The sequence below is a fragment of the Canis lupus genome, chromosome 36 (assembly GCF_048164855.1).
Source record: "Canis lupus baileyi chromosome 36, mCanLup2.hap1, whole genome shotgun sequence".
Taxonomy (NCBI): Eukaryota; Metazoa; Chordata; class Mammalia; order Carnivora; family Canidae; genus Canis; species Canis lupus.
In genome coordinates this window covers 31,182,623-31,254,289 of record NC_132873.1, presented here as the reverse complement: position 1 = coordinate 31,254,289, position 71,667 = coordinate 31,182,623, and the positions used below count along the sequence as shown (strand labels likewise).

The 71,667-nt window shown below is 47.0% G+C and overlaps 1 long non-coding RNA gene across 1 annotated transcript; it reads left to right on the top strand.

The window, feature by feature from the left end:
* The first annotated feature begins 32,830 nt into the window (after nucleotides 1-32,830).
* On the top strand, nucleotides 32,831-43,094 carry LOC140625472 (uncharacterized). Its single transcript, XR_012024806.1, has 3 exons — nucleotides 32,831-33,012; nucleotides 39,849-39,985; nucleotides 43,021-43,094. It is a non-coding gene; the product is annotated as an uncharacterized lncRNA (long non-coding RNA).
* Nucleotides 43,095-71,667: the final 28,573 nt, after the last annotated feature.

The following is a 71,667-nucleotide window of genomic DNA, read 5'->3' as shown; positions in this document are numbered from 1 at the left end:
ATAAGGGTTCAGCCCAGGTGGGAGGGGACATGGGGATGTTGTGCCCAAGATTGCGAATCCAAGAAACCACTATGGAGCTGACACTGATGCAAACCCACAAGGGTTGATTTCCAAACTCGAGCCTGCGTCCAAGTACACCAGACACAGCGGAGCAGGGCCTTGGACCACGAGGTGGGTTTTTGCTTAGTTTTAAGGGCTTGTATCGGGGACCTCCAGAAGGGCTGGAGTAATTTCTCAAGTTCTGTTTACATTTTGATATGGGGCCTTCAAGGGCATTGACCTCTGTTCCCATTTTAATAGGCGCCTCCATCCCTTGGCGTGGGCTCAGTTCTTATTCTATTATGGTGGTTTCTAGGACATGAAGCTGTAAACTTTTGTTTTTTTCCTGTAACTGAAGTAATGTAAATTTCATCTCTTCTTCACAGGGGCCTGGGATGGCTGGACGTGTTCGAACACTGAACTTAAAACGGAAAGGCCTTCATTTTCTCAGCCTCCTTGCGTCCCATCCCATCCTATCTAGCTCCTTTCCCCTTCCCCGGACCTCCTGAGAGAGCAATTGCAAATGACCTCAGCGTGGCAGCGTGTGTTGGACAGGACCAGGGATTTGGGATCAGGAAGACCTGGGTTGCGTGCACCCCGGCTGTGCAGCGGGATTCGATGCTGCAGACTCTTATTCCCTAAGGCTATCTTGAAAACTGACTTTCACATAGAAAAGCTGTCCTTTATGTTTATAGATGAGGAGTGAGTCAAAGCCTTTTTTCTCTGCCCATCTGATTGCTCAGATTCCAGTCTGAGATGTATTTCCTGTTAATAAGGATAATTTACTATCCATAGTACTATGGTTAAAATATTCTGACACAAGTAATTCAGAGGGATGAGGGTTTCTCATCTCTTTCTTCACAGCTCAGTCACTCCTCAGGAAATGCATCTTTATGGATTTGGAAAGAACTGAGAGACATTATTACCCATGGTCCTATTATTATGTGAAGGATTCTTCCCTGAGAATCTTCCCCTGTTTCAACTGACACTGAAACACTTTGAACTCTTTGGAAGACAAATGTCAAGGAAATAAATGTTATGCCTTGCTAATTTTAATTGCACTCGCAATATGGTGTCTATTATAATAGAAGTATTTTTATCTGATTTTTGCTATTTATTAATCGTTCCTGCTTTTCAGGTTGAGGAGGCATTATACGTTTTTATACGTGTTTTTCTTTCCTTCTGATGTAAAATTCTTACTCTGTTTCCATCAAAGGAACTCTTTAAGAATAAGGCAACAGTTAATTCAACTATTCTTAAAATGTCTTCACACTTGGAGCCTGATTCATTTAAGTCAATTTTCAAAATAAATCTTATTTATTAGGAAAAAAACAAAGATATATAGGGAAATTGAGAAGATAGTACAGAGCATTCGCATGCACTTGCACTCAATTTCTCTAATTATTGATATATTAGTACGGTACAAATGTTAGCTAATGAATCAATATTAAAATAGTCGCATTAACCAAAGACCATACTTTATTCAGATTTCCTTAGTTTTTGCTAAGTTACCATCCCTCATATCACATTCCATTTGTCCTCCTGTTTTCTTAGGCTCCTCTGGATTGTGACAGTCTTTCAGCCTTTCCTTGTTGTTGTTGCACTGGAACACTTTGAGAAGTAGAGTATTTTGTAAAATTTCCCTCAGTTGGGACATGTCTGTTGTTTATCTCTTGATTGAATTGTTTTTGTGGATTTTATGCAGAGATATACTGCCATTTTTATTATATCATATAAAGGATAGATACTATCAACATGATTTATCAGTCTTGGTATCGATCTCATCATCTTGCTGAGGTAGTGTTTGTCATCTTTCTCCATAGTTAAGTGATTCTTTTTATTATTATTAATAATTGTTATTATCATCATCATATTATTTTGTTTTTCATAATATATTTTGTAGAAGGAAGTTACTATGTGTATTCCACACGTAAGAGTGGGAAGCTATGCTCATCAACATGAGAGTGGAATGTCTGCACAAATTGTTTGAAATTCTTCTACAAGGGAAATTTCTCTTCGTTGTGGGTTTCTTTTTTTTGTTTCTTTTTAAATATGTTATTTATTTATTTGAGTAGAGAAGAGAGAAAAAGCATGAGTGAGAGAAGCAGAGGGAGAGGGAGAAGCAGGTTCCCTGCTGAAAACGGAGCCTTCCTTGGGACCTGGATCATGATCTGACTTAAGGTAGAAGCTTAACTGACTGAGCCACTCCGGTGCCACTCTTTCTTTCTTTCTTTTTCTTTAAATAATAAATTTATTTTTTATTGGTGTTCAGTTTGCCAAATCAGAATAACACCCAGTGCTCATCCCGTCTAGTGACTCCTCAGTGCCCGTCACCCATTCACCCTCAACCCTGCCCTCCTCCCCTCAGTCACCAAGAGTTCATTTCCAAGAGTTAGGAGTCTTTATGTTCTGCCTCCCTTTCTGATATTTCCCACACATTTCTACTCCCTTCCCTTATATTCCCTTTAAGTATTACCTATATTCCCCAAATGAATGAGAACATACAATGTTTGTCCTTCTCCGATTGTCCTACTTCACGCAGCATAATACCTTCCAGTTCCATCCACCTTGAAGCAAATGGTGGGTATTTGTTGTTTCTAATGGCTGAGTAAGGCCCACCTTTTCTCTCTCTTCATCTTCTGAGTCTCCTATGATATGAATATTATTGTTTTAATAAGTGGCTGACTTCCCTACATCTGCCTCTGTGGTCCATAACCTTTCTTGTTTTTAAGGCTTCCAGTTGGGACTGCATCTCAGTTATAGCATTTTTAACGTTGGACTGACTTGATTTTAGCTCTTTTATTTCTACAGTAAGGGATTCTCTAGTTTGCTTCTGTGCTCTTTTTCCAGCCCAGCTGCTATCTTTATAATCATTGTTTTAAACTGTAGTTAGACATCATATATGTTTATTGATGAACTTCCTGGCTGTGAGTACTACCTCATGTTATTTTATGGAGGAGAATTTCTCCATCTCATCATTTTTTCCAGAAAAGAAAGAAGAAAGAAAAAGAAAAACCAAGAAAAACAATAACAACTGCCCTCCAAAAAAAACCACCAGATTATTTTGGCCTGATTGTTAAAAAATTCTAAATCCCAAAATATGAAACACAATTAAACTACCATAAAAGTAAAACTAAGAAATATATAAGGTACATACATAAAATTAAAATAAGGCAATTAATAAAAAAGAATCAAAGAAAATAATTAAAAATAGAGGACAAAGTACAAAGGAATCTAGACCCTACTTTCCAGGCAGAGCTGAAGCTTTGCAGCCTCTGTGGTTTGGCAACTTGGGGGCAGCGAATGGTCTGTGTGGGGTCTGGGGATGGGCCTTGGTGCTGATTGTCAGGTGCACATCTGCCTGGGAGTTGCACCTGTGGGGGTCAGAGTCGGGGTGGGCGTCAGCCCCTCTGGGCTTCAGCAGGCGGCACTGTGCTGCTCCCTGATTCCTGGCCCTGATGGGCGGGATGCCGGTGGGGACGCTGGGTCCTCTGTCTTTGGGGCTGAGCATCCCGCCCCCCAGTCTGCTGGGGCCTCCATAGAAGAACCCCGAAACCCCCAGGTCTCCGCGGCTTCGCTCAGAACCCTGCGTTCACTCTACCTGCGTCCGAGCTTTATTTGGTTTTCTTTTTTTATCTCAGACTGTTGTGCCCAAGATTGTGAATCTGAGAAATCACCAAGAAGCCAACACCAATGCAAACACATGAGGGTTTATTTACAAGCTCGAGCTTGTGTCCAAGTATACCCAACACAGTGGAGCGGGGACTTGGACCCCGAGGTGGGTTTTAGCTTATTTTTAAGAGTTGGTCTCGGGGAACTCCCGAAGGGCTGGAGTAATTCCTCAAATTCTGTTTACATTTTGATATGGGGCCTTCAAGGGCATTGAGATCTGTTCTAATAGGGGCTTCCTGCCCTTGGACTGGGCTCAGTTTTTATTCTATTGTGGGGCTTGCTGTGTCCTGACAGTGAGCATTCAGGAAGGAAATGATGGATGTGACTCCCTTCTCAGGAGCATCACAGAGAATAAATAAGGAGACTGAACAAAAAGAGCACAAGACATTGGGGGCTTCATCCATATCAGAAGGGACTCCTCAGAACCACAGGGTAAGTGAATGGGTAGAATGAATGGTAGGGTCAGGGGAGGTGAGGTAGTTGGTGGTTTGGCTTAGTTTAGATGTTAGGTGTTTGTGATTAACCTTACGGTTACGGATTAGAGGTTAGGGTGAGGGATAAGGGTAAGGGTCAGTGGTTAGGAGTTAGGATGGGGGTTAGGGATTAGGGAATGAGGTTAGGGTTAGTGACAGTATTTAGAGTTAGGGTTAGGGTTATGCTTTAGGGTTTAGGGCAGGAGGTTTGGAGGTGGGGTTAGGGTTATGGTTACAGTTAGGGTTGGGCTTACGTTTGCAGTTAGGGTGAGGTGTTAGGGTGTGAGTTAGCGTTAGGGGTAAGGGTTAGGGGTTAGGGTAAAATTTAGGGCTAGGTTTAGGGTTAGGGCGAGGGTTAGGTTTAGGATAGGGATTACGGCTGGGGATAGGATTAGTATTTAGTTAGGGTTTAGGGTCAGGTCAGGGTCAGGGTCAGGGTACGGTTTTGAAAAAGGGTAATAGGTATAGGGAGTGGTTTAGGAGTTAGTTTTAGGGTACAGGTTAGAGTACAGTTAGGGGTATGAGATAGGATTAGGGTTAGGGTTAGGGTACAGGTTAAGGATAGGAATATGATTTGAGTACATTAAGTTAAGGTTAGGGTTAGAGGTTAGGGTTAGATTTAAGGTATGGGTCAGGGTTAAGGGTTTAGAATAGGTTTAGGATATAGGGTGAGGGTTGGCATGAAGGTTCCGTGAATGTGTTTTGGTCTTGGGGTTTGTGTTTGGTTTTCGATTAGTGATGGGTCTTGTTTAAGGGTTAGGTTGACATTAAGATTAAGTGTAGGGTTAGGCTTATGTCTGTGTATGGTTAGAGTTTGGGTCTTGGCATGTACCTGCACTGGGACTCCTAGCATCTTGGGCAGTTTAGTTTTATGCACTCTATTTAGGTTTTGGTTTCAAAGATAGCCTGACTCCACCAAGTCAGTGGCCTCCCCAGAGAATCAAAATCCTGGCTTCTGCTGGGGTGAGAATAGACATGGCAAGTTTCTCCCGAGCTGAGCTAAGGAGGGGATTTGTGGCTCTAAAGACTCTTTATTTGGATTTTCAGTTGCCTTTTTGATTATATCTCTTGTGTGCACATGTTTTCTCTATACTACCAATTATTATTTTAAAGTTTTACTTGAATTCCTGTTTGTAAACACAGTATGATATAGTTTCAGGTTTACCACATAGTGGTTAGACCCTTGGATACAATGCCTGGTACTGGTCACAGGTGCCCTCCACTATCCCCATCCCCTGATTCACCATCCTCCCCACCGTCCCCTGGTATTTATTAGTTTATTCTCTGTGGTTAAGAGTGTGTATCTTGGTTTGCTTCTCTCATGCCTCCTCTGCCCCTTTGCCAGTTTGTTTGGTTTCTCAAAATTCACATGTGAATGCAATTGTATGGTATTTGGTATCTGTCTTTCTCTGACTGAGTTCATTTAGCATAAATCCTTTCCACTCCTTCCACATCACCGTAAATGGAGTCATTTCATCCCTTCTGATGACCGAGTGAAGTCGCAGTGTGTGTATTTACCACATCTTTCTGCCCATTCATCAGTCGATGGACATCTGGGCTGTATCCACAGTCTGGCTGTTGTTGATAACGCTGCTACAAACATTGGGCTGCGTGTCCTTCCTCGAATCTACTAAAGTACTTCTCTATCCTCAGGTAAATACCTAGCTGTGAAATTTTGGAATCGTAGGGTAGCTCTATTTTTAACTTCTTTTTTAAAATTTTTTTTAATGATAGTCACAGAGAGAGAGGCAGAGACACAGGCAGAGGGAGAAGCAGGCTCCATGCCCTGGAGCCCAAAGTGGGATTCGATCTCGGGTCTCCAGGATCGCACCCTGGGCCAAAGACAGGTACCAAACCACTGCACCACCCAGGGATCCAATTTTTTTAACTTCTCAAGGACCCTCCACACTCTTTTTCCACAGTGGCTAAATCTTTTCGCATGCCCACCAGGAATGTAAGGAGGCTACCCTTTCTCCAAAGCCTCACCAACACCTGTTGTTTCTTGTGTTGTTAATTTTACCCATTATGACGGCTCTCAGGTGACATATCATTGTGGTTTTGGTTTGCATTTCCCTGATGATGAGTGACACTTTGTGTCTTTCCATGAGTCTGGTGGCCATCTGGCTGTCTTGTCAGAGACAAAGTCCATTCATTTTTCTGCCCATCTCTAGTTGCATAATTTGTTTTTAGGATCTTGAGATTTATATTTCCTTTATGTGTTTTGCATACTAACTCTTTCTTGGATGTGTTGTTTACCAATATCTCCTTTCATTTTGTATGTTGCCTTTTAGCTTTGGTTGTTTCCTTCACTTTGCGGAAGCTTTTCATTTTGATGAAGTCCCAATAGCATTTTTGCTTTTGTTCCCTCACCTCAATGGCATATCTAGAAAGAAAAATCAGTGACCAATGTCAAAGACGTTGCTGCCTATCTTTTCTTCTTTGTATGGTTTCAGGTCTCACATTTAGGTCTTTCATCCATTTTGAATTTATTTTTTATATATATGGTGTAAGAAAGTGGTCCAGTTTCATTCTTCTGCATGTGGCTGCCTGGTTTTCCCAACACCATTTATTCTTATCCTGGGGTCAGGGTTAGGGTTTATTGAAGAGACTGTCTTTCTGCCATTGGATATTCCTTCCTGCCTTGTTATCCTTTATGGGTCATAGATACAGGTTTGTATCTTGTTTTGGCTTTCCATTCTGTTCTATTGATCTAAGCGTCTCCTGTTGGGAGAACCCTGATTGCTGATTCAATTTCTTTGCTGGTTATCTGTCTGTTCAAATTTCATATTTCCTCATTTTTAATTTTTGCTATGTTATATATTTCTAGGAATTGATCTATTTCTTTCAGGTTCTAGGTTGCTGGCATATAATTTTTCATCATATTCTCTTATAATCGTTTGTATTTCTCTAGTGTTGGTTTTTATTTCTCTTTTCTCATCTGATTTTATTTGGGTCCTTTCTCAACTTTTTATCTTTTTTCTTTTTTAAATATTTTATTTATGTATTCATGAGAGACACAAAGATGCAGAGGTATAGGCAGAGGGAAAATGAGGCTCCATGCGGGGAGCCTGATGTGGGACTTGAACCCCTAGGACCCCGGGATCATGATGTGAGCCAAACACATGCTCAACCACTGAGGCACACAGGTGCCTTGCTGATTCAATTCCTTTGCTAGTAATGGGTCTGTTCACATTTTCTATTTCTTCCTATTTCAGTTTTTCTCATTTTTATATTTCTAGGGATTTGTTCATTTCTTCCAGGTCTCCCAGTTTGTTAGCGTATAATCTTTCATAGTATCCCCTTATAATTGTCTTATTTTTCTGGTGTTGATTGTGATCTCTCTTCTCTCATTGGTGATTTTATTTATTTAGGTCTTTTCTCTTTTCTCGTTGATAAGGCTGGCTAGGGCTTGATCCATTTTATTACTTATTTTAAAGAACTAGCTCTTAGTTCTGTTATTCCATTCTACTGTTTTGTTGTTTCTGTATTGTTTATTTCTGCTCTGATCTTTTTTCCCTTCTTTTGTAGGCTTTAGTCTTTGTTTCTTATTCCATTTTCAGCTCCTTCAGGTGTAGGGTTACGATGTGTATTGGAGACTTCTTGTTTCTTGAGGTAGGCCTGTATTGCTATGTACTTCCCTCTTAGGACTGCCTTTGCTACATCCCAGAGGTTTGGAGAAACATGTTTTCATTTTCATTTGTTTTAAATTACCTCTTTAATTTTCTGGTTGCTCCATTCATTCTCTAGTAGGATGATCATAAACTCCACGTATTTTTCGTCTGTCCAATTTTTTTCTTACTGTCGACTTCGAGTTTCATAGCGCCTTGGTCTGAAAATGTACAGGGTGTGAAATCAACATTCTTGTACCTGTTGTACCTGTTGAGGGCTGATTTGTGGGCCCTGATATGATCTGTTCTGGAGAATGTCCCATATGCAATTGAACAGAATGTTTATTCTCCTTTTGGATCTAATATTGTAACTATATCTGTTGAGTCCCTGTGGTCCAGTGTGTCAAGGCTATTGTTCCCTTGTTGATTTTCTGCATAGACGATCGGTCCGTTGCCATAAGTGGGTGTTGGAATCCTCTGTCAGTGTATTATTATCAGTGATTTCCTATACGTTTGTTGCTAATCGGTTACTATATTTAGGTACTCATGTTGGCAGCACAAATAGTTAGTTGTTTGATCTTGATAGTCTTTTTAATTATGAAATAATGTTCTTCTTCATCTCTTCTTACAACATTTGTTGTTTCTTTTTGAGATTTAAATATATTATTTATTTATTTTTGAGAGATACACAGAGAAGCAGAGGCAGAAACATAGGCAGAGGGAGAGGCAGGCTCCCCAAAGGGAGGGTGATGTGGGACTTGATCCTGGGATCCCAGGATCACACCCTGAGCCGACGGCAGATGCTCAACCACTGAGACACCAGGTGTCCCCCAGGGTTTCGTTTCAAATCTCGTTTGTCTGATATAAGTATGGGTCCTCCAGCTTTCTTTTGATATCCATTAGCGTGGTAGATGATTTTCCCTCCCCTGACTATCAATCTGCTGGTGTCTATAGGTCTAAGGTGAGCATCTTGTAGACAGCATACAGATGGATCTTGGTTTTTTAATAACGATTTTATTTATCAGAGAGAGAGAGAGAGAGAGAGGCCGAAAATTAGGGAGAGAGAGAAGCACACTCCCCACCAGGAGCCCAATATGGGATACGATCCCAGACTCCAGGATCACAGCCTGAGTCAAAGGCAGATGCTCAACCCCCTGAACCACCCAGGTATCCCGGATCCTGTATTTTAAGCCACTCTGATACCCTATATCTTTTGATTGGAACATTTAGTCTATCAGCATTCAGAGTGATTATTCACAGATATGAACTTTGTTCCTTTGTGTTACCAGAAGAGTTGGTGTTTCTGGTGACGTTCTCTGGTCCTTTCTAGTCTTTATTGCTTTTGGTCTCTTTCTGTCCCCTACTAGAAGAGTCCCTCTTAATCCCTTACTGGACTGGTTAAGTGGTCATGAAATCCTTGATATGTTGACTGTCCAGAAAATCTTTCTCTCTCCTTCTCTCCTGAATGACACCCTTGCTGAAGCAAGAATTCATACAAATTGGACTCCAATAAAAAGGAATTTAAAAACATAAAATAAATTTTTGGTCTTATGATTGAGGAAAATGGCATTTAAGAGGAAAACCAGAAGCTAAGAGAGAGGAGGACAGATTTCACCATCCGTAGCCATCACAGGGACATGGTGTCCTTTCCATGAAGGGGCCTCCCTTCCGTAGGATTCTTCCTGCACCTCTGTGCTCCTTGTTGGAAACCAGCAAGCACATCTCTGTATCTCTAGCACCTCTGCAGTCATGGTTTATTGCATCTTCCATGTATCCTACTGGGGACAACAGCGTCGTGTATGTAAACATCTGGCTCCTGTTAGACAACATTGGGGGGGATTCCGACTTCTGTTGGTTTTGGTGTGTGTGTGTGTCTATCACATGTAGCTATCACGTGCAGCTATCTGATCCTCTGGGTGGGTCACCCAAATGCTGAAATGGTTGGCACACATCATTTCTGGTGCTGGTGCTAGGCGGGTAGCTAGGCTCTCCTGGCAGACCCAGGGCTCCCTCGTGCAGTGACTTTCCACTGGAGGGTCAGCTGAGTTGGAAGGTCTGGCTTGGCCATATTCCCATGTGCGGCAGTGGGTGTTCCCATGCGCTGGCTGCTTATTTTCTCCCTGATGCCTCTCCATCAGGGAGACAGACCTTGGGGCCGCCCTGCCCATGGGGGGGAGCCCTGGTACTGCCTGTGTTTGGGAGTCTGGGTGGGGACTGGGCTGGTGTTCCTCGATCCTGTGCTGCTTGGCCTTCAGGATGAGCCCCATACTCACCCAGCCCCTACTCACTAGGGCGAGGAGGGTTCCCTCCACACCCTGGTGTGAGAGATCTAGCACCACAAGTTGTGCATGCCGAGTACACCTTGTGAGGGTGGCCCACGTGCGTGAGTTGCAATGTGGGACCCAGGATATTTAACAAAAATCCCTTACCCCTGGACAAGCAGAGCAGGACTGATTCCATTTTGTGCTCCACCTGTCATGTCCCTTATGACCCCACATGACTTGCTTATAGCTTAAGGTGCTGCCCCACCTGACTCAAGCCGCTGGGCACACCCTAATTTGAAAATGGCTCATAACAATGTAACCCTGGTTTGTGCCCCATAAAACTGCGTGCCAATTCTGACTAAAGTAATAGGCCAGTTCAAATCGATACTATAGGGTAAAGTGTAATTCAATCGGCCACCTGCGTGTGGACACATGACTACGCATCTTTCAGCATTCCCATGGGCCACTGGCTCCTATAAAGCTGCTACGCCTCTTAGTCTCGGTGTCCAAACCCTACTCCTCTGTGTCCAGTGCACTTGGACCCAAGCTCCAGCTTGTAAAGAAACCCTCGGGAGTTTGCATCGGTGTGGGCTCCTTGGTGGTTTCTCGGATTCACCATCTTGGGCACAACACAAGGCCCTGTTGTCCTGACATCCCTCCCAGGGCCACGCTACCGCCCCGCAGGCCCTCTGTGCCCCAGGCACACAGGTACAGGGGTTCGGGGAGGGGAGGAAGTGCCCCGGAACCCAGCCAGCCCCGGCCCACTGGACAGAGGGAGTACAGACCTCCCAGGTCACTTTCCACAGACCCTGGTGACCTGAGGCTCCCTGGCTGTCACTCTGTCCCAGCCCCTCCTGGCCTACGGGGCACAGGCTGAGTCCCAGTAAAGTCTGTGGGGACTGACTCTGGTGTCAGGCCGCCCCTGGAATGCACGTGAGGATGTCAGCTGGGTGTGCCTGGCAGCGCCACTGCAGGGGCTGTTTGGGGCGTGGATGTACCCCCTCCTCCTCTCTCGGGGTCTCTGCTCACCCTCTGCACAGAGTTCTGGGAGACACAGAAAGAGGCTGGCTGTGCATTTTCGCACCACAACACTCTGTTGACTTTCTACACCAAATGGGCTCAGAGCTGAGGGTGCGTGCCTTCCCCTGGGGAGGGAGACCATTCTGTCCTTTAGTGGAGGGCAAGAATCACATGTGGGGTGGGGTCTGGTGCTGGAGTCCCCCACCTGGGAACAGGTTTCGACTCCGGGTGGGGATGTGTCCTGAGGTTTCACCCTGAGAGACGGTTCTTAGGACAGCAGAGCTGACCTGGACTTGCAGGTCATGGGCTCCTGCGCTGGGTCCCCGCAGGGCAGCTCGACCCCGGACTTGGGCCCCCTGGGGCCCCAGAACCTGGTGGAGCCTGTCTCCTGGTGTTGGTGTGGGTGGGGCCACCGCCTACCCCTCCTCTCCCCAACGTGGGGTGTCCCGGAATCCCCAGGCCTGCCCTAGTTCAGCGACCTAGGCACGTGTTGGGCACGCCCAGGGCCCAATAGGCCACATCCAGCTGTGGGAGGACTCTCTCAGCCTGGGGCCAGAATCCAGGGCTGGCCAGGGCCATTGGGGGGCTGGATTCCGTTAGTCTTTGTGTTGGGCCTGGGGGGCTCAAATCCCCGCAGCCCCCACAGAGTCCGGGGCCAGGCCAGCTCATGTCCCTCTGGGTTAGGGGCTGGTGTCTGATGCAGGGTGTGCCGCCCTCCAGGAGGGACAGTGGGTGGAGGCAGGGCACAGTGGGTCTTCTGCACCACTCACCTGCACCCACCCTGTCAGGGGCTCCCTGTCTTCCCTCCTTCATGCCACCCCTGGGTACTCTATGGGAAACCCGGTCTTCTGATGGGAGCAGAGTGTCCAGAGATCCCTGGTGAGGCTGAGTATGTCCCACAGGGGGCAGCTGCACTGGGTCCTTGCTGGGGGCAGATGGTGTGGGGGTGGATGTTGTGGGGGCAGGGGCATGATGGTGGTGGCGTGTGGGGTATGGTGTAGGGGGGATGGTGGGGGTGTGGTGTGGGTGGGGATTGTGTGGGGCTGTGTGGGTGTGAGGGGGATGGTATAGGTGGGATGCCATTGGGGATGCTGATGAAGGGGGATGGTGTGGGGGTGGGGAATGAGGGGGCATGGCGTGGGGGGCCTGCCGACACAGGGCATCCACATTCTCTCAGATGCACACGGATATGTCTACAGATAAAGGCGACCTCAGTCTGGGGTTTGCTGTGACACCTGCCCCTGGGGTCCCGTGTGGTCAGTAAAGGGCGCTGGCTGGACCGGGGGCATTATCTGGGGATCATCATACTATGTATGTTTACAAATTGCAAATTGTCTCAAATTAAATGCATAGAATTTAGATATATATAAAACACCACGTGTGGGTGTCTCCCTGACCCGTCCGACCCTCATCGGATGGATGTGTGTCCTGCTCCAGCCACTGCCATGCCGCCTGGCGCCCAGGTCCGGTTACTGCCCTCCACGGGCCCCACCGCAGCCCCCTACTTTTCATGGGGCTGTCCCTCACCCCTTTGGGGTCAGCTCCCATGGAAACCCCTAGAGGCGCCAACGTAGTGACCTCCTCATCACCGAAGCTCTGGGTTTTGGGGCACGGTGGTCATCCCCAGCACCCTACCATACAGTGGTGTGTTGCTGGCTGCTGTTGCTTCCCCCGGCCTCTTAAGCCCTGTGTTCCCTACCCAGAAGCCTCTGGGACTCCCCCGGGGCCCTGAAACCCCCTGACTCAGCAGCCACACCCCACCCCCTAGCAATCCCAAAACATGATTTGGCTGCCGAATGTTCTGTGATGTCCAGGTCTATCTGCATGATGTCCCTGGAGGAGACGAGGCCTCCTCCTTCATTTCCTGCAGGAAAACCGGGGAGGAGGAGCTGGCATCAGGGACACAGACCACGGCCTGTCCCCAGCTGCCATCCTGGGCAGGGAGCCCTGGGGCCACCATGGGAATGTGTCCTACCGAAAACTCATTTCTTCTCCTGGGAGGCTGGGGACAGCCAGAGTGCCGACCGTGGCCGTGGGACTTCTGTGAGGGCTTGTGCCAAGCTGCTGTCGGCGGGAGGTGACTGAGGGTCAGCATGGGTTGGAGGGGACAGGGGATCAGCCCACGTGGGGAGGGGACATGGGGATGTTGTGCCCAAGATTCTGAATCGGAGAAACAACTAAGGAGCTGACACCGATGCAAACACAGGAGGGTTGATTTACAAACTCGAGCTTGGGTCCAAGTATACCCCACATAGTGGAGCAAGGACTTGGACCCCGAGGTGGGTTTTAGCTTAGTTTTAAGGGCTGGTCTCAGGGACCTCCAGAAGGGCTGGAGCAATTCCTAAAGTTCTGTTTACATTTTGATATGAGGCCTTCAAGGGCATTGAGCTTTGTTCTCATTCTAATATGGGGCTTTCTGGGACCTTAGGCTGTAACGTGTTTTTTTCTTTTTTTCCTGTGACTGAAGAAATGTAAATTTTAGCTCTTATTCACAGTGTCCTCGGATAGCAGTTCTTGTGCTAACAGTGAACTTAAAGTGGAACGGCCTCAATTTTCTCAGCCTCCCCACAGACAAGTGACTGAAGTTTAAAACTCCAAATTTTAGGGGCTGCCCTGGTGGAGCCCTGTGCTCTTCCTGCCTGGGAGGGTGTCCTTGCACTCCTGGCCTTTGCTGGTCTGTCCCAGGAACGGGGCCCTGTGACTGCACAGGGGTTTGCAGCTTATGGCCACACAGGGCAGGCAGCTGGCCCGAGACCTGCTGCTCTCAGCCGGGTTCCTGCTCCTGTGCCTGGGAACAGTTGGCGCCACTGTCCTTGGGACCCTTGGGATCCTGAGCCCGCCCTGTTTCTCCAGGGATTGCCCCCTACTTCTCCACCTGAACACCTTAAGGCTGGTGTGTCCCCCACTCTAGGAGACTTCTGAAAGTTCAGATTTTGTGCACTGCTGCTTATAATATGTGCGTAGACCCTTCAGTTGGCTCTCTGCCCTTGTGGGATCTGGGGCTGTGTCTCCCCAAGATCAACTGATTGATTGTTTTTAAGATTTTATTTTTCTGTAATCTCTACAGCCAACATGGGGCTAGAACTTGCTACCCCAAGAACAAGAGTCCCATGTTCTTACGAACACCACCAAGCCAGTCAGGCTCTCTTTGATTGATTGATACATGTTAATTGATGCAGGGGTCTTGCATGTGTCAGGGCAGAAACTGAGCCCACGCTTTGAAGTGTGGTGGAGTCATTTGGACCTGATCAATGTTAAAGAAACCATAGCTTCCCTGGGAGCCCAGGGAGCAGGGCCCACACACGTGAATAGTTGATAATTTCCTTTACTGTAGTAGTTATTTTACTGACTATTTATTTAAAGTGCTATTCAATGCTAAATGTCAATCTAGGATTGGGATACAGTGAGAATGTTCTAGGATTCGGAGGTAACTAAAGCTTCCCGTCCAGGACTTAATGTTCCAGTTGGATGCAGAGATAGTCAAGGAAGCAAAGAGTTATGGAACATGGCAGTGGGGTACCTGGCTGGCCTGGTTGGGGGATCTTGATCTCAGGGTTGAGAGTTTGAACTCCATGTTGGGTATAGAGAGGACATGAAACGAAAATATTTAACAAATAATAAATGGATGAACAAATAAAGCATGACATCAAAGGTAAGTGTTTGCTTATGTCTCACCTGCGAACTATTCTTGATCGCCCCACTTGTCCTACTTGGCCCAGATGACATCCTCCACAAGGGATAGTACTACCCCAGTGAAAGTGGGCGTCTTTAATTGTAAGACCTGTGGTTCCCCTCGTTCTGCAGGGAGAGAAAAGCTGTGAAGCCACAAGTTCGGGGGATCAGCATACACCTAGGCAATGACCATTTCTGAACCCGGTAGCCAGAGCTCGGCCTCCTTTTAGGATGCGATTTCATAACGAAGCCTCTTTGGTCATTGTCTTGGATGCAGGGTGGAGGCTAAACTAGAATTAGGAAGAACAAAAGAGGAGGAAAACCAGAAGCTGAAAGAGAGGAGGACAGATTTCACCATCTGTAGCCTACACAGGGACCTGGTGTCCTTTCCTAGAAGGGACACCTCCTCCGTAGGATGCTTCCTGCCTCTCTGTGCTCCTTTTTGAAACCCAGCAGGCACATCTCCATGCCTCCAGTACCTCTGTAGTCATGGTTTATAGCGTCTACCATGTATCCTATTGGGGACCACAGCATCGTGTATGTAACTATCCGGCTGCTGTTTGACAACATTGGGGGGATTCCGACTTTTGTTGGTTTTGGGTTGTGTGTGTGTCTATCACATGCAGATATCACGTGCAGGTATCTGATCCTCTGGCTGGGTCACCCAAATGCCGAAATGGTTGGCACAACATCATTTCTGGTGCTGGCGCTGGGCAGATAGCTGGGCTCTCCTTGCCGACTCGGGGCTTGCTCCTGCAGTGACTTTCCACTGGATGGTCAGCTGAGCTGGAAGGTCCGACTCAGCCAAATTCCCATGTCCTCAGGGGGTCCCGCTGAGCGCCTGCTGTTTCTCTTCTCCCAGATGCCTCTCCAGCAGGGAGCCAGACCTCAGCGCCGCCCTGGGGGGAGATCCTGAGGAGCTGGCTGCCCATGGCGGGGAGCCCTGTTGCTGCCTGTGTATGGGAGTCGAGTTGGGGTCTGGGCTGGGTTCTCGGTCCCCTGTGCTGCCTGGCCTTCTGGCGAGCCCCATGCTCACCCAGCCCCTACTCACTAGGGCGAGGAGGGTGCCCTCCACACGCTGGTGTGAGAGATCCAGCACCACAAGGTGTGCAGGCTGAGTCCACCTGGTGAGGGTGGCCCAGGTTCGTGAGCTGCAAGTGTGGGACCTAGGAAAGTTAACAAAAATCCCCTACCCCTGGACAAGCAGAGCAGGACTGATTCCATTTTGTGCTACACCCACCTCCTCCCCTATGACCCCCACATGAGCTGCTTATTGCTTAAGGCGCTGCCCCACCCTAGTCAGGCCGCTAGGCAGACACTAATCGGAAATCGGCTCATAACAATGTAACCCTGCTTTGTGCCCCCCAAAACTGTGCGACGATTCTGACCAAAGTAATAGGCCAGCTCAAGTGGATACTATTTGGTCAGGTGTAATTCAATTGGCCACCTGCGTGTGGACCATCATGACTGTGCAACTTTCTGCATATCCCATGGGCCACTGGCCCCTATAAAGCTGCTATGCCTCTTAGTCTCAGGATCCACATCCCTGCTCCGCTGTGTTTGGTGAAATTACACCCAAACTCCAGCTTGTAAAGAAACCCTCCGGAGTTTCCATCGGTGTGGGCTCCTTGGTGGTTTCCCTGATTTACAATCTTGGGCAAAACACCAGGGCCTGGTGTCCTGACATCCCTTCAGGGCCACGCTGACCGCCCCACAGGCCCTTTGTGCCCCAGGCACACAGGCACGGGGATGCGGGGACGGGAGGAAGTGCCCCGGAACTCGGCAATCCTTAGCCCTCAGGAGGGAGGGAGCACAGACTTCCCAGGTCGCTGTGCACAGACCCTGGTGACCTGAAGCTCCCTGGCTGTCTCTCTGTCCCAGCCCCCCCTGGCCCGGGGGACACAGCCTGAGTCCAAGTAAAGTCTGTGTGTTCCTGACCCTGGCGTCTGGCTGCCCCTGGAAGGCACGTGGGGACATCAGCTCTGTGTACCTGGTGGCGCCCCTGTAGGGGCTGTTTGGGGCCTGGATGGTGCCCCCTCCTCCTCTCTGGGTGTCTCTTCACGCCCCATGCACAGAGTTCTGGGAGACACAGAAACGGGCTGGCTGTGCATTTTTGCACAACACTTTATTGACTTTTTACAGGAAAGGGGCTCAGAGCCTAATGCGTGCCTTCCCCTGGGGAGGGAGACCTTTCTGTCCTTTAGGGGAGGGCAATAATCACACGGTGTGGAGAGGCGGGTGCTAGAGTCCACATTGTGGGAACATGTGTGGACTCCGGGTGGGGGCGTGTGTCCTGAGATTTCAGCCTGAGTGACTGTTCTGAGGACAGCAGAGATGACCTGGACCTGCAGCTCATGGGCTCCTGTACTGGGGCCTCGCAGGGCAGCTGGACACCTGCCTTGGGCCCTCTGGGGCCCCAATACCTGGAAGAGCTTGCCTCCTGGTGTGGGGTTGGGTGGGGCCAACCGGCCTATCCATCCTCTCCCTACCCTGGGGTGTCCCGGGATCCCCAAGTCTGCCCTAGGTTAGCGACCTGGATCTGCGGGGCACGCCCAGGGCCCAGGAGGCCACATCCACCTGTGAGAGGGCTTGCTCAGCCTGGGGCCAGAATCCAGGGCTGGCCAGGACCATGGGGACCTGGATCCCATTAGTCTTTGTGTTGGGCCTGGGAGGGGCTCAATTCAACCTAGTCCCCACAGAGCACAGAACCAGGTCAGCCCAGGTCCCTCTGGGTTAGGGGCTGGTGTCCTGTGCAGGGTGTGCCGCCCTCCAGGACAGACAGTGGGCGGAGGCAGGGCCCAAAGTATCCTCTGCACCGCTCACCTACACCCAGCCTTTCGGGGATCTCTGCCTTCCCTCCTCCCTGCAACCTCTGGGTTCTCTATGGGACAATCGGGCTTCTGATGGGAGGAGGGTATCCAGAGAACCCCGGGGAGGTTGAGCATGTCCCACAGGGGACAGCTGCACTGGGTCCTTGCTGGGGGCCGATGGTGTGGGCGTGGATGTTGTGGGGTAGGGATATGATGTTGGTGGTATATTAGGAAGGTACAAATATTAGCCTTGAATCAATATTAAAATATTCTCATTAACCAAAGACCATACTTTATTCAGATTTCCTTAGTTTTTGCTAAGTTACCATCCCTCATATCCCATTCCATTTGTACTCATGTTTTCTTAGGCTCCTCTGGATTGTGACAGTCTTTCTGCCTTTCCTTGTTGTCGTTGAACTGGTACACTTTGAGAAGTAGAGTATTTTGTAAAATTTACCTCAGTTGGGAAATGTCTGTTATCTCATGATTAAACTCTTTTTGTGGATTATATAAAGAGATATACTGCCATTTTAATTATATCATATAAAGGATAGATATTATCAACATGATTTATCAGTCTTGGTATCAATCTGATCATCTTGCTGAGGTAGTGTTTGTCAGCTTTCTCCGTTGTAAAGTGATTATTATTATTATTATATTATTATTTTTATATACACATTTTCATATTATATTTTATAGAAGGAAGTTACTATGTGTATTCCATACATATGAGTGGGAGGCTATGCTAATCAACTTGAGGGTGGAATGTCTGTACAACTTCTTTGAAATTCTTCTACATGGGAGATTTCTCTTCCTTCTGGGTTTGTTTGTTTGTTTCTTTTTAAAGATGTCATTTATTTATTTGAAAGAGAGAGGAGAGAAAAACCAAGAGCGAGAGGGGCAGATGGAGAGGGAGAAGCAGGTTCCCTGCAAACAGGGAGCCTGCCTTGGGAACTGGATCATGATCTGAGCCTAAGACAATAGCTTATGTGACTGAGCCACCCAGATGCCACTTTTTCTTTCTTTTTCCTTTTTTTAATAATAAATTTACTTTTTATTGGTATTCAATTTGCCCACATACAGAATAACACCCAGTGCTCAGCCCGTCAGTACACGTCACCCATTCACCCCCACCCCCGCCCTCCTCCCCTTCCATCACCCCTAGTTCCTTTCCCAGAGTTAGGAGTCTTTATGTTCTGTCTCCCTTTCTGATATTTCCCACACATTTCTTCTCACTTCCCTTATATTCCCTTCACTATTATCTATATTCCCCAAGTGAATGAGAACATACAATGTTTGTCCTTCTCCGATTGACTTACTTCACTCAGCATAATACCTTCCAGTTCCATCCACTTTGAAGCAAATGGTGGGTATTTGTTGTTTCTAATGTCTGAGCAAGGCCCACCTTTTCTCTCTCTTCATCTTCTGAGTCTCCTATGGTATGAATGTTATTGTTTTAATAAGTGGATGACTTCCCTACGTCTGTCTCTGTGGTCCATAACCATTCTTGTTTTGAAGGCTTCCACTTGGGACTGCATCTCAGTTATACCATTTTTAACATTGGGCTGACTAGATTTTAGTTCTTTTATTTCTACAGTAAAGGTTTCTCTAGTTTTCTTCTGTGCTCTTTTTCTAGCCCAGCTCCTATCTTTATAATCATTGTTTTAAACTGTAGTTAGACATCATATATGTGTATTGATGAACTTCCTGGCTGTGAGTAGACCTCATGTTATTTTATGGAGGTGATTTTCTCCATCTCATTATATTTTCCAGAAAAGAAAGGAAGAAGAAAAAGGAAAAACAAGAAAAACAATAACAACTGCCCTCCCCCCCAAAAAACAAAACAAAACAAAATAAAACCCAGATTATTTTGGCCTGCTTGTTAAAAGATTCTAAATCCCCAAATAGAAACAATTAAAGTGATCCCTGGGTGACGCAGGGTTTTAGTGCCTGCCTTTGGCCCAGGGCATGATCCTGTAGACTCTGGATCAAATCCCACGTCGGGGTCCCAGTGCATGGAGCCTGCTTCTCCCTCTGCCTGTGTCTCTGCCTCTCTCTCTCTCTCTCTCTCTTTCTCTCTGTTTGTGACTATCATAAATAAATTGAAAAAAAATTAAAAAAAGAATCACAATTAAAGTACTATGAAAGTAAAAATAAGAAATATATAAGGTACATACATAGAAATTAAAATAAGGCAATTAATAAAAAAGAATCAAAGAAAATAAATGAAAAAAGTGCACAAAGTACAAAGGAATCTAGACCCTACTTTCCAGGCAGAGCTTAAGCTCTGCAGCCACTGTGGTCCAACAACTTGGTGGCAGCGAATGCTCTGTGTGGGGTCTGGGGATGGGCCATGGCGCTGATTGTCAGGTGCACATCTGCCTGGGAGATGCACCTGCGGGGGTCAGAGGCGGGGTGGGCGTCAGCACCTCTGGTCTCAGCGGGCTGTGCTGCCCTGTTCCTGAGACCTGGCCCTGATAGGCGGGATGCGGGTGGGGTCTCTGGGTCCTCTGGCTCTGGGGCAGAGCATCCCCCACCCCAGTCTGCTGGGGCCTCCACAGAAGAGCGGCCAAGCCCCCAGGTCTCCGCGGCTTCTCTCAGAACCCTGCGTTCACTCTGTGTCCGAGCTTCTTTTGGTTTTGTTTTTTTATCTCAGATTGTTGTGCCGAAGATTGCTAATCTGAGAAACCACCGAAAAGCTGGCTCCAAGGCAAACACATGAGAGTTTATTTACAAGCTTGAGCTTGTGTCCAAGTATACCTGACAGAGCAGAGCAGGGACTTGGACCCTGAGGTGGGTTTTAGCTTAGTTTTAAGGGTTGGTCTCGGGGTACTCCCGAAGGGCTGGAGCAATTCCTCAAGTTCTTTTTTTTTTTAAACTTCTTTTTTTTTAAGATTTTATTTTTTTTATGATAGTCACAGAGAGAGAGAGAGAGAGAGGCAGAGACACAAGCAGAGGGAGAAGCAGGCTCCATGCACCGGGATCCCGACGTGGGATTCGATCCTGGGTCTCCAGGATCGCGCCCTGGGCCAAAGGCAGGTGCCAAACCGCTGCGCCACCCAGGGATCCCCCTCAAGTTCTGTTTACATTTTGATATGGGGCCTTCAAAGGCATTGAGATCTATTCTCATTCTAATAGGGGCTTCCTGCACTTGGCCTGGGCTCAGTTTTTATTCTATTGTGGGGCTTTCCAGGGTATTAAGCTGTAAACTTTTGTTATTTTCCTGTAACTGAAGTAATGTAAATTTCAGCTTTTCGACAGGGGCCTGGGATGGCTGGACATGTCGAACACTGAACTTAAAGTGGAAAGGCCTTCATTTTCTCGGCCTCCTTGTGTCCCTTCCCATCCTATCTAGCTCCTTTCCCCTTCCCCGGAGCTCCTAAGAGAGCAATTGCTAATGACCTCAGCCTGGCAGCCTGTGTTGGGGGACAGGCCCAGGGATTTGGGATCAGGAAGACCTGGGGCTCGGGCGTCCCAGCTGTGCAGCGGGATTTGATGCTGCAACTCTTATTCGCTAAGGCTATCTTGACAACTGACTTTGTACATAGGAAAGCTGTCCTTTCTCTTTATAAGACGAAGAGCAAGTCAAAGTGTTTTTTCTCTGCCCATCTGATTGCTCAGATTCCCAGGATAGATGTGGGCCCGCATCCACCCTGACAGGAACACCTGGGCCGCTTCAGGACCTGCAGGGAGGCTTCAGGAAGCTGTGGTGCTGCGTCCACTCTGTCAGGATCTCCCGGGCCACTCAGGACATAATTTGAGTCTTCTGGAAGGTGGGGGCCGCATCCATGGTGTCAGGAGCCCTGGCTTCCTCAGAATCCGCAGTGAGGCTATGGGAGGACTTGGGGCCACCCCCACACACCAGGACGCTGACGTCCTCAGGAACCCGGTGTAGACTTCGGGAAATATGGGGATGCTTCCATGCAGACAGAAGACCCCAGGCTTGTCAGGGCCTGTGGTGAGGCGTAAGAAAAATGTGGGTGCCGAATCCAAACTGACAGGGTCTCCAGCCTCTTTAGGATCAGCACTTTGGCTTCAGGACATATGGGGCTGCGTCTATGCTGACAGGAGCCCACAGCCCCCTCAGGACCCGCAGTGAGTTTTCTGGGGGCCATGGGGCCATGTCCAGGCTGACAGGAGCCCTCGGCCTCCTGAGGACCTGCTGTTAGGCTTCCAGAGGATGTGAGGCATAGTCCACAGTGACAGGAGACCCGGCGTCCTCAGGACCCGCTGACTATGACTCAGGAACACATGGGCCCACATCCACACTCACAGGATCCTGGCTTCCTCAGGACCCCCTGGAGGACTCTGGAGGTGCCGTTGGGGGCCACGTCCACATCAGAAGGGACTACTCAGAACCACAGGGTAAGTGAATGGGTAGAATGAATGGTAGGGTCAGGGGAGGGGAGGCAGTTGGTGGTTAAGTTAGGTTAGATGTTAGGGTTTAGTGATTATGCTTATGGTTACAGATTAGAGGATAGCCTGAGGGATAAGGGTAAGGGTCAATGGTTAGGAGTTAGGCCTGGGATTAGGGATTAGGGAAAGGGGTTAGGGTTAGTGTTAGGGACAGGATTTAGAGTTAGGGTTTGGGTTTAGGCTTAGGGATTAGGGCAGGATGTTAGGAGTTGGGGTTAGGGTTATGGTTAGTGTTAGGGCTGTGATTAGGTTTGCAGTTAGGGTTAGGGGTTAGGGTGTGAGTTAGGGTTAGGGGTTAGCGTTAAGGGTTAGAGTTAAAGTTAGGCCTAGGTATAGGGTTAGGGCGAGGGTTAGGCTTAGGATAGGGTTTAGTGCTAGTGTTAGGGTTAGTGTTTGGTTAGGGGTTAGTGATGCGGTCAGGTCAGGGTCAGGGTAGGGTCAGGGTACGGTTTTGGAAAAGGGTAAGAGATAGGGTTAGGCAGTGGGTTAGGGATTAGTTTTAGGGTATGGGTAGTGTACAGTTTGGGGTATGAGATAGGGTTAGTATTAGAGGGTTAGGGTTAGGGTACAAATTAAGGTTAGGAATAGGATTTGAGTACATTAAGTTAAGGTTAGGGTTAGAGGTTAGGGTTACGATTAGATTTAAGGTAAGGGTCAGGGTTAAGGAAACCTCAGAATAGGTTTAGGAGTTAGGGTGTGGCTTGGCAGGTAGGTTCAGTGAATGTGTTTTGGTCTTGGGGTTTGTGTTTGGTTTTTGATTAGTGATAGTTCTTGTTTAAGAGTTAGGTTAACATTAGGCTTAAGTGTAGGGTAAGGGTTATGTCTGTGTATGGTTAGAGTTTGTTTCTTGGCATGTGCCTGCACTGGGACTCCTAGCATCTTGGGAAGTTTAGTTTGATGCACTCTATTTAGGTTTTGGTTTCAAAGATAGCCTGACTCCACCAAGTCAGTGGCCTCCCCAGAGAATCAAAATCCAGTCTTCTCTGGGGTGAGAATAGGCATGGCAGGATTCTCGTGAGCTGAGCTAAGGAGGGGATTTGTAGCTCTAAAGACTCTTTGTTTGGATTTTCAGTTGGCTTTCAGATTTTATCTCTTGTGTGCACATGTATCCTCTATACTACCAATTATTATTTTAAAGTTTTACTTGAATTCCTCTTTGTAAACACAGTATGATATAGTTTCAGGTTTACCACATAGTGATTCAACTCTTGGTTACAATGCCTGGTACTGGCCACAGGTGCCCTCCACTATCCCCATCCCCTGATTTCCCACCCCCCACTTTCCTCTGGTATTTATTAGTTTATTCTCTGTGGTTAAGAGTGTGTTTCTTGGTTTGCATCTCTCATCCCACCCTTTGCCCCTTTGCCAGTTTGTTTGGTTTCTTAAAATTCACATGTGAATGCAATTGTATGGTATTTGGTATCTGTATTCTCTGACTGACTGAGTTCATTTAGCATAATTCCCTTCCACTTCTCCCACGTCATTGTAAATGGCTTCATTTCATCCCTTCTGATGACCCAGTGATGTCGCAGTGTGTATATTTAACACATCATCTCTGCCCATTCATCTGTCGATGGACATCTCGGCTCTATACACAGTTTCGCTGTTGTTGATAACGCTGCTACCAACACTGGGCTGCATGTTCCTCTTCAAATCTACTAAACTACTTTTGTATCCTCGGGGTAAATACCTAGCTGTGCAATTTTGGAATCGTAGGGTAACTCTATATTTAACGTCTTTTTTAAATTTTTTTTATGATAGTCACAGAGACAGAGGCAGAGACACAGGGAGAGAAAGAAGCAGGCTACATGCACTGGGAGCCCGACGTGGGATTTGATCCCGGGTCTCAGGGATCACGCCCTGGGCCAAAGGCAGGCACCAAACCACAGCGCCACCCAGGTATCCCCTATTTTTAATTTCTAGAGGACCCTCCAGACTGTTTTCCACAGTGGCTGCACCTTTATTTATGTATTCATGAGAGACACAGAGAGGCAGAGTTATAGGCAGAGGGAAAATGATGCTTCATGCAGGGAGCCTGATGTAGGACGTGATCCCCTAGGACCCCGGGAACATGACTTGAGCCAAAGCAGATGCTCAACCACTGAGGCACCCAGGTGCCTTCCTGATTCAATTTCTTTGCTAGTTATGGGTCTGTTCATATTTTCTATTTCTTCCTATTTCAGTTTTGCTCATTTGCACATTTCTAGGGATTTGTCCATTTCTTCCAGGTCTCCCAGTTTGTTAGTGTATAATCTTTCATAGTATTCCCTTATAATCGTCTTATTTTTCTGGTGTTGATTGTGATCTCTCTTCTCTCATTTGTGATTTTATTTATTTAGGTTTTCTCTTTTCTCGTTGATAAGGCTGGCTAGGGCTTGATCCATTTTATTAATTATTTTGAAGAACCAGCTCTTAGTTTCGTTATTCCATTCTACTGTTTTGTTTTTTTCTGCATTGTTTATTTCTTCTCTCAATTTTATTTTTCCCTTCTTCTGTAGGATTTAGGCTTTGTTTCCTATTCCTTTACCAGCTCCTTTAGGTGTAGGGTTAGGCTGTGTATTGGAGACTTCTTCTTTCTTGAGGCCTGTATTGCTATGTACTTCCCTCTTAGGACTGCCTTTGCTACATCCCAGAGTTTTGGAGAAACATGTTTTCATTTTCATTTGTTTTAAATTTCCTCGTTAACCTCCTGGTTGCTCCATTCATTCTCTAGTAGGATGTTCATAATCTCCACGTATTATTGGTTTGTCCAATTTTTTTCTTACTGTCGACTTCGAGTTTCAGAGCGTCGTGGTCCGAAAATGTACAAGGGGTGATATCAACCTTCTTGTACCTGTTGTACCTGTTGAGGGCTGATTTGTGGCCCATGATATGATCTTTTCTGGAGAATGTCCCATGTGAACTTGAAAGGAATGTGTATTCTGCTTTAGGAAGAATGTTCAGACTATATCTGTTGAGTCCCTGTGGTCCAGTGTGTCAAGGCTATTGTTCCCCTGTTGATTTTCTGCATAGACGATCAGTCCATTGCCATAAGTGGGTGTTAAAATCCAATGTCATTGTATTATTATCAGTGATTTCCTGTATGTTTGTTGTTAACTGGTTTCTATATTTAGGTACTCCTATGTTGGCAGCATAAATGTTTAGTTGTTTGAACCTTTTTTTTAAGTAAATTTATTTTTTATTGGTGTTCAATTTACCAACAAACAGAATAACACCCATGCTCATCCCGGCATGTGCCCCCCTCAGTGCCCATCACCCATTCTCCCGCACCCCCTGCCCTCCTCCCCTCCCAGCATCCCTAGTTACTTTCTCAGAGTTAGGAGTCTTTATGTTCTGTCTCCATTTCTGATATTTCCCACACATTTCTTCTCCATTCCCTTATTTTCCTTTTCACTATTATTTATATTAACGTATTGAATGACAACATACATTTGTCCTTCTCCTATTGACTTACTTCACCCAGCATAATACCTTCCGGTTCCATCCACGTTGAAGCAAATGGTGGGTATTTGTCGTTTCTAATGGCTGAGGAATATTCCATTGTATACATAAACCACATCTTCTTTATTCATTCATCTTTCAATGGATTCCGTCCACAGTGTCACTATTGTGGACATTCCCGGTAAAAACATCGGGGTACAGGTGTCCCGGCATTTCATTGCATCTGAATATTTTGGGTAAATAGGGAAGAGTGCAATTTCTGGGTCATAGGGTAGGTCTATTTTTAACACTTTGTGGAACCTCCACACAGTTTTCCGGAGTAGCTGCACCAGTTCACATTCCCACCAACAGTGTAAGAGGGTTCCCTTTTCTCCGCATCCTCTCCAACATTTGTGGTTTTCGGCCTTGTTAATTTTCCCTATTCTCACTGGTGTGAGGTGGTATCTCATTGCAGTTTTGATTTCTATTTCCCTGAGGCAAGTGATGCAGAGCATTTTCTCATGTGCATGTTGGCCATGTCAGTGTCTCCCTCTGTGAGATTTCTGTTCATGTCTTTTGCCCATTTCATGATTGGATTCTTTGTCTCTTTAGTGTTGATTTTAAGAAGTTCTTTATAGGTCTTTGAAACTAGCCCTTTATCTGATACATCATTTGCAAATATCTTCTCCCATTCTGTAGGTTGTCTTTGAGTTTTGTTGACTGTATCCTTTGCTGTGCAAAAGCTTCTTATCTTGATGAAATCACAACAGTTCATTTTTGCTTTTGTTTCTTTTGCCTTCATGGATGTACGTTTCAAGAAGTTACTGTGGCCAAGTTCAAAAAGGGTGTTGCCTGTGTTCTCTTCTAGGATTTTGATGGACTCTTGTCTCACATTTAGATCTTTCATCCATTTTCAGATTATCTTTGTGTATGGTGAAAGAGAGTGGTCTCATTTCATTCTTCTGCATGTGGATGTCCATTTTTCAAAGCCCCATTTATTGAAGAGACTGTCTTTCTTCCAATGGATAGTCTTTCCTCCTTTATCGAATATAAGTTGACCATAAAGTTCAAGGTCCACTTCTGGGTTCTCTATTCTGTTCCATTGTTCTATTTGTATGTTTTTGTGCCAGTACCACACTGTCTTGATGACCACAGCTTTGTAGTACACCCTGAAATCTGGCATTGTGATGCCCCCATATAAGGTTGTCTTTTTTAAATTCCCCTGGCTATTCGGGGTCTTTTCTGATTCCACACAAATCTTAAATAATTTTTTCTAACTCTCTGAAGAAAGTCCATGGTTTTGATAGGGTTTGCATTAAACGTGTTCATTGCCTGGGTACCACTGACATTTTCACAATGATAATTCTGCCAATCCATGAGCATGGAATATTTTTCCATCTCTTTGTGTCTTCCTCAATTTCTTTCAGAAGGGTTCTATTGTTTTTAGGGTATATCCTTTACCTCCTTGGTTAGGTTTATTCCTAGGTATCTTAACCTTTTTGGTGCAATTGTAAATGAAATTGACTCCTTAATTTCTCTATCTTCAGTCTCATTGTCAGTGTATAGAAATGCCATTGATTTCTGGGCATTGATTTTTTATCTTGCAACGCTACCAAATTGCTGTATGTGTTCTAGCAATCTTGGGGTGGGGGCTTTTGGGTTTTCTAGGTAAAGTATTATGTCATCTGAGAAGAGGGAGTGTTTGACTACTTCTTTGTCAATTTGAATGCCTTTGATGTCTTTTTGCTGTCTGCTGAGGATGGGACTTCCAGTACTATGTTGAATAGCAGTGGGAGAGTGGACATCCCTGTCTTGTTCCTGATCTTTGGGGAAAGGCCTCCAGTGCAGCCCCACTGAGACTGATATTTGCTGTGGACTTTTCCTAGATTGCCTTTAAGATGATGAGAAATGTTCCTTCTCTCCCTATGCTCTGAAGTGTTTTGATCAGGAATGGATGCTCTATTTTGTCAAATGCTTTCTCTGCATCTAATGAAAGGATCATATGGTTCTTGGTTTGTCTCTTGCTGATATGATGAATCACATTGATTGTTTGACGAGTATTGAACCAGCCTGTGTTCCGAGGATAAATCCTACTTGGTCATGGTGAATAATTTTCTTTCTTTTTTTTTTTTTCTTTTTTTTGTGAATAATTTTCTTAATGTACTTTTGGATCCTATTGGCTAGTATCTTCTTGAGAATTTTTGCATCCATGTTCATCATGGCTATTGGTCTGTAATTCTCCTTTTTGGTGGGGTCTTTGTCTGGTTTTGGAGTTAAGGTGATGCTGGCCTCATGGAACGAATTTGGAAGTACTCTATCTCTTTCTAACTTTCCAAACATCTTTAGTAGGATAGGTATGGTTTCTTCTTTAAACGTTTGATAGAATTCCCCTGGGAAGCCATCTGGCCCTGGACGTTTGTGTCCTGGGAGGTTTTGGATGACTGCTTCAATTTCCTCCCTGGTTTTTGGCCTGTTCAGGTTTTGTATTTCTTCCTTTTCCAGTTCTGGCAGTTTCTGGCTTTCCAGGAATGCGTCCATTTCTTCTAGATTGCCTAATTTATTGGTGTATGGCTGTTCATAATATGTTTTTAAAATCGTTTGTATTTCCTTGGTGTTGGTAGTGATCTCTCCTTTCTCATTCATGATTTTATTAATTTGAATATTCTCTCTTCTTTTTAATAAGGTTGGCTAATGGTTTATCTATCTTATTAATTCGTTCAACGAACCAACTCCTCCTTCCGTTGATCTGTTCCACAGTTCTTCTGGTCTCGATTTCCTTGAGTTCTGTTCGAATGTTAATTAACTCTATTCTTCTGTTGGGTGTAGGATCTATCTGCTTTTTTTTTGCTCTAGCCTCTTTATGTGTAAGGTTAGCTTTTGTATTTGAGTAGTTTCCCGTTTCTGAATGGATTCTTGTATTGTGATATATTTCCCCCTTAGGACTGCTTTTGCTGCATGCCAACGATTTTAATGGTTGTATGTTCATTCTCATTAGTTTCCATGAATCTTTTTAATACTTCCTTAATTTCCTGGTTGACCCTTTCATCTTTTAGCAGGATGATCCTTCACCTCCACGTGTTTGAGCTCCTTCCAAACTTCTTGTTATGATTTAGTTCTAATTCCAAGGCATTATGGTCTGAGAATATGCAGGGGATGATCCCAATCGTTTGGTATCGGTTCAGACCCTATTTGTGACCCAGTATGTGGTCTATTCTGGAGAAAGCTCCATGTGCACTTGAGAAGAATGTGCATTCAGTTGGGTTTGGATGTAAAGTTCTGTAGATTTCTGTGAAATCCATCTGGTCCAGTGTATCATTTAAAGCTCTCGTTTCTTTGGAGATGTTGTGCTTAGAAGACCTATCGAGGGTAGAAAGAGCTAGATTGAAGTCACCAAGTATAAGATAATTATTATCTAAGTATTTCTTTACTTTGGTTATTAATTGGTTTAAATATTTGGCAGCTCCCATATTCGGGGCATATATTGAGGATTGTTAAGTCCTCTTGTTGGATAGATCCCTTAAGTATGATTTAGTGTTCCTCTTCATCTCTCACTACATTCTTCGGGGTAAATTTTAGTTTATCTGATATAAGGATGGCTAACCCTGCTTTCTTTTGAGGAACATTTGAATGGTAAATGGTTCTCCAACATTTAATTTTCAGATTGTAGGTGTCCTTCTGTCTAAAATGAGTCTCTCGTAGGCAGCAAATAGATGGGTCCTGCTTTTTTATCCAGTCTGAAACCCTGCGCCTTTTGATGCGGTCATTAAGCCCGTTCATGTTCAGAGTTACTATCGATAGATATGAGTTTAGTGTCATCATGATATCTATTCAGTTCTTGTTTTTGTGGATTGTTCCACTGAACTTCTTCTTAAAGGGGAATTTTAAGAGTCCCCCTTAAAATTTCTTGCAGAGCTGGTTTGGAGTTCACAGATTCTTTCAGTTCCTGCCTGTCTTGGAAGCTCTTTATCTCTCTTTCCATTTTGAATGAGAGCCTTGCTGGATAAAGTATTCTTGGTTGCATGTTCTTCTCATGGAGGACACTGAATATATCCTGCCAGCCCTTTCTGGGGTGCCAGGTCGCTGTGGAGATGTCTGCTGTGACCCTAATGCTCCTCCCCATAAAGGTCAGGGATCTCTTGTCTCTTGCTGCTTTAAGGATCTTCTCTTTATCTTTGGAATTTGCAAGCTTCACTATTAAATGTCGAGGTGTTGGATGGTTTTTATTGATTTTAGGGGGGAATCTCTCTATTTCCTGGATCTGAATGCCTGTTTCCCTCCCAGATTAGGAAAGTTTTCAGCTAGGATTTGTTCAAATACTTATTCTGGCCCTCTGTCCATTTTGGCGCCCTCGGGACCCCCAATTACACGTAGGTTTTCTTCCTCAGGCTGTCGTTTATTTCCCTTAATCTGTCTTCCTGGTCTTTTAATTGTCTGTCTCTTTTTTCCTCAGTTTCCCTCTTTCCATCAACTTGTCTTCTATGTCACTCCCTCGTTCTTCTACTTTGTTAACCCTCGTCGTTAGGACTTCTAGTTTTGATTGCATCTCATTCCATTGATTTTTACTTTCTGCCTGATTGGATTTAAATTCTGCAGTCATGAAGTCTCTTGAGTCCTTTATGCTTTATTCTAGAGCCACCAGTAGTTGTATAATAGTGCTTCTGAATTGGCTTTCTGACATTGAATTGTAATCCAGATTTTGTAACTCTGTGTGAGGGAGGACTGTTTCTGATTCTTTCTTTTGAGGTGAGCTTCTCCTAGTCAATTTGCTCAGTGCAGTGGCCAAAAACAAATTGTATTGGGAAAAGGAGAAAAAGAGAGGAGAGAAAGAAGGAAAGAAAAGAGAAAAAGAAATAAGAATAAAGGAAGATAGAAGGAAAAAAGAGAAAGAAAAAGAAAGAAGGGGGAAAAAGGGAGGGCGAAGCAATCAGAAATAAAAAAATAAAACATGAGGGAGTATCTTCTGATTCTGTATACTTTAAGTCCCTTGACTTCCCCTGGAACTTGTCCGTCTAGCTGGACTTCTGGGGCGGGGCCTGTTGTGCTGATTTTCAGATGTTAGCACTTGGGGGAGCTGCTCTGTCCACTGCCTGGTGCAGGGCTCAGTGGGCGTAGTTTACCCCGTGAGGCCTCTGGAGGAACAACCCCAGTGGCAGCGGCCAGGTCTGGATACCTGTATTCAGCACCCACAGTAACTCCAGAGCAGTCCATCTGCAGGGCCTGGAGGCTCTGGGGTGGGACCGTTGATCTGCTCAGCTCTGGGCAGGAGCGTTCTTGCTGTCCTGGGCCATCCGGGCCTCTGCCTGTCCCCGGGGAGGCCTAATCCTGGGCTGTGTCCTGGCGCCCTGTGCTCTGGGGCCTGCGCTGTTGGATTCACGCTCCTGTCTGTGCAGCCGCCTCTCCCCGGAGCTGCCACCCAGCCCCTCTGAGCTGCTCCTGGTCGGGCAGCCCCCTCAGGAAGCCGCGGCCTGAGCACCTCCGAGTTGCTTCCGTAGCCGCACAGCCCCCTCTGCACGGAGCCACTTCCTCTGCTTGAGGCACTGCCACCAAGCTGCTCTCGGGGCATGCAACCTGCTCCACCCAGAGCCCTGCCCGAAACCCTCTGAGCTGCTCCCAAGTCAGTGCACGTGCCCTGCAGCACTTAGGGAGCTTGGTGCACTCTCCTGGGAGTGCAGGTGTCTCTTAGTGTCCCAGGGAGCCCGTGGGTATCCCCGCCCTCCTGGGGTCCTGCTCTGAATCCCTGTGGCGCCATTCTGCCCAGGAAGATTGGTGCAGATCCTGCTTCTCTGGAACAAAGCTCTCCTGACCAGGGGCCACACCGCCTGGCCTTAGCCCGGCTCCTCGTGGGGCCCCTCCCCCTTCAATGCCTTTTGTTTCTTTATTTCTTTTTCCCCTGTCATCCTACTTTGATAGAAGCGCGAACTTTTCTCACTGTAGCATTCCAGCTGGTCTGTCTTTAAATCTCAGGCAGAATTCGAAGATTTTCAGGATGATTTGAAGGTTATCTAGGTAATTTGGAGGGGACAGGTGACTTGGGGACCCTACTTTTCCGCCATCTTGCCCCTCCTCCTGTATGTTGCCTTTTATCTTTGGTTGTTTCCTTCACTTTGCAGAAGCTTTTCAATTTAATGAAGTCCCAATAGGATTTTTGCTTTTGTTTCCCTCACCTCAGAGGCATACCTAGAAAGAAGATCCAATGGCCAATGTCAAAGTCATTGCTGCCTATCTTTTCTTCTTTATATGTTTTTTGGTCTCACATTTAGGTCTTTCATCCATTTTGAATTTATTTTTTATATATATTGTGTAAGAAAGTGGTCCAGTTTCATTCTTCTGCATGTGGCTGCCTGGTTTTCCCAACACCATTTGTTCTTATCCTGCAGTCAGGGTTAGGGTTTGTTGAAGAGACTGTCTTTGTGCCATTGGATATTCCTTCTTGCCTTTTTGTCCATTATGGGTCATAGATACATGTTTGTATCTTGTTTCGGCTTTCCATTCTGTTCTATTGATCTAAGCATCTCCTGTTGGGAGATTCTTGATTGCTGATTCAATTTCTTTGCTGGTTAACTGTCTGTTCAAATTTCTTATTTCTTCATTTTTAATTTTTGCTATGTTATATATTTCCAAGAATTGATCTATTTCTTCCAGGATCTAGGTTGCTGGCATATAATTTTTCATCATATTCTCTTATAATCTTTTGTATTTCTCTAGTGTTGGTTTTTATTTCTCTTTTCTCATTTCTGATTTTATTTGGGTCCTTTCTCATCTTTTTATTCTTTTTCTTTTTTAAATATTTTATTTATGTATTCATGCGAGACACAGAGATGCAGAGGTATAGGCACAGGGAACATGAGGCTCCATGCGGGGAGCCTGATGTGGGACTTGATTCCCCAGGACCCTGGGATCATGACCTGAGCCAAAGCACGTGCTCAACCACTGAGGCACCCAGGTGCCTTGCTGATTCAATTCCTTTGCTAGTTATGGGTATGTTCACATTTTCTATTTCTTCCTATTTCAGTTTTGCTCATTTGCACATTTCTAGGGATTTGTCCATTTCTTCCAGGTCTCCCAGTTTGTTAACGTATATTCTTTCATAGTATTCCCTTATAATTGTCTTATTTTTCTGGTGTTGATTGTGATCACTCTTCTTTCATTTGTGATTGTATTTATTTAGGTCTTTTCTCTTTTCTCGTTGATAAGGCTGGCTAGGGCTTGATCCATTTTATTAATTATTTTGAAGAACCGGTTCTTAGTTTCATTATTCCATTCTATTGTTTTTTTTATTTCTGTATTGTTTATTTCTGCTCTCATCTTAATTTTTTCCCTTCCTCTGTAGGCTTTAGGCTTTGTTTGCTATGCCTTTTCCAGCTCCTTTAGGTGTAGGGTTAGGTTGTGTATTAGAGACTTCTTGTTTCCTTTTTTTAAAAACATTTTATTTAATTTTTATTTATTTATGATAGTCAGAGAGAGAGAGGCAGAGACTTAGGCAGAGGGAGAAGGAGGCTAAATGCACCAAGAGCCCGATGTCGGATTCATTCCCGGGTCTCCAGGATCGCGCCCTGTGCCAAAGGCAGGAGCCAAACCGCTGCGCCATCCAGGGATCCCAGACTTCTTGTTTCCTGAGGTAAGCCTGTATTGCTATGTACTTCCTTCTTTGGACTGCCTTTGCTACTTCCCAGATTTTTGGAGAAACATGTTTTCATTTTCATTTGTTTTAAATTTCCTCGTTAACCTCCTGGTTGCTCCATTCATTCTCTAGTAGGATGTTCATAATCTCCACGTATTTTTGGTCTGTCCAAATTTTTTCTTACTGTCGACTTCGAGTTTCATAGCATCGTGGTCAAAAATATACAGGGTGTGATATCAACTTTCTTGAACCTGTTGTACCTGTTGAGGGCTGATTTGTGGCCTATGATATGATCTGTTCTGGAGAATGTCCCATGTGCACTGGAAAGGAATGTGTATTCTGCTTTAGGAAGAAATGTTCAGACTATATCTGTTGGATCCCTGTGGTCCAGTGTGTCAAGGCTATTGTTCCCCTGTTGATTTCCTGCATAGACTCTCGGTCCATTGCCATAAGTGGGTGGGTGTTAAAATCCCCTGTCATTGTATTATTATCAGTGTGTTCCTGTATGTTTGTTGGTAATTGTTTTCCATATTTAGGTACTCCCATGTTGGCAGCATAAATATTTAGTTGTTTGATCCTGATAGAGAGTCTTTTTAACTCTGAAATAATGCCCTTTTTCATCACTTCTTACAGTATTTGTTCTTTCTTTTTTGAGATTGAATATTTAATTTATTTATTCATGAGAGATACACAGAGAAGCAGAGGCAGGAACATAGGCAGAGGGAGAGAAAGGCTCCCCAAAGGGATGCCGATGTGGGACTCGATCCTGGGATCCCAGGAACACACCCTGAGGCGAAGGCAGATGCTCAACCACTGAGCCACCAGGTGTCCCCCAGGTTTTGGTTTCAAATCTAGTTTTTCTAATATAATCATTGGTTCTCCAGCTTTCTTTTCATAACCATTAGCGTGATAGATGATTTTCCATCCCCTGACTTTCAATCTGCTGGTGTCTCTAGGTCTAAGGTGAGCATCTAGTAGGCAGTATACCTATGGACCTTGTTTTTTTGATAACGATTTTATTTTTGAGAGCATGAGAGAGAGAGAGTGAGAGAGGCAGAAAATTAGGCCAAGAGAGAAGCAGGCTTCCCACCAGGAGCCCAATATGGGACTCGATCCCAGACTCTAGGATCGCATCTTGATTCAAAGGCAGAGGCTCAAACCCTGAGCCACCCAGGCATCCCGGATCCTGTTTTTTAAGGCACTCTAATACCCTATATCTTTTGATTGGAGCATTTAGTATCAGCATTCAGAGTGCTTATTCAAAATATGAACTTTGTGCCTTTGTGTTACTGGTAGAGTTGGTGTTTCTGGTGACGTTCTCTGGTCCTTTCTAGTCTTTTTTGATTTGGTCTCTTTTTTCCCCCACTAGAATGGTCCCTCTGAAAATTCCTTACTGGACTATTTAGTGGTCATGAACTCCTTTATACCTGTCTGGGAAAATCTTTCTCTCTCATTCTATCCTGAATGACACCGTTGCTGAAGCAAGAATTCATACAAATTGGACTCCAATAAAAAGAAATATAAAAACATAAAATAAATTTTTTGCTATTATGATTGTGGAAAATGGCAGTTAGTAGGAAAAGCAGAAGCTGAAATAGAAGAGGAATGATTTCACCATCCATGGCCTTCACAGGGACCTGGTGTCCTTTCCTAGGAGGGCCCCCCCCCGTAGGATGCTTCCTGCCCCTCTGCGCTCCTTTTTGGAACACAGCAGGCACATCTCCGTGCCTCCAGCACCTCTGCAGTCATGGTTTATAGCATCTTCCAGGTATCCTATTGGGGACCACGGCGTCGTGTATGTAACCATCCAGCTGCTGTTTGACAACATTGGGGGGATTCTGACTTTTGTTGGTTGTGGGGTGTGTGTGTGTCTATCACATGAAGCTATCACATGCAGCTATCAGATCTTCCGGCTGGGTCACCCAAATGCCGAAATGGTTGGTACAACATCATTTCTGGTGTTGATTCTGGGTGGCTAGCTGGGCTCTCCTGGCTGACCCAGGGCTCGCTCCTGAGGTGAATTTCAGCCAGAGGGTTAGCTGAGGTGGAAGGTCTGGCTCGGCCACAATCCCATGTCCGGCAGTGGGTCTCCCCGAGCGCCGCCTGCTTCTCTTCTCCCCGATGCCTCTCCAGCAGGGAGCCGGAACTCGGGTCCACCCTGGGGGGATCTCCAGAGGTGCCAGGTGCCCATTACGGGGAGCCATGGGGCAGCCTGTGTGTGGGAGTAGGGATGGTGATGGGGCTGGTGTTCCTCGGTCCTCTGTGCTGCCTGGCCTTCAGGACAAGCCCCATGCTCACCCAGCCCCTAGTCACTAGGGTGAGGAGGGTGCCCTCTACACACTGGTGTGAGAGATCCAGCACCACAAGGTGTGCACACTGAGTCCACCTGGTGAGGGTGGCCCAGGTGCATGATCTTCAAGTGTGGGGCCCAGGAAATTTATCAAAAATCCCCTACCCCTGGACAAGCAGAGCAGGACTGATTCAATTTTGTGCTACAACCGCCACCTCCCCTATGACCCCCACATGACCTGCTTATGTCTTAAGGCGTTGCCCCAACCCAGTCAAGCCGCTGGGCACACCATAATCGTAAATCGACTCATAACAATGTAACCCTGCTTTGTGCCCGCCAAAACTGCACGCCGATTCTGACCAAAGAAATAGGCCAGGTCAAGTGGATCCTATAGGGTAAGGTGTAATTCAATCGGCCACCTGCATGTAGACCGACACGACTGTGCAACTTTCTGTGTATCCCATGGGCCAATGTCCCCTACAAAGCTGCTACGCCTCTTAGTCTCAGGGTCCAAATCCCTGCTCCGCTCTGTCGGGTGCACTAGGACACAAGCTCCAGATTGTAAGGAACCCTTGGGAGTTTGCATCGGTGTTGGCTCCTCAGTGGTTTCTCTGATTCACAATCTTGGGCACAACTCAAAGGCCTACTGTCCTAACATCACTTCTAGGACCATGCTGACTGCCCGGCAGGCCCTCTCTGCCCCAGGCACACAAGCACAGGGATGCGGAGAGGGGAGGAAGTGCCCCGTACTGGCCAGCCATGGCCTCCTGGAAAGAGGGAGCACAGACCTCTGGGTCGCTTTGCATAGACCCTGGTGACCTGAGGCTTCCTGGTGTCACTCTGTCCCAGGCCCTCCTGGCCCGTGGGGCACAGCCTGAGTCCCAGTAAAGTCTGTTGGGTCCTGACCCCGGCATCTGGCCACCCGTGGAAGGCACGTGGGGACGTCAGCTGGGTGTTCCTGGTGGCGCCCCTGCAGGGGCTGGTGGGGCCTAGGTGGTACCCCCTCCTCCTCTCTGGGGGTCTCTCCATGCCCCGTGAACAGTGTTCTGGGAGACACAGAAGCGGGCTGGCTGTGCATTTTCACACCACAAGACTTTATTGAATTTCTACAGTAAACGGGCTCAGAGCCGAGGGTGCACGCCTTCCCCTGGGGATGGAGACCTTTCTGTCCTTTAGGGAAGGGCAAGAATGACATGGGTTGGGGACGGATACCGGAGTCCCCCACCTGGAAGCATGTGTGGACTCTGGGTGGGGGCGTGTGTCCTGAGGTTTCAGTCTGAGAAATGGTTCTGAGGACAGCAGAGCTGACCTGGACCTGCAGCTCATGGCCTCCTTGCGTCCCTTCCCATCCTATCTAGCTCCTTCCCCCTTCCCCGGAGCTCCTAAGAGAGCAATTGCTAATGACCTCAGCCTGGCAGCGTGTGTGGGGGACAGGCCCAGGATTTGGGATCAGGAAGACCTGGGGCACGGGCGTCCCAGCTGTGCAGCAGGATTCGATGCTGCAGACTCTTATTCCCTAAGGCTATCTTGACAACAGACTTCGTACATAAAAAAGCTGTCCTTTCTCTTTATAAGATGAAGAGCGATTCAAAGTGTTTTTTCTCTGCCCTTCTGATTGCTCAGATTCCAATCTGAGACGTATTTCCTGTTAATAAGGATAATTTACTACTATCCGTAGTACTATGGTTAAAATATTCTGACACAGGTAATTCAGAGGGATGAGGGTTTCTCATCTCTTTATTCACAGCTCAGTCACTCCTCAGGAATTGAATCTTTATGGATTTGAAAGAACTGAGATATATTATTACCAGTGGTCCTATTATTATGTGAAGGATTCTTCCCTGAGATTCTTCCCCTGTTTCAACTGACACTGAAACACTTTGAACTCTTTGGAAGACAAATGTCAAGGAAATAAATGTTATGCATTGCTAATTTTAAATGCCCTTGCAATATGGTGTCTATTATAATAGAAGTATTTTTTATCTGATTTTTGCCTTTTATTATCCGTTCCTGCTTTTCAGGTTGAGGAGACATTATACGTGTTCATAAGTGTTTTTCTTTCCTTCTGATATAAAATTATTACTTTGTTCCCATCGAAGGAAGTCTTTAAGAATAAGGCAAAAGTTAATTTAACTATTCTTAAAATGTCTTCACACTTGGAGCCTGATTCATTTAAGTCAATTTTCAAAATAAATCTTATTTATTAGGAAAAAAAAGAAAGATTTATAGGGAAATTGAGAAGATAGTACAGAGCATTCACATGCACTGGCACTCTATTTATCCAATTATTGATATCTTATATCAGTATGGTACAAATATTAGCTAATGAATCAATATTAAAATATTCGCATTAACCAAGGACCATACTTTATTCAGATTTCCTTAGTTTTTGCTAAGTTACCATCCCTCATATCACATTCCATTTGTCCTCCTGTTTTCTTAGGCTCCTCTGGATTGTGACAGTCTTTCAGCCTTTCCTTGTTGTAGCACTGGAATACTTTGAGAAGTAGAGTATTTTGAAAATTTCCTTCAGTTGAGACATGTCTGTCGTTTATCTCATGATTGAACTGTTTTTGTGGATTATATACAGAGATATACTGCCATTTTCATTATATCATATAAAGGATAGATACTATCAACATGATTTATCAGTCTTGGTATTGATCTGATCATCTTGCTGAGGTAGTGTTTGTCATCTTTCTCCATAGTTAAGTGATTCTTCCTCTTCTTCTTCTTCTTCTTCTTCTTATTATTATTATTATTATATTATCATTATTATTTTAAGTTTTTCATAATATATTTTGTAGAAGGAACTTACTATGTGTATTCCACACGTAAGAATGGGAAGCTATGCTCATCAACTTTAGGGTGGAATGTCTGCACAAATTGTTTGAAATTCTTCTACATGGGAGATTTCTCTTCTTGTGGCTTTGTTTTTTTTAGTTTCTTTTTCAAAGATGTTATTTATTTATTTCAGAGAGAGAGGAGAGAAAAACCATGAGTGAGAGGGGCAGAGGGAGAGGGAGAAGCAGGTTCCCTGCTGAAAACGGAGCCTTCCTTGGGACCTGGATCATGATCTGACTTAAGGCAGAAGCTTAACTGACTGAGCCACCAAGGTGCCACTATTTCTTTCTTTCCCTCTTTCTTTTTTTTTAAATAGTATATTCACTTTTTATTGGTGTTCAATTTGACAACATACAGAATAACACTCAGTGCTCATCGCGTCAAGTGCCCCCCTCAGTGCCCGTCACCCATTCATACAGATCCCTGACCTCCTCCCCTTCCATCACCCCTAGTTATTTTCCTAGAGTTAGGAGTCTTTATGTTCTGTCTCCCTTTCTGATATTTCCCACACATTTCTTCTCCCTTCCCCTATATTCCCTTTCACTATTATTTATATTTCCCAAGTGAATGAGAACATACAATGTTTGTCCTTCTCTGATTGACTTACTTCACTCAGCATAATACCTTCCAGTTACATCCACATTGAAGCAATGGTGGGTATTTGTCGTTTCTATTGGATGAGTAAGGCCCAGCTTTTCTCTCCCTTCATCTTCTGAGTCTCCTATGATATGAATGTTATTGTTTTAATAAGTGGCTGAGTTCCCTAAATCTGTCTCTGTGGTCCATAACTTTCTTTGTTTTTAAGGCTTCCACTTGGGACTTCATCTCAGTTATACCATTTTTAACATTCGCCTGACTAAATTTTAGTTCTTTTATTTCTACAGTAAGGGATTCTCTAGTTTTCTTATGTTCTCTTTTTCCAGCCCAGCTGCTATCTTTATAATCATTGTTTTAAACTGTATTTAGACATCATATATATGTTTTGATGGACTTCCTGGCTGTGAATACTACCTCATGTTATTTTATGGAGGTGAATTTCTCGATCTCATTATATTTTCCAGAAAAGAAAGTAGGAAGAAAAAGAAAAACCAAGAAAAACAATAACAACTGCCCTCCTCCAAAAAAACCACTAGATTATTTTGGCCTCCTTGTAAAAAGATTCTAAATCCCAAAATAACAAACACAGTTAATGTTCCATGAAAGTAAAAATAAGAAATATATAAGGTACATACATAAAAAATAAAATAAGGCAATTAATAAAATAGAATCAAAGAAAATAAATGAAAATAAAGCACAAAATACAAAGGAAGCTAGACCCTACTTTCCAGGCAGCGCTGAAGCTCTGCAGCCTCTTGGGTCTGACAACCTGGTGGCAGCGAATGGTCTGTGTGGGGTCTGGGGATGGCCCATGGTGCTGATTGTCAGGTGCACATCTGCCTGGGAGATGCACCTGCGGGGTCAGGGGTGGGGTGGTCTTCAGCGCCTCTAGCCTCCAGCAGGTGGTGCAGTGGTGCTCCCTGAGATTGGCGCTGTTTGGCGTGATTTGGGAGGGGACACTGGGTCCTCTGGTTCTGGGGCTAAGCATCCCACCCCCCAGTCTGCAAGCCCTCCACAGAAGAGCCCCCAAGCGCATCTCTCAGAACCCTGCTTTCACTTTGCCCGCGTCTGAAATGCTTTTGGTTTTGTTTTCTTATCTCAGACTGTTGTGCCCAAGATTGCAAATCCGAAAAACCATGGAGAAGCCCACACCGAAGCAAACACACGAGGGTTTATTTACAAGCTCGAGCTTGTGTCCAAGTATAGCTGACAGTGCGGAGCAGGGACTTCGACCCCGAGGTGAGTTTTTGCGTAGGTTTAAGGGCTTGTCTCGGGGACCTCCAGAAGGGCTAGAGCAATTCCTCAAGTTCTGTGTACATTTTGATATGGGACATTCAAGGGCATTGAGCTCTGTTCTCATTCTAATAGGGGCTTCCTGCCCTTGGCCTGGGCTCAGTTTTGATTCTATTGTGGGGCTTTCTAGGACATTAAGCTGTAAACAGAAAAGGTTCCACACCTGGAAGTGGGACGTCACACTGTCCCTATATGCTGAATACGCGGTACTGGAAACAGGAAACCCAGGAGCCTCCACCAAAACCTGTTAGAACTAAGGAGTGAGTTCAGTAAAGTCACGGGACACAAACTGACCCTACAGAGCAGAGTAGCCTTGCTCTGTCCCGACAATGAGCACTCAGGAAGGAAAGGAAGGACGTGACTCCCTTCTCAGAAGCATCAAGGAGAATAAATAATGAGACTGAAACATAGGAGCACAAGACTTGTTCACTGAGCCATACAAGGCTCTGTTCTGGGAGGCCGTCCTGGGTTCGAGGGGTGGGAGCCTCATCTTGTGAAAATGTCCACAGTTCCTGAAGCCACCCTCAGTTTCAAAGTCATTCCTATCAAAATCATGGTGGCATATCTTAGAAATAGGAAAAAAAAAACCATAACATCAATCTGCCCCCACAAATGACCCCGGGCAGCAAATCAGTACTGGAGGAGCAGGAGAGAGTGGGACGTACCACTTTCCTATTTCAAACGATGTCACAGACACAAAGTATAAAGCAGTGTGGTTCTCAGGCCCCTAGCTGGCTCCATTGGTTAAGCATCTGACTCCTGACCTCACCTCCGGTACTGATCTCAGGGGTCGTGAGTTCTAGCCCTGGGCTGGGCCATGGACGGTGCGTGGAGCCTACTTAGGCAAACCAGTCCCATTGGGGGTGGTTCCGGCATAAGCTGAAGGAGCAAAACAGAGAGTCCAGAAGGAAATGTGCTCTGATACAACGGATTTTTTTAACTTAATTTAATTTAAACCCAATTATTTAACGGATAGTGTATTATACTTTCAGAGGAAGAATCAGGGATTCACCAGTTGGAGATAACAGCAGTGCTCGTGACATCATGTGACCTCCTTCATGGAGGTCCCCTGTTAACCTCCCCGCCTCCAACGACCATCAGTTTGTTTCCTATCATTAAGAGTCTGTATTTCGGGGATCCCTGGGTGGCGCAGCGGTTTGGCGCCTGCCTTTGGCCAAGGGCGCGATCCTGGAGACCTGGGATCGAATTCCACATCGGGCTCCCGGTGCATGGAGCCTGCTTCTCCCTCTGCCTATGTCTCTGCCTCTCTCTCTTTCTCTCTCTGTGAATATCATAAATAAATAAAAATTAAAAAAAGAATCTGTATTTCCTGCAACTGTTTTCATCTTATTTCTTTTTCCTTCCCTTCACAGTTGTTATATGCTTTGCTTTTTAATTCCACCTATGAATGACACCACACGGTCATTCTCTTTCCTGACTGACTTATTTCATTTAACATGATCCCTCTAGTTCTATCCACGTCATTGAAAATGGCAATATTTCCTTCTCTTTGATAGCTGAGTTCCATTCCTCTCTCTATGACCATCATCTATCTCCCATTCTTTTTATCCATCATCTGCCACAGGGCACCGAGGCTCCTCCCACAGTGTGGCTACTGTGGACCCGGCTGCTGTGTACATTGGGGTGCAGGTGTCCCAAGTCTCACTGCATCTGTATCTTTGGAGTGAAATCAGGCCGTTAACCTGCTGTTCTCAGGATGTTACAAATAGAGTCGCCCTGCAGAGCCTCCACACTGTTTCCAGGGTGGCTGCACCAGCCCACAATCCCGCCCACAGTGGAAGAGGGTTGAGTGGGTTTTGCGGGATGTGGTAAAACTCTGGTCCACATTTCATTTCGCGTCCTGTGGGCTCCAATTCCTTGTCCTTAAGTATTTCTGTGGAAGCCAGGTGTTGGGCTCCGTTTCAGTGAGACGTTTCCAAAGCTAACAGGCCACAGCAGGAGCCTGGAAGGAGGCAGGTGTGGCCCCTGGAGCGCCACTGCTTTCTGCACAGCCTCCTGCAGCGCCTGAGCGTCCTGCAGGGGGCACCGGAGCCCAGGCCCCACCCAGCGGGCATGAATGTGCAGTAGGCCTCCTCTGCCTGCACTAACAGGAGCCAGCCTGTGCTGGGGAGGCCTGAGGAGGACGTGGGGACACGTCCACGCTGATGAGCCTCAGCTTCAGGAAATTGTGGGCTCGCATCCATGCTGAAAGGAGACCCTGGGCCTCCTCAGGACCCACAGGGCGGCTTCAGGAAGATGTGGGCCCGCATCCACGCTGACAGGAGCCCCTGGGCCACCTCAGGACATAAGTTGAGGCTTCTGGAAGCTGCGGGCCGCGTTAATGGTGGCAGGAGCCCCGGCCTCCTCAGAACCCTCGGTAACACTTCGGGAGGACGTTGTGTCACATCGACACAACAGGATGCTGAATCCTTAGGACCCCTGGTGTTGACTTGGGGAAATATGGGATGCGTCCATGCAGACAGAAGACCCCAGGCTTGTCAGGGACTGTGGTGAGGCCTAAGAAAAATGTGGGTGGCCAATCCACACTGACAGGAGTCTCCAGCTTCCTCAGGACCCGCTGTGAAGGTTTGAGAAGATTTGGGGTCACATCTATGCTGACAGGAGCCCCCAGCATCCTCAGGTCTTATGGTGAGGCTTGAGGAAAATGTTAGTCCACCTCAACACTGACAGGACCCCCGTCCTCCTCAGGACATGCACTTTGACTTCGGGAAATATGGGGCTACGTCTATGCTGACAGGAGCCCACAGCTCCTCAGGACGTGTGGTGAGTTTTCTGGGGGACGTGTGGCCATGTCCAGGCTGACAGGAGCCCCGGGCCACCTGAGGACCTGCTGTGAGGCTTCCAGACGATGTGAGGCATTGTTCACAGTGACAGGAGACCCAGCGTCCTCAGGACCCGCTGACTATGACTCAGGAACAATTGGGGCCACGTCCGCACTCACAGGAGCCCTGCTTCCTCAGGTCCCCCTGGAGGATCCTGGAGGCGTTGTTGGGGGTCACGTCCACATCAGAAGGGACTACTCAGAACCACAGGGTAAGTGAATGGGTAGAATGAATGGTAGGGTCAGGGGAGGGGAGGCAGTTGGTGGTTAGGCTTAGGTTAGATGTTAGGTGTTTGTGATTAAGCTTATTGTTACGGAATACAGGTTAGGGTGAGGGATAAGGGTAAGAGTCAGTGGTTAGGAGTTAGGATGGGGGTTAGGGATTACGGAACAGGGTTAGGGTTAGTGACAGGATTTAGAGTTAGGTTTAGGGTTTAGGCTTTAGGGATTAGGACAGGAGGTTGGGAGGTGGGGTTAGGGTTATGGTTACAGTTAGGGTTGGGCTTAGGTTTGCATTGAGGGTTAGGGGTTAGGGTGTGAGTTACGGTTAGGGGTAAGTGTGAGGGGTTAGGGTAAAAGTTAGGGCTAGGTTTAGGGTTAGGGCGAGGATTAGGTTTAGGATAGGTGTTAGGGCTAGGGTTAGGGTTAGTGTTTAGTTAGGGATTAGGGTCAGGTCAGGGTCAGGTTACGGTTTTTTAAAAGGGTAAGAGATAGGTTTAGGGAGTGGTTTAGGAGTTAGTTTTAGGGTACAAGTTAGAGTACCATTTGGGGTATGAGATAGGATTAGTATTAGAGGGTTAGGGTTAGGGTACAGGTTAAGGTCAGGAATAGGATTTGAGTACATTAAGTTAAGGTTAGGGTTAGAGGTTAGGGTTAGATTTAAAACAGGGGTCAGGGATAAGGGTTTCGAATAGGTTTAGGAGTTAGGGTGAGGGTTGGCAGGAAGGTTCACTGAATGTGTTTTGGTCTTGGGGTTTGTGTTTGGTTGTCGATTAGTGATGGGTCTTGTTTAAGGGTTAGTTTAACATTAGGATTAAGTGTAGGGTTAGGGTTATGTCTGTGTATGGTTAGAGTTTGGGTCCTGGCATGTGCCTGCACTGGGACTCCTAGTATCTTGGGCCGTTGAGTTTTATGCACTCTATTTAGGTTTTGGGTTCAAAGATAGCCTGACTCCACCAAATTAGTGGCCTCCCAGAGACTCAAAATCCAGGCTTCTGATGGGGTCAGAATAGACATGACAGGCTTCTTCCAAGCTGACCTAAGGAGGGGATTTGTGGCTCTAAATACTCTTTATTTGGATTTTTAGTTGCCTTTCTGATTTTTTCTCTAGTGCGCACATGTTTCCTCAATACTACCAATTATTATTTTAAAGTTTTACTTGAATTCCTGTTTGTAAACACAGTATGATATAGTTTCAGGTTTACCACTTAGTGATTCAACACTTGGATACAATGCCTGGTACTGGTCACAGGTGCCCTCCACTGTCCCCATCCCCTTATTCCCCATCCCCCCACCTTCCTCTGGTATTTATTAGTTTATTCTCTGTGGTTAAGAGTGGGTATCTTGGGATCCCTGGGTGGCGCAACGGTTTGGCGCCTGCCTTTGGCCCAGGGCGCGATCCTGGAGACCCGGGATCGAATCCCACATCGGGCTCCCGGTGCATGGAGCCTGCTTCTCCCTCTGCCTGTGTCTCTGCCTCTCTCTCTCTCTCTCTCTCTGTGACTATCATAAATAAATAAAAATTAAAAAAAAAGAGTGGGTATCTTGGCTTGCTTCTCTCATCCCCCCTGAGCCCCTTTGTCAGTTTGTTTGGTTTCTTAAAATTCACCTGTGAATGCAATTATATGGTATTTGGTATCTGTCTTTCTCTGACTGAGTTCATTTAGCATAAATCCTTTCTACTCCTTCCACATCATTGTAAATGGCTTCATTTCATCCCTTCTGATGACCGAGTGATGTCGCAGTGTGTATATTTACCACATTGTCTCTGCCCGTTCATCTGTCGATGGACGTAGGGCTCTATCCACAGTTTGGCTGTTGGTGATAACGCTGCTAGAAACACTGGGCTGCGTGTCCCCCTCGAATCTACTAAAGTACTTTTGTGTCCTCAGGGTAAATAACTAGCTCTGCAAATTTGGAATCGTAGGTTAGCTCTATTTTTAAATTTTTTTAAATTTTTTTTTATGATAGTCACAGAGAGAGAGGCAGAGACACAGGCAGAGGGAGAAGCAGGCTCCATGCACCGGGAGCCCAATGTGGGATTCGATCCCAGGTCTCCAGGATCATGCCCTTGGCCAAAGACAGGCACCAAACCACTGCACCACCCAGGGATCACCTATTTTTAACTACTAGAGGACCCTCCACACTGTTTTCCACAGTGGCTACTTCTGTTCACATGCCCACCAGGAGTGTAAGGGAGCGACCCCTTCTCCATAGCCTCACTAAAACCTGATTTTTCTTGTGTTGTTAATATTAGCCATTATGACGGCTGTCAGGTGAACTATCATTGTGGTTTTGATTTGCATTTCCTTGATGATGGGTGATGCTTAGTGTCTTTCCTTGTGTCTGGTCACCATCTGGCAGTCTTTCAGAGAGAAAGTCCATTCATTTTTCTGCCCAGCTCCAGTTGCATAATTTGTTTTTAGGATCTTGAGATTTATATTTGCTTTATGTGTTTTGCATACTAACTCTTTAGTGGATGTGTTGTTTACCAATATCTCCTTTCATTTTGTATGTTGCCTTTTAGCTTTGGTTGTTTCCTTCACTTTGCGGAAGCTTTTCAATTTGATAAAGTCCCAATAGGATTTTTGCTTTTGTTTCCCTCACCTCAGAGGCATATCTAGAAAGAACATCCAATGGCCAATGGCAAAGACTTTGCTGCCTATCTTTTCTTCTTTGTATGGTTTCAGGTCTCACAGTTAGGTCTTTCATCCATTTTGAATTTATTTTTTATATATATGGAGTAAGAAAGTGGTCCAGTTTCATTCTTCTGCATGTGGCTGCCTGGTTTTCCCAACACCATTTGTTCTTATCCTGGGGTCAGGGTTAGGGTTTGTTGAAGAGACTGTCTTTGTGCCATTGGATATTCCTTCCTGCCTTGTTGTCCATTAATGGATCATAGAGTTACAGGTTTGTATCTTGTTTCGGCTTTCCATTCTGTTCTATTAATCTAAGCATCTCCTGTTGGGAGATTCTTGATTGCAGATTCAATTTCTTTGCTGGTTATCTGTCTGTTCAAGTTTCCTATTTCTTCCTTTTTCATTTTTGCTATGTTATATATTTCCAGGAATTGATCTATTTCTTCCAGGTTCTAGGTTCCTGGCATATAATTTTTCATAATGTTCTCTTATAATCATTTGTATTTCTCTAGTGTTGCTTGTTATTTCTCTTTTCTCATTTGTGATTTTATTTGGGTCCTTTCACATCTTTGTATTTGTTCTCTTTTTTAAAGATTTTATTTATGTATTCATGCGAGACACAGAGAGGCAGAGTTATAGGCAGAGGGAAAACGAGGCTCCATTCGGGGAGCCTGATGTGGGACTTGATCTCCCAGGAACCCGGGATCATGACCTGAGCCAAAGCAGATGCTCAACCACTGAGGCACACAGGTGCCTTGCTGGTTCAATTCCTTTGCTAGTTATGGGACTGTTCACACTTTCTATTTCTTCCTATTTCAGTTCTGCTCATTTGCTCATTTCTAGGGATTTGTCCATTTCTTTCAGGTCTCCCAGTTTGTTTGCGTATAATCTTTCATAGTATTCCCTTATAATTGTCTTATTTTTCTGGTGTTGATTGTGATCTCTCTTCTCTCATTGGTGATTTTATTTATTTAGGTCTTTTCTCTTTTCTCGTTGATAAGGCTGGCTAGGGCTTGATCCATTTTATTAATTATTTTAAAGAACCAGCTCTCAGTTTTGTTTTTCCATTCTACTGTTTTGTTGTTCCTATATTGTTTATTTCTGCTCTCATTTTTATTTTTTCCCTTCTTCTGTAGGCTTTAGGCTATGTTTGCTATTTCTTTTTTAGCTCCTTCAGGTGTAGGGTTACGATGTGTGTTGGAGACTTCTTGTTTCTTGAGGTAGGCCTGTATTGCTACGTACTTCCCTCTTAGGACTGCCTTTGGTACATCCCAGAGGTTTGTAGAAACATGTTTCATTTTCGTTTGTTTTATATTTCCTCTTTAATTTCCTGGTTGCTCCATTCATTCTCTAGTAGGATGATCATAAACTCAACATATATTTGGTTTGTCCAAATTTTTTCTTACTGTCGACTTCAAGTTTCATAACGTTGTGGTCCAAAAATGTACAGGGTGTGATATCAACCTTCTTGTAACTGTTGTACCTGTTGAGAGCTGTTTTCTGGGCCTTGATATTATCTGTTCTGGAGAATGTCCCATGTGCAGTTGAAAGGAATGTGTATTCTGCTTTCGGATCGAATATTCTGACTATATCTGTTGAGTTCCTGTGGTCCATTGTGTCAAGGCTATTGTTCACTTGTTGATTCTGCTAGACGATCGGTCCATTGCCATAAGTGGGTGTTGAAATCCCCTGTCAGTGTATTATTACCAGTGATTTCCTGTATGTTTGTTGTTAATTGGTTTCTATATTTATGTACTCCCATGTTGGCAGCATAAATATTTAGTTGTTTGATCTTGATAGAGTGTCTTTTTTTTTTAATTTTTATTTGTTTATGATAGTCACAGAGAGAGAGAGAGGCAGAGACACAGGCAGAGGGAGAAGCAGGCTCCATGCACCGGGAGCCCGACGTGGGATTCGATCCCGGGTCTCCAGGATCGCGCCCTGGGCCAAAGGCAGGCGCCAAACCGCTGCGCCACCCAGGGATCCCCGATAGCGTGTCTTTTTAATTATGAAATAATGTTCTTCTTCATCTCGTCTTACAGTGTATTTCTTCCTTTTTGAGATTTAAATATTTTATTTATTTTTTCATGAGAGATACACAGAGAAGCAGAGGCAGAAACATAGGCATAGCGAGAGGCATGCTCCCCTAAGGGAGTCCGATGTGGGACTCGATCCTGGGATCCCAGGATCACACCCTGAGCTGAAGGCAGATGCTCAACCACTGAGCCACCAGGTGTCCCCCAGGGTTTGGTTTCAAATCTCGTTTGTCTGATATAAGTATGGGTCCTCCAGCTTTCGTTTGATATCCATTAGCGTGGTAGATGATTTTCCCTCCCCTGACTATCAATCTGCTGGTGTGTATAGGTCTAAGGTGAGCATCTTGTAGGCAGCATACAGATGGATCTTGTTTTTTTAATAACGATTTTATTTATGAGAGAGAGAGAGAGAGGCCGAAAATTAGGGAGAGAGAGAAGCAGACTCCCCACCAGGAGCCCCATATGGGACTCGATCCCAGACTCCAGGATCACACCCTGAGTCAAAGGCAGATGCTCAACCCCTTGAGCCACCCAGGCATCCCAGATCCTGTGGTTTAAGCCACTCTGATACCCTATATCTTTTGATTGGAGCATTTAGTCTATCTGCATTCAGAGTGATTATTCAAAGATATGAACTTTGTGCTTTTGTGTTACCAGAAGAGTTGGTGTTTCTGGTGACGTACTCTGGGCCTTTCTAGAGTTGTTGCTTTTGGTCTCTTTTTCTCCCCCACTAGAAGAGTCCCTCTTAAAATTCCTTACTGGACTGGTTAAGTGGTCATGAACTCCTTTATATTTTGCCTGTCTGGGAAAATCATTATCTCTCCTCTCCTCCTGAATGACACCCTTGCTGAAGCAAGAATTCATACAAATTGGACTCCAATAAAAGAAATTTAAAAACATAAAATAAATTTTTGGTCTTATGATTGAGGAAAATGGCATCTAGGAGGTAAACCAGAAGCTGAAGGAGCGGAAGACAGATTTCACCGTCCCTAGCCTTCACAGGGACATGATGTCCTTTCCAAGGAGGGGCCTCCCCTCCGTAGGATGCTTCCTGCCCCTCTGTGCTCCTTGTTGGAACCCAGCAGGCACATCTCTGTGCCTCCAGCACCTCTGCAGTCATGGTTTATTGTGTCTTTCATGTATCCTATTGGGGAACACAGCGTCGTGTATGTAACCATCCGGCTACTGTTAGACAACATTGGGGGGATTCCGACTTCTGTTGGTTTTGGGGTGTGTGTCTATCACATGTCGCTATCACGTGCAGCTATTGGATCCTCTGGCTGGGTCACCCAAATGCCGAAATGGTTGGCACAACATCATTTCTGGTGCTGGCGCTGGGCGGCTAGCTAGGCTCTCATGGCAGACCAACGGCTCGCGCGTGCAGTGATTTTCCGCTGGAGGGTAGGCTGAGCTGGAAGGTCCGGCTTGGCCATATTCCCATGTGCGGAAGTGGGTCCTGCCATGCGCTGGCTGCTTATCTTCTCCCTGATGCCTCTCCAGCAGGGAGCTAGACCTCGGGGCCATCCTGGCGGGAGCTCCTGAGGAGCCAGCTGCCCATGGCAGGGAGCCCTGGGACTGCCTGTGTTTGGGAGTCTGGGTGGGGACGGGGCTAGTGTTCTTCGGTCCCCTGTGCTGTCTGGCTTTCAGGCTGAGCCCCATGCTCACCCAGCCCCTATTCACTAAGGCGAGGAGGGTGCCCTCCACATGCTGGTGTGAGAGATCTAGCACCACAAGGTGTGCACGCCGAGTACACCTTGTGAGGGTGGCCCACGTGCGTGAGCTGCAGTGTGGGACCCAGTAAATTTAACAAAAATCCCTTACCCCTGGAGAAGCAGAGCAGGACTGATTCCATTTTGTGCTCCACCAGCCATCTCCCCTATGACCCCACGTGACCTGCTTATGGCTTAAGGTGCTGCCCCACTCGACTGAAGCCGCTGGGCACACCCTAATCTGAAATCGGGCCATCACAATGTAACCCTGCATTGTGCCACACAAAGCTGCGCGCCAATTCTGACCAAAGTAATAGGCCAGTTCAAGTCCATACTAAAAGGTAAAGTGTAATTCAATCAGCCACCTGCGTGTGGACAAACATGACTACGCATCTTTCAGCATTCCCATGTGCCACTGGCTCCTATAAAGCTGCTACACCTCTTAGTCTCGGGGTCCAAATCCCTACTCCTCTGTGTCTGGTGCACTTGGACCCAAGCTCCAGCTTGTAAAGAAACCCTTGGGAGTTTGCATCGGTGTGGGCTCCTTGGTTGTTTCTCGGATTAGCAATCTTGGGCACAACACAAGGGCCTGTTGTCCTGACATCCCTTCCAGGGCCACGCTACCACCCCGCAGGCCCTCTGTGCCCCAGGCACACAGGCACGGGGATACGGGGAGGGGAGGAAGTGCCCCGGAACTCAGCCAGCCCTGGCCCCCTGGACAGAGAGAGCACAGACCACCCAGGTCTCTTCCACAGACACTGGTGCCCTGAGGCTCCCTGGCTGTCACTCGGTCTCAGCCCCTCCTGGCCTGCTGGGCACAGGCTGAGTCCCAGTAAAGTCTATGGTGCCTGACCCTGGCGTCTGGCAGCCCCTGGAAGGCATGTGAGGATGTCAGCTGGGTGTGACTGGCAGCGCCACTGTAGGGGCTGTTTGGGGCATGGATGTAGCCCCTCCTCCTCTCTTGGGGTCTCTCCACGCCCTCTGCTCAGAGTTCTGGGATACACATAAATGGGTTGGCTGTGCATTTTCGCACCACAACACTTTATTGACGATCTACAGCAATGGGGCTCAGAGCCGAGGGCACGTGTTTTCCCCTGGGGAGGGAGACCTTTCTGTCCTTTAGGGGAGGGCAAGAATCACATGTGGGGTGGGGAAGGGTGCTGGAGTCCCCCAACTGGGAGCATGTTTGGATTCCGGGTGGGGACGTGTCCTGAGGTTTCAGCAAGAGAGACGGTTCTGAGGGCAGCAGAGCTGAGCTGGACCTGAGCTCATGGGCTCCTGCAATGTTCCCCGCAGGGTAGCTGGACCCCGGTCTCGGGGCCCTGGGGCCCCAGAACCTGGTGGAGCCTGTCTCCTAGTGTGGGTGCGGGTGGGGCCCACCGGCCGACCCCTTCTCTCCCCAACATTGGGTGTCCCAGGATTCCTAGGGCTGCCCTAGGTCAGCGACCTGGATCTGTGGGGCACACCCAGGGCCCAAGAGGCCACATCCAGCTGTGGGAGGGCTCTCTCAGCCTAGGGCCAGAATCCAGGGCTGGCCAGGGCCATGGGGGGCTGGATACCATTAGTCTTTGTGTTGGGCCTGGGGGGGCTCAAATCACCCAAACCCCACAGAGCCCGGGGCCAGGCCAGCCCATGTCCCTCTGGGTTAGGGGCTGGTGTCCTATACAGGGTGTGCCGCCCTCCAGGAGGGACAGGGGTGGAGGCAGGGCACAGTGGGTCCTCTGCACCACTCACCTGCACCCACCCTGTCTGGGGCTCCCTGCCTTCCCTCCTTCCTGCAACCCCTGGGTACTCTATGGGAAACCCGGTCTTCTGATGGGAGCAGGGTATCCAGAGAACCCCGGTGAGGCTGAGTATGTCCCACAGGGGGCAGCTGCCCAGGGTCCTTGCTGGGGACAGATGGTGTGGGGGTAGATGTTGTGGGGGCAGGGGCATGATGGTGGTGGAGTGTGGGGGATGGTTTAGGGGGGATGGTGGGGGGAATAGTGTGGGTGGGGATTGTGTGGGGCTGTGTCGTTGTGAGGGGGATGATATAGGTGGGATGCTATTGGGGATGATGATGAAGGGGGATGGTGTGGGGGTGGGGAAAGAGGGGATGACATGGGGGGCCTGCCGACACAGGGTATCCACTTTCTCTCAGACGCACATGGATACGTCTACAGATAAAGGCGATCCCAGTCTGGGGTTTGCTGTGACACCTGCCCCTGGGGCCCCGTGTGGTCAGTGCAGGGCGCTGGCTGGACTGGGGGCATTATCTGGGGGTCATCATACTATGTATGTTTACAAATTGCAAATTGTCTCAAATTAAATGCATAGAATTTAGATATATATAAAACACCAAGTGTGGGTGTCACCCTGACCCGTCCGACCCTCATGGGAACGATGTGTGTCCTGCTCCAGCCACGGCCATGCCGCCTGGCCCGCAGCTCCGGTTACTGCCCTCCACGGGCCTCACCACAGCCCCCTGCTTCTCAAGGGGCCGTCCCTCGCCCCTGTGTGGTTCAGCTCCCATGGAAACCCCTAGAGGCCCCGACCTAGTGACCCCTCAACCCCGAAGCCCCGGGGGTTGTGGCACGGGTGTCATCCCCTGCACCCAACCATACAGTGGTGTGTTGCTGGTTGCTGTTGCTTCCCCCGGCCTCTTAAGCCCCGTGTTTCGAACCCAGAAGCCCCTGGACTTCCCCCGGCGCCTAGAAGCTCCCTGACTCAACAGCCTCTCCCCACCCTCTAGCAGTCCCAAAACTTGATTTGGCTGCCAAACATCTTGTTGATGTTCAGGTCTATCTGCGTGATGTCCCTGGAGGAGACGAGGCCTCCTCCTTCATTTCCTGTGGGAAAACCGGGGAGGAGGAGCCGGCATCAGGGACACAGACACAGGCCAGTCACCAGCTGCCATCCTGGGCAGGGAGCCCTGGGGCCACCATAGGAGTGTGTCCTGCTGAAACCTCCTTTCTTCTCCTAGGAGGCCGGGGATGGCCAGAGTGTCGACCGTGGCTGTGGGACCTCTGTGAGTGGCTGTGGTGGGCCGCTGTGGGCGGGAGGTGACTGAGGGTCAGCCTGGGTGAGAGGGGACAGGGTATCAGCCCAGGTGGGGAGGGGACTTGGGGGTGCTGTGCCCAAGATTGCAAGTGCCCAACACTTGGGGGTGTTGTGCCCAAGATTGTCCAAGCCGACACCGATGCAAACACACGAGGGTTGATTTACAAACTCGAGCTTGGGTCCAAGTATAGCCCACACAGCGGAGCAGGGACTTGGACCGCGAGGTGGGTTTTAGCTTAGTTTTAAGGGCTGGTCTCAGGGTCCTCCAGAAGGGCTGGAGCAATTCCTCAAGTTCTGTTTACATTTTGATATGAGGCCTTCAAGGGCATTGAGCTTTGTTCTCATTCTAATATGGGGTTTCTGGGACCTTAAGCTGTAAGATTTTTTTCTTTTTTTCCTGTAACTGAAGTAATGTAAATTTTAGCTCTTATACACAGGGTCCTGGGATGGCAGTACTTGTGCTAACCGTGAACTTAAAGTGGAACGGCCTCAATTTTCTCAGCCTCCCCACAGACAAGTGACTGAAGTTTAAAACTCCAAATTTTAGGGGCTGCCCTGGTGGAGACCTGTTCTCTTCCTGCCCAGGAGGGTGTCCTCGCACTCCTGGCCTTTGCTGGTCTGTCTCAGGAACTGGGCCCCATGACTGCACAGGGGTTTGCAGCTTATGGCCACACAGGGCAGACAGCTGGCCCGAGCCCTGCTGCTCTACCCGGGTTCCTGCTCCTGTGCCTGGGAACAGTTGGCGCCACCATCCTTGGGACCCCTGGGATCCTGAGCCCACCCTGTCGCTCCAGGGACTGCCCCCCACTCCTCCACCTGAACACCTTAAGGCTGGTGTGTCCCCCACTCTAGGAGACTTCTGAAAGTTCAGATTTTGTGCACTGCTGCTTATAATATTGTGCGTAGAACTGTCAGTTCGCTCTCTGCTCTTGTGGGATCCGGGGCTATGTCTCTCCAAGATCAACTGATTGATTTTTTTAAGATTTTATTTTTCTGTAATCTCTACAGCCAACATGGGGCTAGAACTTGCTACCCCAAGAACAAGAGTCCCATGTTCTTACGAACCACACTGAGCCGGTCAGGCTCTCTTTGATTGATTGATACATGTTAATTGAAGCAGGGGTCTTGCATGTGTCAGGGCAGAAACTGAGCCCACGCTTTGAGGTGTGGTGGAGTCATTTGGACCTGATCAATGTGAAAGAAACCATAGCTTCCCTGGGAGCCCAGGGAACAGGGCCCACACACGTGAAAAGTTGATAATTTCCTTTACTGTAGTAGTTATTTTACTATTTATTTAAAGTGCTATTCAATGGTAAATGTCAATCTAGGATTGGGATACAGTGAGAACGTTCTAGGATTCGGAGGTAACTAAAGCTTCCCGTCCAGGACTTAATGTTCCAGTTCGATGCAAGGATAGGCAAGGAAGCAAAGAGTTATGAAACATGGCAGTGGGGTGCCTGGCTGGCCTGGTTGGGGGATCTTGATCTCAGGGTTGTGAGTTTGAACTCCATGTTGGTATAGAGAGGACATGAAACGAAAATATTTAACAAATAATAAATGGATGAACAAATAAAGCATGACATCAAAGGTAAGTGTTTGCTTATGTCTCACCTGAGAACTATTCTTTATCGCCCCGCTTGTACTAATTAGCCCAGATGATGTCCTCCACAAGGGATCGTCCTGCCTCAGTGTAAGTGGGCGTCTTTCATTGTAAGACCTGTGGTTCCCCTCGTTCTGCAGGGGGAGAAGAGCCGTGAAACCACGACTTCGGGGGATCAGCATACACCTAGGCAATGACCATTTCTGAACCCGGTAGCCAGAGCTTGGCCTCTTTTAGGACGTGATGTCATAACGAAGCCTCTTTGGTCATTGTCTTGGATGTAGGGTGGAGGCTAACCTAGAATTAGGAAGAACAAAAGAGGAGGAAACCAGAAGCTGAAAGAGAGGAGGACAGATTTCACCATCTGTAGCCTTCACAGGGACCTGGTGTCCTTTCCTAGGAGGGGCACCCCGTCCGTAGGATGCTTCCAACCTCTCTGTGCTCCTTTTTGAAACCCAGCAGGCACATCTCCGTGCCTCCAGTACCTATGCAGTCATGGTTTATAGCGTCTTCCATGTATCCTATTGGGAACCACAGCGTAGTGTATGTAACCATCCGACTGCTGTTTGACAACATTGGGGGATTCTGACTTTTGTTGGTTTTGGGTTGTGTGTGTGTCTATCACATGCAGATATCACGTGCAGGTATCTGATCCTCTGGCTGGGTCACCCAAATGCCGAAATGGTTGGCACAACATCATTTCTGGTGCTGGCGCTGGGCAGATAGCTGGGTTCTCCTTGCTTACTCGGGGCTCGCTCCTGCAGTGACTTTCCTCTGGAGGGTCAGCTGAGCTTGAAGTTCCGACTTGGCCAAATTCCCATGTCCAGCAGGGGGTCCCGCTGAGCGCAGGCTGCTTCTCTTCTCCCCGATGCCTCTCCATCAGGGAGCCAGACCTCAGCTCTGCCTGGGGGAGATCCTGTGGAGCTGCCCATGGCGGAGAGCCCTGTTGCTGCCTGTTTGTGGGAGTCAAGTTGCGGTGAGGGCTGGGGTTCTCAGTCCCCTATGCTGCCTGGCCTTGTGGCGAGCCCCATGCTCACCCAGCCCCTACTCACTAGGGTGAGGAGGGTGCCCTCCACACGCTGGTGTGAGAGATCCAGCACCACAAGGTGTGCAGGCTGAGTCCACCTGGTCAGGGTAGCTGAGGTGCATGAGCTGCAAGTGTGGGACCCAGGAAAGTTAACAAAAATCCCCTACTCCTGGACAAGCAGGGCAGAACTGATTCCATTTTGTGCTACACCCGCCACCTCCCCTATGACCCCCACATGACCTGCTTATTGCTTAAGGTGCTGCCCCACCCTAGTCAGGCCGCTGGGCACACCCTAATAGGAAATCGGCTTATAACAATGTAAGCTTTGTGTCCCCCAAAACTGTGGGACGATTCTGACCAAAGTAATAGGCCTGCTCAATTGGATACTATAGGGTAAGGTGTAATTGAATCATCCACCAGCTTGTGCACCGGCATGATCGTGCAACTTTCTGCGAATCCCATGTGCCACTGGCCCCTATAAAGCTGCTATGCCTCTTAGTCTCGGGATCCATGTCCCTGCTGCGCTGTGTTGGGTGCAATTAGACCCAAGCACCAGCTTGTAAAGAAACCCTCGGGAGTTTCCATAGGTGTGGGCTCCTTGGTGGTTCCCCTGATTTACAATCTTGGGCACAACACCAGGGCCTCGTGTCCTGGCATCCCTTCCAGGGCCACGCTGACCGCCCCACAGGCCCTCTGTGCCCCAGAAACACAGGCACGGGGATGCGGGGAGAGGAATAAGTGCCCCAGAACTCGGCCATCCTCGTTCATCAGGACAGAGGGAGCACAGACCTCCCAGGTCGCTGTGCACAGACCCTGGTGACCTGAAGCTCCCTGGCTGTCACTCTGTCCCAGCCCCTCCTGGCCCAGTGGGCAGAGCCTGAGTCCCAGGAACGTCTGTGGGTCCTGACCCTGGCATCTGGCCGCCCCTGGAAGGCACGTGGGGACGTCAGCTGTGTGTACCTGGCGGCGCCCCTGCAGGGGCTGTTTGGGTCCTGGATGGTGCCCCCTCCTCCTCTCTGGGTATGTCTCCACGCCCCATGCAGAGTTCTGGGAGACACAGAAATGGCCTGGCTATGCATTTTCGCACCACAAAACTTTATTGACTTTTTACAGCAAGCGGGCTCAGAGCCTAATGTGCGCCTTCCCCTGGGGAGGGAGATCTTTCTGTCCTTTAGGGGATGGCAAGAATCACACAGTGTGGGGGGGCGGGTGCTAGAGTCCACATTGTGGGAGCATGTGTGGACTCCGGGTGGGGGCGTGTGTCCTGAGATTTCAGCCTGAGTGACTGTTTTGAGCACAGCAGAGATGACCTAGACCTGAAGCTCATGGGCTCCTGACTGGGACCCACAGGGCAGCTGTACCCCGGCCTTGGGCCCTCTGGGGCCCCAATACCCAATACCTGGAGCCTGCCTCCTGGTGTGGGGTCGGGTGGGGCAACCGGCCTATCCATCCTCTCCCCACCCTGGGTTGTCCCGGGATCCCCCAGCCTGCCCTAGGTCAGTGACCTGGATCTGTGGGGCACACACAGGGCCCAAGAGGCCACGTCCAGCTGTGAGAGGGCTCACTCAGCCTGGGGCCAGAATCCAGGGCTAGCCAGGACCATGGGGGCCTGGATCCCATTAGTCTTTGTGTTGGGGCTGGGTGGGGCTCAAATCACCTCAGCCCCCACAGAGCACGGGGCCAGGTCAGCCCAGGTCCCTTTGGGTTAGGGGCTGGTGTCCTGTGCAGGGTGTGCCGACTTCCAGGAGGGACAGTGGGCAGAGGCAGGGCCCAATGTGTCCTCTGCACCACTCACCTGCCCCCACCATTTCAGGAATCCTTGCCTTCCCTCCTCCCTGCAAGCCCTGGGTTTTCTATGGGACAATCGGGCTTCTGATGGGAGCAGGGTATCCAGAGAACCCTGGGGAGGCTGAGCATGTCCCACAGGGGGGCAGCTGCACTGGGTCCTTTCTGGGGGCCGGTGGTGTGGTGGTGGATGGTGTGGGGCAGGGATATGATTGTGGTGTTATATTAGTCCGGTACAAATATTAGCTAATGAATCAATATTAAAATAGTCGCATTAACCAAAGACCATACGTTATTCAGATTTCCTTAGATTTTGCTAAGTTACTATCCTTCATATCACATTCCATTTGTACTCGTGTTTTCTTAGGCTCCTCTGGATTGTGACAGTCTTTCAGCCTTTCCTTGTTGTCGTTGAACTGGAACACTTTGAGAAGTATTTTGTAAAATTTACCTCAGTTGGGACATGTCTGTTGTTTATCTCATCATTGAACTGTTTTTGTGGATTATATACAGAGATATAATGCCATTTTTATTATATCATATAAGGGATAGATATTATCAACATGATTTATCAGTCTTGGTATTGATCTGATTGTCTTGCTGAGGTAGTGTTTGTCAGCTTTCTCCATAGTAAAGTGATTTTATTATTATTATTATTATTATTATTATTAATTTTTATATTAAGATTTTCATGTTATATTTTGTAGAAGGAAGTTACTATGTGTATTCCACACATAAGAGTGGGAGGCTATGCTAATCAACTTGAGGGTGGAATGTCTGGACAACTTCTTTGAAATTCTACTACATGGGAGATTTCTCTTCCTTCTGTTTGTTTCTTTTTCAGGATGTTATTTATTTATTTATTTGAGAGAGAGAGGAGAGAAAAACCATTAGCGAGAGGGGCAGATGGAGAGGGAGGAGCAGGTTCCCTGCTTCAGGGAGCCTGCCTTGGGACCTGGATCATGATCTGAGCCTAAGGCAGAAGCTTAACTGACTGAGCCACCCAGATGCCAATTTTTCTTTCTTTCTAATAATAAATTTACTTTTTATTGGTGTTCAATTTGCCCACATACAGAATAACGCCCAGTGCTCATCCCGTCAATTGCCCCCCTCAGTACACGTCACCCATTCACCCCCACCCCCATCCTCCTCCCCTTCCATCACCCCTAGTTCACTTCTCAGAGTTAGGAGTCTTTATGTTCTGTCTCCATTTCTGATATTTTCCACACATTTCTTCTCCGTTCCCTTATATTCCCTTTCATTCTTATTTATATTCCCCAAGTGAATGAGAACATACAATGCTTGTCCTTCTCTGATTGACTTACTTCACTCAGCATGATAGCTTCCTGTTCCATCCACATTGAATCAAATGGTGGCCATTTGTCTTTTCTAATGGCTGAGCAAGGCCCACCTTTTCTCTCTCTTCATCATCTGAGTCTCCTATGATATGAATGTTATTGTTTTAATAAGTGGCTGAGTTCCATATGTCTGCCTCTGTGGTCCATAACCTTTCTTGTTTTGAAGGCTTCCACTTGGGACTGCATCTCAGTTATAGCATTTTTAACATTGGCCTGACTAGATTTTAGTTCTTTTATTTCTACAGTAGGAATTCTCTAGTTTTCTTCTGTGCTCTTTTTCCAGCCCAGCTGCTACCTTTATAATCATTGTTTTAAACTGTAATTAGAAAAAAAATAAATAAATAAACTGTAATTAGACATCATATATGTGTATTGATGAACTTCCTGGCTGTGAGTACTACCTCATGTTATTTTATGGAGGTGAATTTCTCCGTATCATTATTTTTTCCATAAAAGAAAGAAGGAAGAAAAAGGAAAACCAAGAAAAACAATAACAACTACCCTCCCAAAATATAAAAACACCAGATTATTTTGGCCTGCTTGTTAAAAATTCTAAATTCCAAAATAAGAAACACAATTAAAGTACCATGATAGTAAAAATAATAAATATATAAGGTACATACATAAAAATTAAAATAAGGCAATTAATAAAAAAGAATCAAAGAAAATAAATGAAAATAAAGCACAAAGAACAAAGGAAGCTAGACCCTACTTTCCAGGCAGAGCTGAAGCTCTACAGCCTCTGTGGTCCAACAACTTGTTGGCAGTGAGTGGTCTGTGCAGGGTCTCGGGATGGGCCATGGCGCTGATTCTTAGGCTTCTCTCAGAACCTTGCTTTTACTCTGCCTGCGTCCGAGCTTCTTTGTTAAGCATTCGACACCTGACCTCACCTCCCGTCCTGATCTCGGGGTCGTGAGTTCTAGCCGTGGGCTGGGCCATGGATGAGGCGTGGAGCCTACTTAAACAAACCAGACTCAAGGGGGGTGGTGCTGGCATAAGCTGAAGGAGCAGAACAGAGATTCTAGAAGGAATTGTGCTCTGATACAACTGATTTTTTTAACTTAATTTAATTTAAACCCAATTAATTAACGGATAGTGTATTATACTTTCAGAGGAAGAATTCAGGGATTCACCAGTTGGAGATAACAGCAGTGCACGTGACATCACGTGCCCTCCTTCATGCCGGTCCCCTGTGATCCCCTCACCCGGCCCCTACCCTCCAGCGACCCTCAGTTTGTTTCCTATAATTAAGAGTCTGTATTTCCTGCATCTGTTTTCATCTTATTTGTTTTTCCTTCCCTTCACAGATGTTCATCTGCTTTGCTTCTTTAATTCCACCTATGAATGACACCCCACAGTCATTCTCTTTCCCGACTGACTTATTTCACTTAACATGATTTCTCTAGTTCCTTCCACGTCATTGCAAATGGCAAGATTTCCTTCTCTTTGATACCTGAGCACCATTCCTCTCTCTATGACCATCATCTATCTCCCATCCTCTTTATTCATCATCTGCCTGAGGGCACCGAGATACCTCACACAGTGTGGCTACTGTGGACCTGGCTGTTGTGGACATTGGGGTGCAGGTGTCCCGAGTCTCACTGTATCTGTATCTTTGGAGTCAGCTCCAGGCCCTGCACGTGCTGGTCACAGGGCGTCTGTATTTGTAACTTCCTGAGGAGCCTCCACACTGTTTCCAGGGCGGCTGCACCAGCCCGCAGTGCACACTGCGGAAGGGAGTTGAGTAAATTTTGCAGGACTTGCTAAAGTCTGGTCCACATTTCATTTTGCAGTCTGTGGGCTCCAATTCCTTGTCCTTAAGTATTTCTGGGGAAGCCGGGTGTTGGGCTCCTTTTCAGTGAGACGTTTCCAATGCTAACAGGCCACAGCTGGAGCCTGGAAGGAGGCAGGTGCGGCCCCCTGCACCAGCAAGCCACCTCCTGCACAGCCTCCTGCAGTGCCTAGCATCGCAAAGGGGGCGCCCAAGCCCAGGCCTCACCCAGGGTGCACGCATGTGCAGTAGGCCTCGTCTGCCTGCACTAAAAGGAGCCAGCCTGTGCTGGGGAAGCCTGATGAAGACATGGGGACGCATCCACCCTGATGAGCCACAGCCTCCTCAGGACGCGCAGGGAGTCTAAAGGGGGATATTGGGCCGTGTTCACGCTGACAGGAGCACCGGTCCTCTCAGGACCCTCGGTGAGGCTTCAGGAAGATGTTGGCCCGCATACACCCTGATAGGAAACCCTGAGCTACCTCGGGACCCGCGGGGAGGCTTCAGGATATTGTGGGCCCGCATCCACGCTGACAGGAGCCCCTGGGCCACCTCAGGACCCACGGGGAGGGTTCAGGAAGATGTGGTACCGCGTCCACTCTGGCAGAAACTCCCAGGCCCCTCAGGATATAAGTTGAGGCTTCTGGAAGCTGGGGGCCGCATTCAGAGTGACAGGAGCCACGGCCTCCTCAGTACCCTCAGTGACATTTTGGTAGTACGTGTGGTCATGTCCACACAAAAGGACGCTGACTTCCTCAGGACCCCTGGTCTAGTCTTTGGGAAATATGGGTATGCGTCCATGCGGACAGAAGACCCCAGCCTTGTCAGGGCCTCTGGTGAGGCTTCAGAAAGATGTGGGTGCCGCATGCACACTGACAGGAACCTCCGGCCTCCTCAGGACACACTGTGAAGTTATGGGAAGATTTGGAGCCCTGTCAATGCTGACAGGAGCCCCCAGCCTCCTCAGGTCTTATGGTGAGGCTTGAGGAAAATGTGGGGCCACGTCAACACTGACAGGACCCCTGTCCTCCTCAGGACCTGCACTTTGGCTTCGGGAAATATGGGGCTGGGTCTATGCTGACAGGAGCCCACAGCTTCATCAGGACCCACAGTGAGTTTTCTGGGGGATGTGAGGCCATGTCCAGGCTGACAGGAGCCCCCGGCCTCCTGAGGACTTGCTGTGAGGCTTCCAGAGGATGTGAGGCATAGTCCACAGTGACAGGAGACGCGGCGTCCTCTGGACCCACTGACTATGACACAGGAACACGTGGGGCCATGTCCGCACTCACAGGAGCCTGGCTTCCTCAGGACCCCCTGGAGGACTCTGGAGGCGCCGTTGGGGGCCACGTCCATATCAGAACGGACTCCTCTGAACCACAGGGTAAGTGAATGGGTAGAATGAATGGTAAGGTCAGGGGAGGGGAGGCAGTTGGCGGTTAGCCTTAGGTTAGATGTTAGGTGTTAGTGATTATGCTTATGGTTATGGATTAGAGGTTAGGGTGAGGGATAAGGGTAAGGGTCAGTGGCTACGAGTTAGGATGTGGGTTGGGGTAGGGATAGGATTTAGAGTTAGGTTAGGGTTTAGGCTTTAGGGATTAGGGCACGAGTTTTGGAGTTGGGTTTAGGGTTATGGTTAGAGTTAGTGTTGGGCTTAGGTTTGCAGTTAGGGTTAGGGGTTAGGGTGTGAGTTAGGGTTAGGGGTTAGAGTTAGGGGTTAGAGTTAAGAGTTAGAGTTAAAGTTAGTGCTAGGTTTAGGGTTAGGGTGAGGGTTAGGATTAGGATAGGGGTTAGGGCTAGGGTTAGGGTTAGTGTTTGGTTAGGGGTTAGGGTTAGGGTCAGGTTAGGGTCAGGGTACGGTTTTGGAAAAGGGTAAGATATAGGGTTAGGGAGTGGGTTAGGGGTTGGTTTTAGGGTACGGGTTAGGGTACAGTTTGGGGTATGAGATAGGATTAGTATTAGAGGGTTAAGGTTAGGGTACAGGTTAAGGTTAGGAATAGGATTTGAATACCTTATTTTAAGGTTAGGGTTAGAGGTTAGTGTTCGGGTTAGATTTAAGTTAGGGGTCAGGGTGAAGAGTTCATAATAGGATTAAGAGTTAGCGTGAGGGTTGGCAGGAAGGTTCAGTGAATGTGTTTTGGTCTTGGGGTATGTGTTTGGTTTTCGAATAGTGATGGGTCTTGTTTAAGGGTTAGGTTAACATTATGATTAAGGGTTAGGGTTATGTCTGTGTATGGTTAGAGTTTGGGTCTTGGCATGTGCCTCCACGGGGACTCCTAGTATCTTGTGCAGCTTAGATTTATGCACTCTATTTAGGTTTTGGGTTCAAAGATAGCCTGACTCCACCAAGTCAGTGGCCTCCCCAGAGAATCAAAATACAAGCTTCTGTTGGGGTCAGAATAGACATGGCAGGATTCTCCCGAGCTGAGCTAAGGAGGGGATTTGAGGCTCTAAAGACTCTTTATTTGGATTTTCAGTTGCCTTTCTGATTTATCTCTAGTGCACACATATTTCATCAATACTACCAATTATTATTTTAAAGTTTTACTTGAATTACTGTTTCTAACACAGTATGATATAGTTTCAGGTTTACCACGTAGTGATTCAACCCTTGGATAGAACGCCTGGTACTGGTCACAGGTGCCCTCCACTATCCCTATCTCCTGATTCCCCATCCCCCCCACATATCTCTGGTATTTATTAGTTTATTCTCTGTGGTTGAGTGTGGGTTTTTTTTTGTTTGCTTCTGTCATCCCCCCCTCTGCCCCTTTGCCAGTTTGTTTGGTTTCTTAAAATTCACATGTGAATGCAATTGTATGGTATTTGGTATCTGTCTTTCTCTGACTGAGTTCATTTAGCATAAGTCCTTTCCACTTCTCCTACGTCATTGTAAATGGCTTCATTTCATCCCTTCTGATGACCCTGTGATGTCGCAGTCGGTATATTTACCACATCGTCTCTGCCCATTCATCAGTCGATGGACATCTGGGCTGTATCCACAGTTTGGCTCTTGTTGATAATGCTGCTACAAACACTGGACTGCGTGTCCCTCTTTGAAACTACTAAACGACTTTTGTATCCTCGGGGTAAATACCTAGCTCTGCAATTTTGGAATCATAGGGTAGCTCTATTTTTAACATCTTTTATAAATTTTTTTTGATAGTCACAGAGAGAGAGGCAGAGACACAGGCAGAGGTAGAAGTAGGCTCCATGCACTGTGAGTCCGACATGGGATTCCATCCCGGGTCTCCAGGATCGCGACATGGGCCAAAGGCAGGTGCCAAACCACTGCACCACCCAGGGATCCCCTTTTTTTAACTTCTCGAGGACCCTCCACAGTGTTTTCCACATTGGCTGCACCTGTTCGTATTGTGATGTATTTCCCCCTTAGGACTGCTTTTGCTGCATCCCAAAGATTTTGAACAGTTGTATGTTCATTCTCATTAGTTTCCATGAATCTTTTTAATCCTTCCTTAATTTCCTGGTTGACCCTTTCGTCTTTTAGCAGGATGATCCTTCACCTCCACGTGTTTGAGCTCCTTCTAAACTTCTTGCTGTGATTTAGTTCTAATTTCGTTTTTTCATTATTTTATTATTTTTTTTAATTTATGATAGTCACACAGTGAGAGAGAAAGAGAGGCAGAGACACGGGCAGAGGGAGAAGCAGGCTTCTAGCACCGGAAGCCCGACGTGGGATTCAATCCCGGGTCTCCAGATTCACGCCCTGGGCCAAAGGCAGACGCCAAACTGCTGCGCCACTCAGGGATACCTTAGTTCTACTTTCAAGGCATTATGGTCTGAGTATATGCAGGGGACAATCCCAATCTTTTGGTATCGGTTCAGACCCGATTTGTGCCCCAGTATGTGGTCGATTCTGGAGAAAGTTCCATGTGCACTTGAGAAGAATGTGTATTCAGTTGAGTTTGGATGTAAAGTTTTAGATTTCTGTGAAATCCATTTGGTCCAGTGTATCATTTAAAGCTCTCGTTTCATTGGATATGTTGTGCTTAGAAGACCTATCGAGGGTAGAAAGAACTAGATAGAAGTCACCAAGTGTAAGTGTATTATTATCTAAGTATTTCTTCACTTTGGTTATTAATTGTTTTAAATATTTGGCAGCTCTCACATATGGGGCAATATATTGAGGATTGTTAAGTCCTCTTGTTGGATAGATCCTTTAAGTATGATTTACTGTCCCTCTTCATCTCTCACTACAGTCTTCGGGATAAATTTTAGTTTATCTGATATAAGGATGGCTACCCCTGCTTTCTTTTGAGGACCATTTGAATGGTAAATGGTTCTCCAAACATTTATTTTCAGGCTGTAGGTGTCCTTCTGTCTAAAATGAGTCTCTTTTAGACAGCAAATAGATGGGTCCTGCTTTTTTATCCAGTCTGAAACCCTGCGCCTTTTGATGGGGTCATTAAGCCCGTTCACATTCAGAGTTACTATCAACAGATATGAGTTTAGTGTCATCATTATATCTATTCAGCCCTTGTTTTTGTCGATTGTTCCACTGAACTTCTTCTTAAAGGGGAATTTTAAGAGTCCCCCTTAAAATTTCTTGCAGAGCTCGTTTGGAGGTCACTTATTCTTTCAGTTCCTGCCTGTCTTGGAAGCTCTTTATCTCTCCTTCCATTTTGAATGAGATCCTTGTTGGATAAAGTATTCTTGGTTGCATGTTCTTCTCATTTAGGATCCTGAATATATCCTGCCAGCCCTTTCTTGCCTGCCAGGTCGCTCTGGAGAGGTCTTCTGTGACCCTAATGCTCCTCCCCATAAAGGTCAGGGATTTCTTGTCTCTTGCTGCTTTAAGGATCTTTTCTTTATCTTTGGAATTTGCAAACATCACTATTAAATGTGGAGGTGTTGGACGGTTTTTATTTATTTTAGGGGGGGGGATCTCTCTATTTCCTGGATCTGAATGCCTGTTTCCCTTCCCAGATTAGGAAAGTTTTCAGGTAGGATTTGTTCAAATACATATTCTGGACCTCTGTCCATTTCGACGCCCTCGGGAACCCCAATTAAACGTAGGGTTTTCTTCCTCAGGCTGTCGTTTATTTCCCTTAATCTGTCTTTCTGGTCTTTTGTCTGTCTCTTTTTCCTCAGTTTCCCTCTTTGCCATCAACTTGTCTTCTATGTCACTCACTTGTTCTTCCACCTCGTTAACCCTTGTCATTAGGACTTCTAGTTTGGATTGCATCTCATTCAATTGATTTTTACTTTCTGCCTGATTGGATCTAAATTCTGCAGTCATGAGTCTATTGAGTCCTTTATGCTTTTTTCTAGAGCCACCAGTAGCTGTATAATAGTGCTTCTGAATTGGCTTTCTGACATTGAATTGTAATCCACATTTTGTAACTCTGTGGGAGAGAGGACTGTTTCTGATTCTTTCTTTTGAGGTGAGGTTTTCCTTCTAGTCATTTTGCTCAGTGCACAGTGGTCAAAAACAAGTTGTGTTGGGAAAAGGAGAAAAATAGAGGAGAGAAAGAAGGAAAGAAAAGAGAAAGAGAAAGAGAAAAAAGAATAAAGGAAGAAAGAAGGAAAAAAGAATAAAAAGAGAAAGAAAAAGAAAGAAAGGGGGAAAAGGTTGGGGGAAGCAATCAGAAATGAAAAAAAAACAGGGGGGAGTATCTTCTTATTCTGTATACTTTAAGTCCTTTGACTTCCCCTGGAACTTGTCCGTCTAGCTGGTCTTCTGGGGGAGTGGCTTGTTATGCTGATTTTCAGGTGTTAGCCCTTTGGGGAGCTGCTCTGCCCCCTGCCTGGTGCAGGGCTCAGTGGGGGTTGTTAACCCCGTGAGGCCCCAGGAGGAACAATCCCAGTGGCAGAGGCCAGCTCTGGAAGCCTGGATTCAGCCCCCCCAGTTACTCCGGAGCAGTCTGATGGTCCAGGAGGCTCCGGGGCAGGGCCTCTGATCTGCTCAGCTCTGGGCAGGAGGGTCCTTGTGGTCTTGGGCCCCCCCCGGCCTCTGCCTGTCTCGGGCGAGGCCAGATCCTGGGCTGTGCACCGGAGTCCTTTCCTCCGGGCCTGCACTGTTGGATTCGAGCTCCCGGCTGTGCAGCCGCCTCTCCACCAAACCGCCTCCCCAGCCCCACTGAGCTGCTCCTGGAGCCTCACCGCCCCCTCTGCCCGGAGCCTTTTCCTCTGCCCTAGGCGCCACCGCCAAGCCCCTCCCAGGTTCGTGCAGCCCCTTCAGCACAGAGCCACCGCCCGAGCCCCTTGGAGCTGCTCCAGGGTCAATGCATGTGCCGTGTACCCCTTAGTGAGCTCAGTGGACTCTCTTGGGAATGCAGGTGTCTGTTAGTGTCCCAGGGAGCCCGAGGGCATCCCCGCCCTCCAAGGTCCCGTGCTGACTCCCTGCGGGCCCAATTCCACCCTGGAAGGTTGGTTCAGCTCCTGCTTCTCTGGGACAGAGCTCTCCTGACTGGGGGGCACTCGCTGTGGCCATAGCCTGGCTCTTTGCAGGACCCCTCCCCTTGGATGCCCTTTGTTTCTTTATTTCTTTTCCCCCATCTTCCTACCTTGATAGATGCGCGAACTTTTCATACTGTAGCATTCGATCTGGTCTCTTTTTAAATCTCAGGCTGAATTCGTAGATTTTCAGGATGATTTGAAGGTTACTTAGGTAATTTGGTGGGTACAGGTGACTTGGGGACCCTACTCTTCCGCCATCTTGCCCCTCCTCCTCTATGTTGTCTTTTAGCTTTGGTTGTTTCCTTCACCTTGCAGAAGCTTTTCAATTTGATGAAGTCCCAATAGTATTTTTGCTTTTGTTTCCCTCACCTCAGATGCATATCTAGAAAGAGGATCCATGGCCAATGTCATAGATGTTGCTGCCTATCTTTTCTTCTTTGTATGGTTTCAGGTCTCACATTTAGGTCTTTCATCCATTTTGAATTCATTTTTTATATATATCGTATAAGAAAGTGGTCCAGTTTCATTCTTCTGCATGTGGCTGCCTGGTTTTCCCAACGCCATTTGTTCTTATCCTGGGGTCAGGGTTAGGGTTTGTTGAAGAGACTGTCTTTGTGCCTTTGGATATTCCTTCCAGCCTTGTTGTCAATTAATGGATCATAGAGTTACAGGTTTGTATCTTGTTTCGGATTTCCATTCTGCTCTATTGATCTAAGCATCTACGGTCGGGAGATCCTTGAATGCTGATTCAAATTCTTTGCTGGTTATCTGTTCAAGTTTCTTATTTCTTCCTTCTTCATTTTTGCTATGTCATATATTTCCAGGAATTGATCTATTTCTTCCAGGTTCTTGGTTGCTGGCATATAATTTTTCATAATGTTCTCTTATAATCATTTGTATTTCTCTAGTGTTGGTTGTTATTTCTCTTTTCCTTTGTGATTTTATTTGGGACCACTCTCTTTTTTTTCTTTGTTCTTTTTTAAAGATTTTATCTATGTGTTCATGAGAGACACAGGGAGGCAGAGGTATAGGCAGAGGGAAAATGAGGCTCCATGCAGGGAGCCTGATGTGGGACGTGATCCCCCAGGACCCTGAGATCATGACCTGAGCCAAAGCAGATGCTCAACCACTGAGGCACCCAGGTGCCTTGCTGATTCAATTCCTTTGCTTTTATATGTCTGTTCACATTTTCTATTTCCTCCTATTTAGGTTTCCTCGTGTGACATTTCTAGGGATTTGTCCATTTCTTCCAGGTCTCCCAGTTTGTTAGCGTATAATCTTTCATGGTGTTCTCTTATAGTTGTCTTATTTTTCTGGTGTTGATTGTGATCTCTCTTCTCTCATTTGTGATTTTATTTATTTAGGTCTTTTTTCTTGTTGATACGGCTGGCTAGGGCTTGATTCAATTTATTAATTATTTTGAAGAACCATCTCTTTGTTTCGTTATTCCATTCTACAGCTTCGTTGATTCTGTATTGTTTATTTCTGCTCTCATCTCTATTTTTCCCCTCTTCTATAAGCTTTAGGCTTTGTTTTCTATTCCTTTTCCAGGTCCTTAAGGTGTAGGGTTAGGCTGTGTATTGGAGACTTCTTGTTTCTTGAGGTAGGCCTGTATTGATATGTACTTCCCTCTTAGGACTGCCTTTGCTGCATCCAAGAGGCTTGGAGAAACATATTTTCATTTTCGTTTGTTTTCAATTTCCTCTTTAATTTCCTGGTTGCTCCATTCTCTAGTAGGATGATCATAAACTCAACGTACTTTTGGTCTGTCCAAATTTTTTCTTACTGTCGACTTCGAGTTTCATAGTGTCGTGGTCCGACAATGTACATGGTGTGATATCAACCTTCTTGTACCTGTTGTACCTGTTTAGGGCTGATTTGTGGCCCATGATATGATCTGTTCTGAAGAATGTCCCATGCGCACTTGAAAGGAATGTGTACTCTGCTTTAGGTTGAAATGTTCAGACTATATCTGTTGAGTCCCTGTGGTCCAGTGTGTCAAGGCTATTGTTCCCTTGTTGATTTTCTGTATAGATGATCGGTCCATTGCCATAAGTGGGTGTGAAAATCCGCTGTCATTGTATTATTGTCAGTGAGTTCCTGTAAGTTTGTTGTTAATTGGTTTCTATATTTAGGTACCCCCATGTTGGCAGCATAAATATTTAGTTGTTTCATCTTGATAGTCTTTTTAATTATGAAATAATGCCCTTCTTCATCTCTTCTTACAGTATTTGTTCTTTCTTTTCTGAAATGTAAATATTTTACTTATTTATTCATGAGAGACACAGAGAGCAGCAGAGGCAGAAACATAGGCAGAAGGAGAGGCAGGCTCCACACAGGGAGGCCGATGTGGGACTCGGTCCTGGGATCCCAGGATCACACCCTGCGCCGAAGGCACATGCTCAACCACTGACCCACCAGGTGTCCCCCAGGGTTTGGTTTCAAATCTAGTTAGTCTGATATAAGTATGGGTCCTCCAGCTTTCATATGGTATCCATTGCCGTGATAGATGGTTTTCCATCCCCTGACTTTCAATCTCCCGGTGTCTATAGGTCTAACGTGAGCATCTTGTTGGCAGCATACAGATGGATCTTGTTTTTTTTTTATTTTTTTTTATTTATTATTTATGATAGAGAGAGAGAGAGAGGCAGAGACATAGGCAGAGGGAGAAGCAGGCTCCATGCACTGGGAGCCCAACCTGGGATTCGATCCCTGGTCTCTAGGATCGCGCCCTGGGCCAAAGGCAGGCGCTAAACTGCTGCGCCACCCAGGGATCTCTTGGATCTTGTTTTTTTAATAACGATTTTATTTATGAGAGAGAGAGAGAGGCAGAAAATTAGGCAGAGAGAAAAGCATGCTCCCCACCAGGAGCCCAATATGGGACTGGATCCCAGACTCCAGGATCACAGACTGAATCCAAGGCAGAGGCTCAAACCCTGAGCCACCCAGGCATCCCGGATCCTGTTTTTTAAGCTACTCTGATACCCTATATCTTTTGATTGGAGCAATTTTTCTATCAGCATTCAGAGTGATTATTGAAAAATATGAACTTATTGCCTTTGTGTTACCGGTAGAGTTGGTGTTTCTGGTGACATTCTCTGGTCCTTTCTAGTCTTTGTTGCTTTTGGTCTCTCTTTTCCCCCACTAGAAGAATCCCTCTTAAAATTCCTTACTGGACTGGTTTAGTGGTCATGAACTCCTTTATACTTTGTCTGTCTGGGAAATCTTTATCTCTCCTTCTTTCCTGAATGACACCCTTGCTGAAGAAAGAATTCATATGAATTGGACACCTGAAAAAAGAAATTTAAAAACATAAAATAAATTTTTGCTATTTTCATTGAGGAAAATGGCATTTAGGAGGAAAACCAGAAGCTGAAAGGGAGGAGGACAGATTTCACCCTCCGTAGCCTTCACAGGGACCTGGTGTCCTTTCCAAGCAGGGCCCCCCCTCCGTAGGATGCTTCCTTCCCCTCTGCACCTCTTGTTGGAACCCACCAGGCACATCTCCGTACCTCTGACACCTCTGCAGTCATGGTTTATACCATCTTCCATGTATCCTTTTGGGGACCACAGCATCGTGTATGGAATCATCAGGCTACTTTTTGACAACATTGGGGGGATTCTGACTTTTGTTGGTTTTGGGGTGTGTGTGTGTCTATCACATGCAGCTATCATGGGCAGCTATCGGATCCTCTGGCTGGGTCACCCAAATGCCAAAATGGTTGGCACAACATCATTTCTGGTGCTGGATCTGGGCAGCTAGCTGGCGTCTCCTGACTGACCCTGTGCTCGCTGGTGCAATGACTTTCAGCTGGAGGGTCAGCTGAGCTGGAAGGTCCGACTCAGCCACATTCTCATGACCTGCAGTGGGTCCCGCCAGGCGCTGGGTGCTTCTATTCTCCCCGATGCCTCGCCAGCAGGGAGCCAGACTTTCGGGCCGCTCTGGGGGGAGCTCCTGAGGAGCCGGTTGCCCATGGCGGGAGCCCTGGGGCTGCCTGTGTGTGGGAGTCAGGGTGGGGATGGGGCTGGGGTTCTTCAGTCTGCTATGTTGCCTGGCCTTCAGGCCGAGACCCATTACACCCAGCCCCTACTCACTAGGGTGAGGAGGATGTCCTCCATATGCTGGTGTGAGTTATCCAGCACCACAAGATGTGCAGGCTGAGTCCACCTGGTGCGGGTGGCCCAGGTGCATGAGCTTCAAGCGTGGGACCCAGGAAATTTAACAAAAATCTCCTACCCCTGGGCACACAGAGCAGGACTGATTCCATTTTGTGTTACACCCGCCACTTCCCCTATGACCCTGACATGACCTGATTGTTGCTTAAGGCGCTGCCCCACCTAGTCAGGCTGCTCAACACACCCTAATCAGAAATCAGCTCATAACAATGTAACCCCACTTTGTGCCCGCCAAATCTGTGTGCCAATTCGACCAAAGTATTAGGCCAGCTCAAGTGGATACTATATGGTAAGGTGTAATTCAATCGGCCACCTGCGTGTGAACTGACATGACAGTGCAACTTTCTGCGAATCCCATGGGCCACTGGCCCCTATAAAGCTGCTAAGCCTTTTAGTCTCGGGGTCCAAGTCCCTGCTCTGCTGTGTCGGGTGCACCTGGACACAAGCTCCAGCTTGTAAAGAAATCCTTGGGAGTTTGCAATGGTGTTGGCTCCTCAGTGGTTTCTCAGATTCACAATGTTGGGCACAACACAAGGGCCTACTGTCCTGACATCCCTTCTAGGGCCATGCTGACCGCCCTACAGGCCCTCTCTGCCCCAGGCACACAGTCAAGGGAATGCAGTGAGGGGAGGAAGAGCCCCACACCCAACCAGCCACAGCCTCCTGGACAGAGGGAGCACAGACCTCCGGGTCGCTTTGCACTGACCCTGGTGACCTGAGGCTTCCTGGCTGTCACTCTGTCCCAGGCCCTCCTGGCCCGCGGGGCACAGCCTGAGTCCCAGTAAAGTCTGTTGCGTCATGACTCCGGAATCTGGTCCAGGGGAAGGCACGTTGGGATGTCAGCTGGGTGTTGCTGGCGGCGCCCCTGCAGGGGCTGGTGGGACCTAGGTGGTACCCCGTTCTCCTCTCTGGGGTTCTCTCCATGCCCCATGAACAGTGTTCTGGGAGACACAGAAACGGGCTGGCTGTGCATTTTCGCACCACACTTTATTGACTTTCTACAGCAAACGGGC